We start from the raw sequence: 72,089 nt of genomic DNA on the forward strand, positions 1-72,089 counted from the left end.
GCCTTTTAAGGACCCGATCGCTCCATTCATACCTCGGTACGGCGCTGACCAGTATAACCTCACCCCTCCTCTTCTATCCAACACGCTCATATCCTCTGCGGGCTTTATTTTTTTGTCAGCTTAAAACCTTTCTTTTCTCAGTAGAGGGTTAAAGATGAATTACTTGCTGGGATGAAAACTATCCTTAGTTGAAGATAAAGGGCTTTTGAGGGCTTTTTTCGCTCATTGAGGAGAATGTTATCTGGGTGATGTCACATTTGTACCTGTGAACAGCCAAGAGCTGCTTAGCGCTTCTTATTTGGTCTTCACAACAGCCCTAGAAAAATGGAAATGCCACAATTAAAAGCATATTTCTTGCCTGTAAATGACTATTAATTCAGATGAAAGAACATCAGATCAAGCGAAGCAATTAGGCTTGATTTCTTATCCAATAGAGGCTTTTAGCAAGTGTGATATTTTTGTTTTGTTGTCAGTCTCTTTTTTAATGTTGCTATATTGAAAGTGTCCCTGCAGCAGTCTTCAGTGTGGTAACTATAGAGAGCATCTCCTCTGAGAGCCCCTGAAGAGAGTCACCGAGGGGCCAGGCACAGTCTATTCCCACCCTGCTGCTGTTTGTTTTCCTCTCCTTTGACTGTTTGGGTGAACATAGACTCGCTAATTCGGGCTATTTGTGTTGATAATGTGCTTCAATTCAAACCGATGGATTACACGCACAGTATTGGCTGTTGTGAAAAGCTGAATCAGGCTTGACGCTATCAGACTTTTAAAAAAAGGGGGTGGCGATGGGTCCGTTCAACCACCATCAAGACTTGTTTTTCCCCCCACCGCTGTGAGTGTGGCCGTTTAATTGCATGTTTGATGGTAGGAAGCTTGTAGTGGAGATTAGAGCCCGTATTTCTTCACTTTTGCGTTTGGGGACTCAGTCCTACATTAATGCCCCTCTCAGGAGAGGAGGTTGTAAATATACTTGATAAACTTGTATCGTTACCATAGAAACTATTCTCAGCAGACTTTTAACCTTATTGCGTCCCCCGACGTGCCTTCCCATTTCTAGGCTAGGTTAGTAAAATCATTTCCAAAAAACATTTGCTTTTTTAAATATCCTTACTAATATTGCATGGTATTTTATTTTGGTTCAACAATGAATAAATGTGCCTCTGCCTGCCATTTTTTAAACTGTTTACTAGGTAAATGTCGTAAATATGATTCGAAACGCTCCTTGTTAAATGTGTTCAGCGCATCAATATAATGCACAAAAACGTCTTGTGGGATGCGTTGGTAATTTCAAAAAGGTGCAAAATCATTTCTTTATTTATAAATTGAAATTGGAAGTTAATAGGCTCCACATTTTTGAGGGACATGATTAAAATATCCATTATAAGATCAGCTCTTGAGTTTCTGCATTGTGGATTACTTTAATCTCGACAGCCCGATAAATTATAGAGCTCTGCTCTCAATCTAATGAGGTAATTGCCTAAAAGATTCATTGTTCCTTTCATTTCCAGAGCCATCCTAGCAACAGAACTCTCAAGGCTATCATTTCGTCCTATCAATTTATTTTTTTCCCCCTTTTCCCTCTCCCATGGCATACGTTTGCATAAAAACATAGGATTTGACCTCAAACGTATTTTCCCAATCCTCTCGCATGGCCACTTTCCCTGGTTTGCACAGGTTTGCGTGTGCTAATACGCTTTGGCGTTTGGCTCTGTTGATTAGGGTGATTGCAATAGGTTACTTTTTTTTTTGTACAGCAATGGCATTGTGCATAGTTTGTGCAATAGAAGCAGAAAGAGCATAATCCCTTGCAAACAAGCATCTTTGGCTGGAAGCTGACTGGTGGCATGGTAAAGTGAGGGCCGCAGTTAAACAGAGACTATGAGTGACTGAGAGAGCTCAGCTTAGATAAGGGCGATCATGCTGAAAATGACTCCCAGGTAAGACCTCTATCTCTGGATACCCAGCTAGAACAAGCCTTATCTAGTGTGGTCCTGATCACGATCTTAAAGAGAAAACTGCATGACTTCCCTCTGTAGAGCAATAAGACTGTGGAGGTGGTTGACAGTTATTGTATTTGCTGGATTCTTTCATGGCCTACTAAACTTTTGAGCACATCTTTGTCTAATCGACACACGAACAAGATGGGAAATCATTTTAAAAAATAATATCTAAAAAAAACTTTCTATTAAATCCAAATTGGATCTATAAATCCAATTTTGCTTTGATGGTAATAATAATAATGTCCTAATCTAATCACACGCCTCACAAAAAAAGAAATAATCTGTTTTTTAAATGAAAAATCTTATTTGGGCATGTTGATCTTTTATCGAGTTGATTATGAACCCATGTGAGTCTTCAACCCAATTATGTAAAATAAAGAATATAAGAAAATAATCAAAATAAGTAGTGAATTCCCAGCTCCGTTCCAGGTTTGGCTAGTTTTTCAATTCCTCCGTACCCAAAGGCGCCAGGCTCAAAGATCTAATTGTGGTGCTCTTAAGTGCACAAACCTCAAGTTGTATTTCAGAGGCAAATGAGAGATAAGAATGCGTCTGTGGATCAGGAGTAGTGCCTTTCAAAATCCCATCACCCCGGTCCCTACGCAGAAGACTTGGGATTAAAAGAACCAGATTAAAAAGCTCAATTTAATTAGGATGAATGAATAGATCCTTCACATGAAAGAGTAATAACTACAGTCTCACTAACGAAAGATAGCTCAGGCCCCGCTGAGTTCTCCACACTACAGGTAAAATTGAAGATGAAATCAGAGCCAACGAGACAAAAAAGAGGAGAAGAGACTCCCAGGCCGTAATGCTCGTATCATCTCTTTCCTCTTCGCGTTTTCTCACCATCGTCTAAATGCAGATCAATTACAAGCCACAGAAGCCTGGGTGTCACATGTGATTCACAATGTCAATTTCATGCTTTCGAAAACTGTTTGGCAAGTGCTCCCTCACTTTACATCTGGTAACCAATCAGAAGGGCAGCATGTCAGAGAAAGAGACAATTTAATGGTGTGACAGTTAACCAGAGAGTGCAATGTAGTGAGATTGTGCCAGGAAGCCTCTGTCTGTCATGGACTGATATTTATTTATTTACCGAACAGCACTGCACAAATAAAATGTCACATCTCATTTACACTCTTGCCCTTTGGAGATGCACAGAATCTCTTTAAATCAGAAGTGTGGAGTTGCTCCGTCTGATTAAAGCTCACTGAAAGGGGCCTTGATGACACACGCCGCAGTTTAGTACGAGGACAATTGAAAATAAGAGCGTTAACACACTCGCACTCCCACCAAGAAAATGAGTTTAAGTAAGCAATCCACTCCGCTCTGTTTGATCCCCGGCTATGGGGTGACTTTTTTGTTAAAGCACATTTCTTATGAAGCCATTTTAGAGGATTAAAATTGATAAATTAGTGTTGTCACAATATCAAGGGCTCCTTCCACTCGGAATCAGCAGTCGCGCAGCTATGTAAGCTGATGGGAAGGTCTTAACTGGATCTTAGCGCTCATTTTGTTAGGCCACGGAGTCAGCCTTCCGTTTGTGTCCAAGTCCTGTTTCCGCTTTCTCAGACAAAGGGGAGGCGCTCCACCCTGCCCGAAGAGGTCCGACAGAAGCCCGTCTGAAGAAAGACAAGATGTTTCCACTGTCCCGGGGGGAGGTTTGCTTTTGGAAATAAACATGCTGCAGTGCCAGGGCTATTTCGCATGCTGAAAAGAGGCAGTCCGCTAATCTATGAATGGGAAAGCCAGGGCACCCCTGTGACAAATGTTATCTCGGCGTGGCATAGAGGGTTGAAACCTATTCAGCCCCCCACTCTCGAGCCATTGCTAAGATTATGTCACCCTAATCCCTAATGCAGGCGTTTTTGTGGCCTAGATGGGCAGGTGATTCCAAGCAGTGCTGAGGTAATTGTTCTGTTTTCTTCTTATGCCAATAGAGGTGTTGTCATATCGCGCTCATATACTCTTGGAAGCTCCTGGATTGAATAGCCTTACTGGAAGAGATGATACACAGACTCTACAAAGAAATGCATGCAGAATACGCTCGTGGCCAAGTCAGGAACACCGGATGCCCACACAAGTGGTGGGAGACAAAACGTCTCCCCCAGATTTTCCTCTCTCAGCGCTTGCTACAGTGTTTCTGAACAAATAAAAGCGGTAACTGAATGAGAGCAAGGTGGGAGAAGAGAGGTCAGAGCACTCATTATTTCTCCCAGCCCAGTGGAAGCTGAACTTTCTGTGAGTGGGCTGTTTAATTGATTCTTATGGAACTGTGGTATTGATTACTTAAGAGCCTCTGGTCTTAATGCCTAGCTCGCCATCTCGCTCACACCTTCATAAGGCAGAGTCCTCGCTCTGCGGGGCTTTTATTGTGCAGGCAGAACTGTAGCTGGCGTAATAAGGCAGGATGAGCTGCATCTCTGGTGACCCATTGGTTGTGGGTGATTGTGCCACCTTGATTTTATTTAATTGAGTTTGCATTGGCTTTAATTTAAATGTTGATGTAGCCTCAGATGAGGTCATTTACAGGGCTGCGATTCAATGCGCCGTAATTGAAGTTCTTTCTTTTCTGCGAAGGTTTGGGGAATTCATCGGCGGATGCTCAAGGACACGCAGGCAAGATGTCCAGAAATTAGACGGGATTAATTGAAAATCTTAATTACTTTCTGAGGGCATAAACATCTCAATATCAATTAAAACGTATTTCCACCGCACTTGGAGGATATGAGGAGCAGCAGTAATTAGATATCGAGACTGTCAAGACAACTCGACGGGTTTGTGCGTAAGCCCTCTGATTGAGCGGCGAGAATTAATGGGGAATAAATTATGAATGCGCCAAACCTGTTTCCTACCTGTTATGCACGAGCGCTGAGAGTGGCCTTCTCGAAGTTGAGCAAAGTCGAAACTCGGGAAAAAATATGGCAAAGCACATTCTGGTTATTATTGAAGTGTCTTAAATTATAGAGTGCATATTAAGCAGAGTTATATGACTTGGGCCAACAGGGAAATAATATCCTCCAGCTTCTGCGGAGCGGTGCGCTTGAGTGGGCAGATAAAAGCTGGTGTAAAAATGGGTAGTGGATGAAGAAATGTTTTGGAGGTGTAAAGTGATTGTTATTCAGAGGACATTGCTCTGTCACCGCCAGCAGTGCAGCCTTGAGCCCTGCCCGTCATCCCCTCGAATTTCACACACATCTGTTTCGCCCATATATTTCTTTCATTTTTTTTCCATTTAGTTTGTTTTTCCATTTTAATTTCCTGCCTATCTGCTGGGACTCGAGCCAAGGCCTTGTGTTTCAGAGTCTATCTTTACCTTACATCTCGCTTGGCGACGTCGGCCCGTTCCCTCGGCGGAAGAAAAAGGGTCTCGGCAGTCATGAACCATTTAGCCAAAGGAAACCGAAGGGCTGCTCCTTTAAACTGGGATTTTTGGACCAATCTGTGCAGTGTATTCGAATTGCAGAGTAACAAATGGACAGTGGAAGGGGTTTGTAATGGTGATTAGAGTCTGAAATTGGTTCAGATTTACAGTGTCAGTCAGAGATGGAGGGGAAGGAATAAGCAGTCTAAGCGGTCTAATGGATCCATCAGCTCGCTTCGGCTGCTCAGTGGGCCGAGTGAGGTCACCAGCCATCCGCGGGCGGCACAAAAGCACTTCAATTTTGTTAGGAAATGTATCAATTTAACTGACTCGAGCGGCACACTGGAAACCTAATGAATCTGGACTCAATTTTCCACCACACTGCCTCTGTGAACTGGAGGAAACAATGCCGCTGGTGAAGGGTTGAGGGAAGTCCGCTGTGATTGGCTGGCGGCGACCGCGCTGCCGCCGTGCCGGCCAGTTGGGAAGACGGGGACCGGCCTTCGTTTATCTAGCGATAGCCGCGACCCGGACCGCTGTCACTCATCTAACAATGATGTCATTAAAGGTAAATTGGCCTCTATTTCAGCGGGATGATAATGCTAATTGAGTGGCAAAACATAATACCGAGAGCTGTTGTGTGCCGTTAAGGGGAGGAGGGGGACAGATTAAATGGCCATACAATGGTGGGTGTCAGGCACGGCAGATGTTGCTTTGTGCTGAGGACTGCATTGACATATCTCTTGCTTGTCAGGCCTGGGCTTTAGGAGAGTCTTACAGGACTGGGGACCAGATGGTCTCACACAGAGTCTGACTAAAGCGGTTAAACAGAGGCTGGTTATTAAAAAAAGACAACTCCACCACAAGAAATGTGTTGCTTGGTAAATAAGAGAGCCGGACTGCCTTATCGATCTGACTGCCACGCGCCGGGCTGACTGCAGGCTAATGAAAGGCCTCTGGACGGCGGGCGTCATGTTTATTTAGGGGCAGGCCTCAGATCAGCCGGCCTTCCCCCCTCGGCGGAGCACGAGAAAGAGAGACGGCGAGAGGGAAACTCTTAACGCACGCAGTGTGGCGCTTTTCATTTGCGTGATATTATTGGATTGATTTATTCAGATTCTGTGTGCATGTTTTATTCAAGATACAAAAGGAGTGATTACCTCACAACAATCATTATAGTAATTATTCCTTTCCTGTTTCCACCCTAATTGATACCGTCAACACGATTACCCATTATACTTTTTATTACCGCAGTATTTAGATAACAGTGTAACAGTTTTGCTTTTATACTCTTTGTTAATTTGTCAGTAGACATCACACTGTTGTGATTTCTGCAAACATAATGCTTCATAATTACTGTACAGCTGAACCTGCAATCTGGGTACTAAATGGAAGCAAAACACCGCCGGTGTTAAGACACATCTGCTGTTAGATTTTTTTTTTTTTTTCTTTAGCTAGAAGGATTCTACACCTGGATTTCACCTAGTATATCACTTAGCTGCAGTGTTTATCACACTGTAACTCCAGCAGGCACATTTTAATGTTCACTCTGTGGATTAGAATTGAAAAGTGGCCCTTCCACTTGACCTCCCTATTATTACGAACACTGATCTCATTTGGCAAGGCAGACACCAGCAGCCTCCGATGTGTTTCACATGCCTTCAAAGCAAATTCTGCTAAATGCCAGCTGATGAGGAGAGCCAAACATTATTTATTAAATAAAACTGTCAAAATCGTGATTTAGTTTTTATTATTTGAAGAAATATTAGAACATTATTCTAAGGAAGTCAGGTCGCTTTTGATTTTATTTTACAATTAAAACCTAATTAAACAAATTAATGTTAATTGTCAGTGGATTGTTTAAATATGTGTATTTTGGACACTTCTTTTATTACTACACAAACTAAAATGTCCAATAGAGCTGGAAACAATGGAATAGGGAACCTAAGCTGTAGCTCATCTCAGCAGGGTGTGCAGCTTAATTTGCAAAATAATGCAAATGAATAGTGTTTGGTTTAGATTATACAAATCCTAGTTGTATAAAACATATCCTTAGTTGTTTTAAGAGTGTTAGAGGGGCATTCGATATTTTCTGTTTATGTGACAAGGGCCAATATAACAATCTAGGGGCATGGAAGCAATAGTTGGTTACCTAAGATGTAGAAATGTGTTATTCACACTCTAAAAAATGTTGGGTTAAAAACAACCCAAGTTAGGTTGAAAGTGGACAAACCCAGCGTTTGGGTTAAATGTTTGCCCAATGTGCTGGGCAACCCAGCTATTGTTTAAAATTTACTATATGGCTGGCTTAAAATGAACCCAAAATAGGTTGGAAATGAAAAATCAGACGAATAATTACTAGAGGCAACAATAACAATTAAATGGTGAGCATTTTTTTATGAGCAATTTAATAAATGTTTAATTGTTTAATTATTATTCATTAAACTTCTCATTTATTAAACATATTAATAAATGTTAATTTCCAACATATTTTGGATTCATTTTAAGCAAGCAATACAGTAATTTTTAAAGAATAGTTGAGTGAAATAAAACTACCCTGTAGGTTGGGCAAACATTTAACCCAATCGCTGGGTTTGTCCATTTTTAACCCAACTTGGGTTGGTTTTAACCCAACATTTTTTAGAGTGCACAATAAGACAATTTATTCTGTGAGCTAAAGTATCCGATAATACAGTTTAAATAAGTCGTTTGGCTCATCGTGTGATTTCAGCATGTCTGCCACCATGTTAAATAAAGCAGTGTTTATGACATGACTGAATTTTGCCATATGTGAGTTTATTTTTTTAGCCTGTCTTATATAGTAACACAATGAGAATTTGCAGGTTATACACAATTTGAAATTAAATTGGTCTGGATTTAACTAACTAATCAGCTATCATTGTTTTATTGCAATTTTTGCATCTTCATCCACATTTCAAATTTTGATTTCTAATCCAAATTATCAAAAAAAGAAAAGATTTTCAGTACAATTTTATCATCCATTTCTTTGTGTAAAATTTTATATAAAAGTATATACATTTTATATAAAAAAATGTATAAATATATATATATATATGTGTGTGCATGGCCCTACAATGAGCCACATGTTCCTTCTTTCAGTGTGAGGTTAAAAAAAGCAGTTCAAGCACTGCCTAAATTGTTCTCATCCCACTTCACTTACCACCTGGATCACACTCCTGAATTACTCAATCAGAGTTAGTTTAGGAGCAGGACAAAGCGCTAAGAGAGGCTGATGATGTGACCAGGGCTCAGATTGATGTGTGATTCCCTGACATTTCAACCATGCTTGCTCTGCTCTCCTTCAATCAGCCTGTGCTCTTCGCTTTGTCATTTCAGCTGGAACAAACACAAATAAGCAGGCAGATTTGCGCCCGAGCCCTCAGGACAGGAAAAGTTTTGAAATGCTATTTGACAGGTTCACGTCGACTGTTTTATTTTGTCTCTCCTCTCTGTCCCCTAGGTGTTTGACTGTGAGACATTTAATCGTGGGACTAGCGCTTTCATATCAGTAACAAAAATCAAATAATGCAAGATGATTTACTCCCCCTAGCAACCGAGGAGCACACTCATAGCAACCAGCCGAGCCTCGGGCCTCAGTGTAATCAGCTTGAAAATATTTCAATTATTGTGTTGATTTTAGTGGATTTGAGAGGCGGTCGGTGAGCGCCTCAGTACATTCAGCCCATGACCTGCAGAGGAAGACATTGATTTAAACAGGTGTCAGAGAGGGAAAGTAGAGGCAATTTAAATGGGAATGGGATAGCAAAGTCATTGAGCACTGTTCAGCGCATGTGTGACATCCGCCTGCTGCCGTCGAATCAATGCAGCTCAACTGAACGGAGGAAAGAAAAAAAAAATCTCACCTTGAGGAATCATCCGTCTGCCGTGGCCCAGTGGAGCAGGAGGATGGAGGTTTTGCCATGATTCTCCCCAGCCTGCCTAAAGCCTGATCGGGGTCTTTAGCCGTGCCTGTGGGTCCACAGGTGACTCTGTGGATTGAAAAGCTGAGGTAGTAGTGCCTGAAACCTGGGTGCACACTAAATAATACACAAAAAAGGATGCTGTTTATGTTGCGTTGAGCCCTGAAAAATCAACTATGGTAGCTAGCAGACTGAAATAGGAACAATGGCTGTTTGTGTCTTGAAACTTTTTGTTCAAACTTGACTATAATTGGAACTATGAATTGTGCCGAGTTTTTCTTTGTTTCCCCAAACCACCACGGCAAGACAACAACTGCTTCACTAAGATAAATGAAGACTGCGTAATTCAAAACACAAGATGCAGCGGTAATGCATAATTGTACTTTTCACACTATTTTACAGGCTGAAGTGAAGTGGAAGCAGTGTGGTGTATTGTAATCTTTTAGCTTAAAATGTCATTTCTCTTTAAAGGATTCATTAGGACTAAATTTAGCAGTGGTGCCCACCATTATCTTAACCGCTGGAAATATTAACATTGGCCTTTTATTGAATTTGCAGGGTTATATTTAGCATGCAAATTGATTCCTTTCACTTTTCCACAAATACAGATCATTTCAGCACGGCTAATTTTGAGGCTATGAGAAGAGACGTAAGAGTAATTAAAAGCGCAGACTTCTCCATCTACAACTCAGAGTGTCCCAAACTCAATCTCCCCCCAACCCCTCCATACCAGTCCTGATTTATCTTTTGATTGTATCATCATCCCGGGCTTATCTTCCATTACCAGTAATGTTCACTGGTATTTATAGCATTAGCATGCTGGATTTTACATTTGTCTAGCTGTAGATTTCGGACATGAATATGGCTGCTTTTGTTTCTGATTCTTCTGTATTGCCTTTGCTCATGGCGACGTCCACAAAATGCAGCGTATGTGATCCTCACCAGAAGACAATGCCTTTAAAAAAAGACATGGCTACTCGATCAAGGAAATGTGCAACAAATGTATTTCTAGGGATCGGATCATCTGTGCTCTATTCAAAGATGCCTTATGGACCTGGCAGCCCAGCTATTACATCAAAACATCCCAGATATGTTGACAGAAAATAATGTAAATGTGTCTTTGTGCTTTGTGTTCACGCAAACAGAGGATTTGTGTAATCATTTGCTGATATCCAATGCCCACGGTCAGTCTGTGAGCTGTGGGTATGTGTAGGTGTTGATTGTGTTATGTGTTATGAGTGGGTGAGTTCAGTTGACTGTCAAACACACACTTTCCCCAGAGGTAATGGATTTAAATATTTTATAAATGCAATTTTTGGCCAAATGTAGCTTATATTTTTATTAGTATTATTATATATTAATAAAGTAAACATGAAATCAAAAATGACCCTATATTTATGATCTTGGTGCATGTTATTACTGTTGTTATTGTGAGGAGTTCATCAGTGCATGTTAATCCAAAGACAAAATGTTTGTTTTCATGATATTTAATTGAAACTTGCTATTCCTTATAAAAACAACTTTCCTTTTCTGCTGACATCATTACTTAGGCTGGTTGCTATTGGATAATATTTAGGCACTGTTTTAGCAAACTCTCATTCAGTCTGAGATTTTTTTTTAAGAGTGTATTTTAGTTTAATGGCTCCAAAAGGGGTTTTGTTTTTTGTTTGTTTTTTTGCAGCAATGCCATATTAGAACCATTTCTGGTTCCCCAAAGAACCTTTCAGTGAACAGTTCTTAAAAGAACCATTTTTACCGTTTACACTAGTGTGTTTTCATTTTAATACGCATTAGTTTTGCTACGGTTACGCCTGTCGTTTACACTACGCCGACATTTTCGAACCTCGAAAACTGAGACTTTCGAAAACGCTGCAGACCCCGTTTTAGTTTGAAACGGTGGGGGTTGCGTTTCAACGGACAAAAACTGAGACTTTCGAAAATTATGGCGTGGCTGCTCGCGTTCATTCTGCGTATATTTGACGACCGTGTAAACAATAATATGGAGACTGAACTGCAATCTTTGCTGGCTTTGTTGTCATTTTTAGCAGCCATTTTGCAGTTAAAGGATTAGTTCACTTTTAAATGAAAATCCTAGGTGTATATGACTTTCTTCTTTCTGATGAACACAATCTGAGAAATATTAATAAATATCCTGACGTATCCAAGCTTTATAATGGCAGTGAACAGGGGTCAAGAGTATGAAGAAAGTGCTTCAGTCTACATCCATCCATCATAAACGTGTACTCCACATGGCTCCGGGGGGTTAATGAAGGCCTTCTGAAGCAAATCGATGCGTTTGTGTAAAAAAAATATATCCATATTTAACAAGTTATGAAGTAAAATATTTAGCTTCTGCCAGACCGCCTTTCGTATTCAAGTTATGAAGAAAGTGTAAACTGGCATCAGTCGCATCAGTTACACTTTTTCCGTAAGTTGAAGGCATTACACTTTCTTCGTACGTTGAATACAGAAGTCGGTCTGGCAGAAGCTAGATATTTTACTTCATAACTTGTTAAATATGGATATTTTTTTTACACAAATGCATCGATTCACTTCAGAAGGCCTTTATTAACCCCCTGGAGCCGTGTGGAGTACACGTTTATGATGGATGGATGTGGATGGAAGCACTTTCTTTAGCTCAAAGTCATGACCCCTGTTCAGTGCCATTATAAAGCTCGGATGTGTCAGGATATTTATTAATATAACTCCGATTATGTTAATCAGAAAGAAGAAAGTCATATACACCTAGGATGGCTTGAGGGTGAGTAAAGCTTGGGCTAATTTTCATTTGAAAGTGAACTAATCCTTTAAACTCTGCATTTTTTTAATACTGCGCAAGACGCAGCTGTTTACACTTTTATGCTCATGCCCAGTGTGCATGAACGGTCATGTGACATGCGTTTTCGGTCTTGTAGTATAGACAGAGATCGTTTCTGAAAAGCTGTGGAAACGGCAGTGTAGACAAGGATCGTTTTCATTTTAAAACACTGTTTTAAAACGAAAACACACTAGTGTATATTTATACTCTTAGTATAAAGAACATTTTATATCTAAAGAACCTTTTGTGAAATGGAAAGTTTCCATGGATATTAACGGTTCTTCATGGAACCATAGATGCCAATAAAGAATCTTTATTTTTAGTGTAGTTCTTGAAAGAACCATTTTTTTCTTAGTGTGAAGAACATTGAAAAAGCTAAAGAATTTTATTCTTTTTACTGTAAAGAACCTTTTGTGGAATGGAAAGATTCCATACATGGTAAAGGTTCTTCATGGAACCATATATGCCAATAAAGAACCTTTATTTTTAAGACTGTACATCCAACATTAACAGAAGTAGAATAGCTGTGAACAGCAGTTCAAGTTGACTTTTTAGCCATATAATATATTGCATTGTTAAACCATAGCATGCCACCAGTTCACAGTTTTCTGTGTCTATTTTGTACAACAGAAACCATCTAAAATCTATATGGTTTCGTGGCATACTTTCTAGATCATCTCCAGACATTAGGTGTAGTAAACATCTGTGTATCAGCGCTCACACCATTTGTGGCACTTGCCATCAGTGGCATAGTTATTTAAAACTTGTGAAAGATATTTGAGATATTCTCTGTTAATGTCCTCATTTGAAGCACAAAAAAGCTCCATGGGAGGATTTTTGAATATGAGCGGTGCTAATGCGTGTGATCACACATTAATCGTCTGACAGCATCTCACTCTCCACAGCCAGTCTATTAGGATTTTACACAGAGGTAGGGTCTAAGTGTCAGGTGTCATAATTTAATTGTGTTGTTTTCTAATGTCTCCCCTTCACTTTTGGGATGGGATTGCAGGCTAATCTATGTAGTGTTACAGTATGTCACTAACCTCTTTCCTGTCTTTTATTTTGATTTTAAACGGGGGAAGCAAGTAATTCACCTTCGCATTCAAGTCTTCAAATGAGCCCAGCAGGACATCTGGATCATTATCTCAAAGCAATTGCATTGTAATGGGATAAATTAAATGTTAATCTTGCAATAGGAGGAAGAAGTCATCAGTTTGTTTAGTTGTTTTTCTCTGCACAAGACCGTATAATGTGAATTTAAGTACATGGACAATGGATGGACATTGTTGTCCAGCACCTGTATGCTATTCTCAGTTTAATAGCTAGTTCAAGTTAATAACAGCCCAAGCGTAAATAATGAATTCTCTGAAACAACTGTTTTTTAATGTTCTCTCATACATGATTTCTGGTCCTCATATTTTGTCATTTATAAATAAAGGTGATTACTTTATTCTAAGAAAATTCTCTTTGTTCTTGATCACTGGCAACAGATATTAACACATGCCATACACAAGAGCAGCTCCAATTTGGCAAACGCAGGGAATTAGTCTGGTGAATGACAGAATGAGGGGGGAAAAAATCCTTCCTAATAGCCTAAATATTTGGAAATTCCTTCCATGTGTTTATCCGTGCACACTCCTCACTCATGCTCATGTATTTTATTCCAAATAAATGAACTAGGTTTTGATAAGCTACTTCGGAAGCACAATTGTTTGTTGAAGTTAATTACTGAGTCAGTATATCTACAATGAATCTGTCTTCACACTATTGTCCAATGTTGCATTTCCATTTTTACATTATTATACTGTTACAGTACATTTTCCTGTGTTATCCCAAATTAAAATTCTTCCTGACATTTACTTAACATATATCACGTCTAATTGAATTTGTATTTGGTAGCAAGACTGCTAGAGGGAATCATGATTTGTTGGTGGAAAATGAAAGCCCTGTTGCTTGACTGTGTGTCCGTCTTAAAAGGTAACGGTGGTGCTTTAATTAATTCTTGCCTGCCTTAATCGTTTATTTTGAATGGCTGAGCAGCTTATCAATAGCACCAAAATTAGTGTTATGTCCTAAAACTTCCCTTCCTCAGGTTCTCCCCTGGTCGCCAATACAGTGTTGGATAAAAGCAATCCAAAGCCAACCCGGAGCTACTGATAGATATGGTCACACTTTAGAGAGGTAAACAGTATTGATTCAGTTCCACTATTGTCTCTAATTTTCTTCCAGCCATTGAGCAATACGATTCTTTATAACTAATCACACTCACTTATAGGGTTGGAACAAAAACGTTTGAGTGTGTTTTTCTTTGACTGTTTTGTTTTATGGTAAGGTGATCTCTCGTCTGTATTAAAGTCTTTCTGCGCTGTCACATCTTCCCACTTCCACTGCTCTAATGTGATTGATTGTTCCAGCATCAGGGCTGTAGCACTAGACATGTTTGAAAGTGACATTTCAGACCTAGTTAGAACCTAGAAAAAGTGGACCCTGAGTGGGATCAAGTTTTTGGGGCCTGTCCTTGAGCCTTTCTGAGCCCTAATGGGATAGTGAATGTCTGTACAACCAGGGAGTCCAAAGGATTAAACCTTCGGTAATGTGCATATAAAGTCTGAGCTACTGGCCAAGCTGTGTTAAAAGCTTTTGCAATTTTGGTTTAATGATGTAGCTGGGAGGTGTTGACTTCTATAGGGTATTTAAAAACCTTTTGATATAATTGCAACTGAAGGGGTTTATTTAGCTTCAATGACCAACTGATTAATAATTACGCTCATTGCCTTCCAAATATTGTTTTGAGTTTAAATTATTATTTTTTTTACCAGTATAGCCTACTATTATCCATAATGTCGCTGTCAGGCAGAAACATCTCCAAAAATGTTACTTTTATTTTTAGGAAATTGAAAAAACACTGTATTTTTTAAATAATTAAACACTGTGTTGATATTGTGGCTTTATATATGGTTAGGCATATTAACATTTTACCAAAATCAAGCTCAAATGGAGTTACAAGGTTTTTGACCATCTCAGCGAATTTCTTTTTAAAGTGCAATGTATGGACAGTTAATACTTCAAAATACACTAATGTACCTGTTAGTGTTTACTGATAGTAACACTGAAACATCTTAAAACATATTTACTTAAAATTAAGTAAATTTAGAAAACATTACAAAAACAAATATTCTTGTTGTTGCTGATTTCTGTGCACGATTCCACACCCCTCCCCCTCACCGCCGGAAAAACGTGAAGAATCACGAACGTATATAAGCGGCAGTATTATTATAAAAAAATACAAACGTTAAAAAAACGAAAAATTAGGAGAATGAATGAATTGTGAACAACTTACTGCCATTGTGTAAATAATATGTAATCATGTAATCCATAAAAAAGTAACTGTAGTCTGATTACGAGTATTTTAAAAAGTAGTTTACTCTAATTACAAGTACTTGATTTTTGGAATCTGATTACGTAATCCAGATTACATGTAATCCATTACTACCCAGCTCTGGGTGTGGGGTAGGGGCGTGTTATATGTATGCTATGAGTGCGTATCATATGCAAGCCAACAAATTGCGTATCATATGCACACTGAAAATTGCGTATCATATGCGCGCTAAAAGTGCATATTATATGCACGTCATACACGTGCGTATGCATATCATATGCACGCCAATGGTAATTTCTGCGTATAAATAGCACGCTAAATAGTAACAAAAAATCGTTCTATTGTAAAATCGTTCAGTTGTTCATGATATCGGGCTCGATACGAGAGACATGAAAGTAGCGGTTTCAGTTCCATGATGAGCACGCAGATTTTATTTATTTATTTATTTACGATCAGAATAAACTGTTGCAACACTATCTCACGACCAATTCGTATGTATTTTACAGGGTGGCTAATTCGTACGAATTCGTAAGACCTCACTCGTACGAATTCATACGACTTGTCTAAACCCCAGTGATGGGTAAGTTAGGGGTAGGTCATTCGTACGAATTCATACAAATTTGGCAACTCATAAAATATGTACGATTTAGCAAAAACCGTACTTATTCGTATGAGTGAGGTCGTACGAATTCGTTTGAATTAGCCACCACATAAAATACTTACAAATTGCCGTGAGATTGGGACTATCCCCTATTATTTTTTAGCAAAATTCTGAAAGTCCTCTTTGTTCCATATCATTATTTTATGGGCTACTGTAAATTTGCAAATAAACATCATATTGACAATTCCGTTTGGAAATTATACTCTTCACTTTTCATTTCATTGTGCAAACCTTATAACAGCATTTAATGGGCACATGACATTATGAATTTTTGTTGTACCTTTTGTTTGCGTCATGAAGAAACAGCTCCTCTTAGAGCCTCTCTAGAGTAGTTTGATAATAGATTGAGAAAGAGCTTTGACACAATGCCTTTCAAAGTTCACCTGAAAGGAATCTTAATTTTTTCAAGGCGATTGTCTCCCTGTGAGACGTCTCTTTATGTTGCTGTGTATTCCACATCATGTTGAACGAGTCTTTTATGAATCGGACTAACTGTGTCCTCTCCGTATGAAATGGGGAAGGTTAATGCGGTTTAAGGTATAAAATAATTACCAATTATCCCAGGGTTAACTACACCCTTTGGCAATTCCTTTCATGTCCCGCTATGTTGGACTTGACCCAAATCAATGACAAAAGTTACCTTATAAATCCTTATAACAAAGTTTGACCTTAGCATGGTGGTGGTTGTTTGGAAGAGAGGAACAGAGAAAAGCTGTGAGTGATCTAGGGAGAAAATAATAGCCTACTATAATGAAAAGCATAAGTAATGTTGAATTCAAAATGTCTGCATGTACTAAAGCCTCCAGGAACAGAAGTCTTTATTCTGAAATCCAGCACCAGTTGCAGATTTTTACAACGGCCCTTCAAACTGTCACTTTACCGTTATGTGAAGTCATTTTGATGTTAACAAGTTCTTTACTGAGAACATCAACGCATTTACACCTTCTACTGAGCTGTGATGGGTTACATTAGCTTCACAGAATCCATTTTTAATACTGCTCCCTTACCCTGTATATTTTTAAAGAAACAGCTGGATTGGTAAATGGTCAAAGGGGAGCTTATTTATCTTTCACATAACTAGAGTTATTTGTGACCCGTAAAGGGTCGACACTTACAAATAGATTTGGACAGTGTTGCCTTAACATCTGGAAACACTATTTAACTCATCCCATCTCAGGAAGTTTTCACACTTCACGCTTCATTAACCTCTAGGGTCTGGAGTCCCTGGGAAGACAGGGGAGTGAAACGCCTGTTTACACAGAGCCTTCTAAATCACCAGCGAGAGCTTTAGCCATCACTGTGGCACATCAGCGCAGGTGAGGAACATACAGGTGCCAGGCTCTCGAGGATCTTTCCCACCCATCTTCATTTTCACTTCTAATTGATAATGAATTAGCTTTCAAGTGAGAATGAACTGCTAGTGTCAGTTCACAATGAAGCAAATTATGCCTATTTGGATCTTATACTGCCAAGGCCTGTATTTTGTGGATGCCTCATTGTGTAAATATATATATATATATATATATATATATATACACACACACACATTGTATGTATGTACTATATATATATATATATATATATATATATATATATATAAGTAATAAAGATTCAGTTTTTTTGTTCAGTTGTTCAAAGTGTGTATAAGAAAGACTTTAGGTGCGTCCCAATTCGCGTACTTGTGCACTATTCTATTACATTTTAAAGTACAAATAGTGCGAGTAGTGCGTTCACACAGAAAATTCCAAAAAGAAAAAGTGCACTTTAAAAACCCGGATGATGCATTATATTAACGGAAAAAAAACGGAGGGGGAGGGGGGGATCAGACTCCGATGTTTAGTGACAAAATAAACTTGTAATATTCATACACTACATGGATGAGTACATAGTGCGTAAGTACAGTGTATAAGTGCATAGTGTATAAGTCATTTGGGACGCAATTTTTAGCTTGATGGACATTTTTACTTAATGAAGTACTACTAATTGCCTTTCTTTGTTGTGACATTATCAGTCAGCATTTTGAAATGAGAAAAAAATATTTTGCCAATAGCAGTTTTGTTTTAATACAAACATTTAAGGCATTGAAAAAGGTTAAATTTTTTAAACAAAATTGCAGTGTCACAATGTGGACTATGTGTCAATGCATTTTCTTTTCATTATGATTAGTAGTGAAATATTTTCATTAAATATTTCCTATTTGTTCAAACAAATACAATTTTAGTAACCTATAGCTTAAAGTAGCTACCACATTTTCAATACTAACATTTTAATATAATGGATAATTTGCTGGAGCCTGAGGTCATTGAGATCCAGAAAGATGTGCTGGCTCCACATATTCATGGATCTTTTGTTGAGATTGTTGTCATGGACCAGCAAATTCTCTTTTGGCCAGAATTCAGTGGTTTATCAGATGAAATGTAGGTAATGAAACACATCTCACAAGGTGATAATTAGAAAAGAAGTGCAAAGCAGCAGTCACAGGCTGTTAGATTTTTAATAACCACAATGACCAGGGGAGTTAGTGTTAACATTTGGGTCATGTTTATCATACTGACTTACACCAGGTCGAGAATATGTATGAAAAAACAAAAAACATTTCAAATGCTAACATATGTGATGCTGTTGTGAAGGAGGTCCATTATTTAGTGAGATTGTTTTTAATGAAAATCTTTGCTTTGTTAGTTTTCCCTATGGTACACCTTTTTACTGAGGAGTGTATTGAAAATTATAGAATTATTAAATTATGAAAAAATAGTGTTTAAACATACTAATGTAGACTATATGGAGCTCTGTATTTTTTTTTTGTTGTTGTTGTTGATTGTATTGCTAAACTTAATACTAGAATGGCTCATTCTAAATACAAAGTGCATTATGAGCTGCTCTTAATGCTGTTTTCACTCTTTTAATTGCCCTCAAAGGGAATTATTTAATTAACTCACTGAAACTCCCCCATTCTTTGTAAATTAGAAGATGTCTGTGTGAAAACTCACTTGCATTTTTGTTTCAAGCTCAGGACAAAAATCGATAATCTCTCATATTATAAGGGGGTGATTGAATCAAAGTTCAATCTTATTTCAATAAGGAGTGTTGAAGTGATTTCAGGGACAGAAGCGTCTACCATTGGTAGCCAAAGAAAAGCAGCGCCACTTAGATCTTTCTCACAATCACTTAAAACGGTACTTGACATTTGGCTCCTATCCTGCAGCTACTCCGCCATGCATTTTAGGATTACTTTACAGCGTATGCCCATTAATTCACCGGCGGACTTCAGCGCTCTTATCTCTGCCATGCAAACGCGGGATGGGGGATATAACTGACATGTGCATTGTTTATTCACGATCCCGAAATTGATTAACTCAAGCAAGGTGTAAATAATTGGATATTTTATCACTTTGTGTTTTAGGTTTAATTTTCGTGAATTTAATTAATAAATAAAGACGAGCTTTCTGTTATTTATGTAATTTAATCATTCTCAAATTTGTTCGACTGCCTATTTTTTTAATCAAAAATACTGATCCTCAATCGATTTAACAACACCTTACGATGGAGTTCCTCTAATTCGCCCTCTTTTCGAGATGTCATTCCCCAGTTCATAATCCAAAAAAAAAAATGCAATTCAGGCGATTTCCTGGTCTACTCAATAAAATATATGTTTTCGTCATGATACACGAGCAGGTAACTGTGATTATAACATTGCACTGTCAAAGAACGTTGTCAATTAATTAACTAAGATATAGCCTAACTAAACCCAATTTTCGGGTTTAATCACAATATATATATATATATATATATATAGTTTATGAAAACCACAATTAAATGCAAAAAGACTTAAAGTGAGTTTTAATTCCGTGAAGATTTATACGGAAAGCCATGCTAAAGCACTGCAGCCTAATGGAGAAGCAGAATATAATCACTATTCGGTTGGCCTTGCACCTGTCCTCGAGGTATACGGGGCGCTCTGTGAGTTTAGCGAAATATAAAACGACAAAAGAAAATAATCTACAAAGCACTCAGGGAGGGGTTAAGACTGGGTGTTGCAAATGAGGCTCTTGAAATCACCTTCATAATTAATTGCGCGAATTTGATTCTATTAAATAAAAATAACACGTATTGAGGAACTCAATTAGCATTAATTAAGCTTGATATCCTAATTTGGAAAATGTGTTGAGGAAAACAAGCGTTTTCCGAGTCGTTTTACCCCTGATGTTGTTGAATACCAGCTTTCTGCCTTTGGGCTGCTTTTCTCTCCTCGGAGAGTTGAAAATGAGAAATGGAGATGGAATATCAGGAGGTGCTAAATTAGCTGCCTGATCTGCACTTATTGCTGCACACACACCCCCATTACTTTGCTGTTCTCTCTCTCTCTTAACATTCCAGGCATGGCGCGGCGTCGAGATAGCAGATTTATCAAATGGGAAAATGAATGCATGATGATCAGTTAAATTGAAAATCAGCGCCTGCATGACAGCCCGACCTGACACCTCCGTAATTAGAAAGAAAAATGATGGCGTCCGATGCATAATAGAGCAAAAACAATTTACACTCTCCCATAATGATCCAGCGTTCAAATTGAAAATTTCTCCGGGTAGAAATTGAATTCATAAAGTATGATTCATGGAGGACACATCTCCTGGAGGCTGCCTGGGCCATATCGATTGATAGTTTGTCCTGAATCATACAGCGTGCTGCTTTCAGGCAAAAGCTTAACTACTTAAGCAAATCGCTAATTTCACCTTAAGGCCACCAGTGTGCAGCCAGCGATACTCCTATTCAGATTGCAAATGAATTAAACATGAACGCGCCCCGGTAGGAAAAGACAGCAGCAAATTGAAGGACACCTCCAGACAACTAACATTTTCCAAACACTTGCTTTTTTATATATATGTACAAAAGGCAATTCACTGACTGAAATAGAGATATTTTATTCGCTTGACTTTGAGATAGCGCGGGATGATGTCTTCAAAGACCCAATCTTTCTATATGAAACGCGTAAACAGGCTAATTATTGTTTTTGTATAGCCACTCAATGTGGGCCGTCATCATCATCATTTCGGCGCACTGTGTGCAAAATATGTTCTTATTGATTGTCCTGACATCTTTTCTGCTCTCCCCTTGCCCACTTTTGTGTAGTCTATTTGCCCTGGACGCCATATGCCAAGTCTTAAGTCTGTCTCTGGTGAAAATTATGTAAATATTATGAAAGAGACACTGGCTTAGAAATTCATTTGCGCCAGCCTCGCTGATTACTTTCAATTTATTTGCAAATCAAGACCAGTGGAAGTGATGAGACGACTAGAAGATGTTTAAGAAGACAATAAACGAGCCCGTATGACCAAATTAAACACCTTGGAAAATGAAAATGCTAATTCATTATTGGTATTTGCCGTGCAGTTATATTTCTCACGAAAATGATTCTATGATTTTATTGCCTGCTTTTCTTACCTCGCCTTTAGATCTGGTCAGCAGTGCTAATATTGTCAAGGCGCAGATGTCTGGGAGCCCCCACAGGGTCCCATGGGACCGCCAACCCTATTAGAACAAATGTGTTCTGCTATTGTAAATAGGCACGTTTGCTTCGCCCGTCCTATTACAGCCGACGCATGATCAATAGGCTGATAACACAGGAACATCAATATAAGCGACAGAACAATGAGGGATATCATCGAACATCTATCTTAATATAGCCAGCTACAAGGGCCCTGACAAAGTGAAAAGCTCATGAAAATTCCGCCCCACGAATTCCCATCTCCTATCCAATATGCACAAACACACTCCCAGCTGCCGGGGCTATTATTTTCGTATTTCAATTTGACACCCCAGCCTTTCATGCTAATTCTATTATTCTTGGAAGTTTATGTGATTTCATATCACTAGAAATCGGTAATGTATTATAACCCTTTGGGCTAAAATAAACTGAATCCCTGCAGTAGCCACCGGGAAAATAATTACTTTCATATCAAAACTCTGCAGGAGTCGAACGGGTCTTTTCGCCTCCGGCTCGTAACCTCATTTCAGTGTAGCTTATAGATGAATAAATTTGTTAAAGCAATACACAAAATACAACACAGGGTTTGGGAGAAGGAGCTATAGCCCACAATATAAGCTCTATTTAGGGCCATGCACGCTTAAGTTTGTTGTATACAATCGATTTATTTATAAAAAAAAAAAAAAAAAAAAAACTTACATATATAAATATCTTAATACTTTGTACAACGTTTGAGGTTTTGTCTTGGTATTTTTTTTTTATACAGTTTCTTATACAGGGAGCTGCTGCTATTTGTTCAATAAACATTTGATAGCCCACCACACACATACACAAATTATTCACACAGATATTTCCCCTAATCAGAATATAAATATGTCAATGAAAACGATACGTTTCGATATGTCGACTTTTTTTCCTCTTCGCTTAATCTGCGGAGAAGTGTCGTGCGACATCGACACACTCCTCAGTTTCTACTATGATTTCATTTATTCCATATCGACGTCAACTGAGTCTTTGTCGGTGTCCTTGTTGGTTGTCGCTGATTCTGAATTTTGTGGTGGATAGTCAGGTAACGACTGCTCCTTTTTCTCCGACTGTGGAGACTTTGGATCGACGAGGTCTAACTCTATGTCTTGTGGGCATCTATCGTTACAGCTGCCCGCCGAGTGACCATTAATGGTAGTCTGTGGTGAACTGCTCTGTGGTGAACACGTTATGTTACCCGACTGACTGACCTGGCCTTTGATTGCTCGCGCGCCGCTGTTGTTTACACTGTTGTCCTTGGCGTTCCTGTGTCCTAGGTTTCCAGCAAAGGAACTGTCAGTAGCTGGCCCTTTCTGGCCATTTTCAGCATCAGGACCTGGTGCTGTGCTCTTCAAAGCAGTCTGTGGAACAATGAAACCGAGAGGTTGTGTAATAGGGTACAGTAAAAAATGTCCTTTCCCTATCAAAGGCCGTGGTGTCGGTACTGGGAAGTCCATTGGCGGCTTGCGCCTCGGCCTGGAGTCCGACAGAAGGCTTTCCACGCTAAAGGGATTGAGTTTTTGAAGAGTGGAAGACCTACTGTTGGAGCACATCAGGTTTGACTGCTGACCGCTGTCGGACGAGTCCAGCTCGGATCCACTCGCGTCTTGGTCTGCGTTTCTTTGGTTCTGGAGTTTCTGTGGTGTTTGGTCACAGCTTGGTTGCGTTTGGTTTCTGCCCATGTCGCAATGGATGCTTTGTTCACTGTCCGTTACTTGTGACAAGCCACTGTCACTGTCAGATCCTGGGGTGTGAAATAAGTCTCCGGGAATGAGTTTGTTCTGGGACTTTAAAAGCCTTCTTTCTTGTTTCCTTTTCTTTTTCTCCAGCCTCTCCAGTTCTCTGCGAGCAATTTCCTCTGGGTCCATTGGCTCGCCACTGCAGGTCGTCGGATGAGAGTTGTGTGCAGGTCGCCCCGGCCCTTTCTTCGTGTTCTCCTTTTTTCTCCATTTCGCCCTTCGGTTTTGAAACCATACCTAAACATGAAAAAAGGACATTTATTTTCATGTCATTAAAATAATGAAATAGACATATATGACCCAATTATGAAATAGACCAATATATAAAAATATAGGCCTTCTATTAAACATAATATATACACATTATATTCACTTAAACATATTATACATACTTATTTACTTATACATATTATACTTATACACACACACACACTCACATATATATATATACATGCACAATACTGTATATTTACTTTATTGTATTATAGAAAATCTTTTCTTTTTTTGTTTTTACTAAAAATAAAAAACGTACATTTTGCTAAATAATGTGTTGCCAGAATTTTTATAAAATGTTGTATATTTACTTAATATGTAATATAAGTGTGATATTGTTATAATAAATTGAAAATATGGCTATAAAATGAAAATAAAACGCAATTATCCAAACAACACAATTTTATAATAATGCTATGGTGAAAATATATCATCGTGAATGTTGTACTAAAAGTAGGCCGCATCCTAAAACACACAGATTTATTACATTACGCTCCATACATTTTTAGGCAAGGAGTTTTATAGGCCAAATGTTTGATTCTATTATTTCAGACCAAAATAATGATAACAAACTCTATTTTGCAAACTTAAATCTGTACTTTTGAACGGGGCAGATTTAATAAGATCACATACATCTATCAAATTAAATTTAGTAGCCTAATATTTTTATAAGAATTGTGCACAATCATTCATGTATCTTTCCTCCCCCAATATCACAAAACATATTACCCGACTGTATGTTAAAGTTTAATAAAAACATATTCTTGTATTATATTATTTTATTTTAGTGCAAGCCGGTCTCTTGATATATTTTTTTATGCTAACAGTGGGGCCTACTGTACAGACTACAAAATACATTATAAAACAACAACAAAAAGACTATTTCGTCCACAAACACTTGCCGTTTTTTAAATAGTTGAAACTTTAAATAAAGGTTTCTAAACCATAATGAAGGTAATTTTAAAACAGAAGCATTTTCAAAATCAAGACATTCTGTGTTTTGTACAAAAACATTTCATGCAGAGAAAAATTACCAAAGCAGAACTAAAAAAAAAACAAACAAAAAAAACAGGGTTATTCATAAAACCATATTCTGTTTACACAGAAATACTTTTGTTTTGGATTTATTGGTTTCATAACGTCACACCACAACACATGAAATATAAATTTAGTGTATTTACCTGCACCCTCGATTCTATCAAATCCAATCTCAGAGCAAGTGCTTCCCTCATGAACACATCTGGATAGTGACTTTCATTAAAAGCCTTTTCTAATTCTTCCAGCTGCCAGCCAGTGAAATTGGTACGAGTTCGTCTTCTTTTACAACCCGGGCTATCCTTCTCTGGATCCCCCGAATCTATGTGAGAAACAATAAATTAGCATCGCTTGTAACTTGCACAGTTATGTCCACCAAAACAGTGGGCCCACTAAAATTCTTGGTAGTGTTTATTTTTCTGCATGCGCCTTTACTATTAGTGTATAAGGACGGATAAAATGAAAGCCATCAGTTTTCTATTCTCGGTAAAGTAACAATAGAAAGAAAAATAGCTAATACGAAGGAAGGGAAGTACGTGCTGTCAATAAATTTGTAAAATGTTTTATATTAGCCTCGCTTCCTTATAAAATTCAGCCTGCTTTAATTCCAATAAACTAGCCTGAACACATGATGAGAGAATCCTTTGTTTTGTTTCCCTGGGTTATTCTTCAAAGCTTTATGGGGGGGAAAAAAATCTTTGTTTTACAACATGACAAAAACATGCTTTCTTTCTTCCTTCCACCAAAGACCCTCATGCCAGTTTAGGACAAGTGTCTGTTTGCTTACCTGTCAGTTTGTACTGTTGGTTATCTCCATTCATACCGCAGCCAGACGACAAGAGGGGGTTAGAATTCACCACAGAAGCCGTGCAGGAGCCGTTAAGTAATCCGTCTATTGAGAAAGGAACCGCGGCCGTGGATTGAAGTTGATGACCGGCTAATTCGTACACATGATGGTGGCTTAGATGGTACGGAAAGCTCACCATCCCACCGAGCGAGCCTCCGAACTGGGCATGAGGTGGATCCAGTATCCTGCTGTCCATCATCTCCCAGGCAAAAGGAAACGACGTCTGGTGGTTGGTGATGTGAATTTAAAAAACATGCAGCGAGAGTGGCCAGCGAGGAGGGGACATGATGTGGAGAGTAGGATGAGCTGTTCTTTATCAACACGAAGCTTCCAATAATTAGCTTAGGCTCTGGGAATTTGAGACCAATGAGAAGCGTTAATCGGCGCTGACGTCAGAGACGTAGTCTGAAAACGCTTTCCATATCGATTGCTAATTAAACCTGACATCCACCTCAATAAACAATATCAGAGCTGTCACAACAAGACAGGAGGGCTTTGATAAGAACTACATCACGACTACACAGGGGGCCTTAGAGGGAGAGCGATCAGATTTGATACCCAGTTAAACGCTAAATAGACACTGAAATCTCACCTCGGACTGCAGCCACACAGAGCGGCGGATTCACCACCGTTTGAGACAATGTCCCTCTATTCATTTCGACTCTTTTGCACACACAAACAAACACACAAAAAAGAAAAGAAAACGGGGGGGAAAAAACACACACCGTACCGATTCGTCAAGTCGAAATGTTGCCATGTGAACAGGTAAGATTGTAGTGCACTGCTGTCAAATTGACCGAACCACTATTTTTATTTATGTGGCGATTCTTAGGCAACTTGTCACAAGTCAATCCGAAGATATTCGTCAAACAGAGCTGTCAAATTTAATTCCGAACTACAAACCAGAGAAGCGTCACGAGTCTAACACAATGCTTTAAAAAAAAAAAAAAGAAAAAGAAGGAACGACGTACTCATTTGATATGCTGGAGGAATAAATGAACTTTTAATTACATGAATAGCTAATTAGAAGGCACTCGACATTTAACAGAAAATTAGATATATTTCCCCTGCCATAGCACTCCGGTGTAATTAATGTCATTTAAACAACTGATGTACAAATTGTGCGCGGTTTATTTGTGGTCATTGTGTACAATATCATGCATGCTTTAACTTACAACATTTGCTACACTTATGAAACAATATTGGTTTGTTAATGTAAGCCGCTCTCCCATGAGTATCAATTAATATTTTATTGCAATCCGACAGTGTGTCATTATGGGGGGGGGGAAATACAAAAGAACAGCGAGAAAGTAAATAATATTTATTAGGCTATATCATCATTTGATATTTTGAATTAAGGACGGGACGTGGTTGGGTGCACCTTAATCTATCATTATCATTAATTAATCTTATATTAAAGTCAACAGTGACATATATGTATTGCATTTATGCAAGTGAACTGTGTTTTTGAATACAGAATGGTAATCAATCCCACGTCATGTCTCCCCCTCTCATTACAGAGAATTAATTCCACTTTATTTGGCCAATGTCTGGAGTTGTCATAATGTTAATCTGAGTTGAAATTTCGCTCCCCACTCACTCCCTGACCCTTGGCACTCGGATTGGCGTGTTGTAATAACCCGAATCTTTCAACAGAGGCCCTGATAATTGTTACCTTATTAGCATGCAAATTGTTTAATTAATATTATTATGAGGAACTATATAATCCGTTCGTCTCTTGACCTCGAGCCCAAATAGCACCCCACTGCATTTCAATGTGTAAATTTTAATGAACCCTTTAAAAATGTCTCAAGATCTAGCCTTTTATCCCTCTATCTTACAGAAGCTGCTTTTAGAAGTTTGAGGAATCTTTGAATGTTATTTTCTTTGTGTCTTAAACTTATTTTATCATACTGTACACAAGTATGAATAATTCGGTTTATCCAGATCCCTTTTTGAACATCAGAATTCTATAATTGCAGCTTTGACAGTTCAGGGCGCGGTCCCGTCCTGACGCGATCTTAGCAGCCCTTGACACGCGTTCCCGGGAGACATTGCATTTAAATCCGTTTTTCTACAACCAAGTGCCATTGTCAGATCCTAGCTTTAATTAACCCGATAATAAGACGAACACGACTTGCTTTCAGGGCCGTTGTTAGACTGTCTGATTTGCCATTTATTTGGATTCTGGAGTTTCATTCACAAATTAGGCAGTGTTCAGTGGGCCACATTTATAAATAATGTCTTAGATTGACCACAGACGAATGTAACGTTATTGTGTACCTACTGGACATCTAATTTGGTTTATTAAACATGAGCTCAGTGAATCACAAGGTGCTGTGTTCCTCTTTATTTATCAGATTTCAGTCATCTTAAGGCCAAAACAATCCATTTGTTTGTGTGTAGTGCAAAAAGTATGGTGGGTATACATTAATGATAGATCTTTTATAATAATCACGCATGCTTGGCATGGCTTATCCAAAGTCCACAACTTTATTAGATCAACTCTCTGAGGAAAGGATTGAGTGAGTCAGGACTGGACCCAGCATCCACAAAACAAACATGCACCACCTATTACACTTCATTCCCTGCTCCACATTGAGACTGCTCAAGCTCATTCCCCCGGAACCATTATATAACTGGGGCATATCTTAAAATCCCAACAACCGTACCCAAGATGTCTTATAATTAGCGAGTGGAATTTCAGTTACAGGAAGTTATCTGAACTCAAAGGATGTACTGAAGCGTACCTGAGCAGAACCCACCCAAAGCTACCCTCGAAACCATGCCTCTGGCGAAAAATGAGCATGTGCAATCAAGTAGACGTCACTGACCCCATTAACGGCAGGTGTTCAGATGTAACGCCTAACCAAACAAACTAATCAAAGCGCCCATCCAACACCGACGCCCGCATCACTAACATTACATAAAATCAAATTCATTTTTAATTAGGCTAGCAAATTAATACGCAACAGCTGAGGAGTTTAATTACTCAATTAACTTCACGCGCGTTAATTTTTAACTATCTAAATTAAGTTGCACATTATTCGATTTGATGATAATTATAGAATTAAATCTAAATTAATTGTTGTGGATGATTTGATACGACGAGATGCAGCTCCAATTAAAGAAAAAGACGTGGCGCTAGTGTTTTAAACCAAATCCTTTGATTCGATTTTAGCAGGCAGGAAACGCTGTTTCCAAATTCTCTCTGATCATGAAAATTTGCCCCCTCTCCTTAATCCCTACAATTAAAAGTTTCCTCCATCTAATTATCTGTAATTGTGCTGCTGTCAAAGTAGAATGGAGAAGTGAAAGCGATTGATTTGGACTTTTAATTCACTTCATTTCTGATAGAAGGGAAAGTAATTCCCTTCAAATTACCTCATTCAATCCTGACACCCTAATACCCTTCAAAATCTTTTTACTCACCGCATTTATATATTAAAAAGGAATCTAAAATGAGTGCGGCCTCCTAATAATAATAACCAAACTTCCATTAGAATAATAATTTCATTTCAATTAAAACTGACTTATCACCTTTGCTAAAACGTGCTTAATATGCCGAAAATTATCAATGCTTGAAGGAGCCCAAACTGGGGAGTCTAATTGTAATCAGCAAATCAGAGGTGCTTGTCGCTCCCGTGCCATCGCAGTGAGGCAGTTCGGAAATAGAACTAATTTACTCAACTCCCCCGGGAAATCCGCTCAACAGATTAACATTTTCAAAATATAGTAATGATATAATTTGAGAAATGGTGACGCCAATTTGTGAGAAGCCTTTGTGCAGAATCATTTGCATTTTTTCCACCGCCTGCATTTTTCCCGTTAATTACAGCTCCACAGATGAAGGGTGTGCAGTTTGACTCATTGCTTATTATTCAACTTCAATCTAGTAATATAACACAACGGGGAAAGAAAATAACCAAATCTTCCTCCTAACCCCATTTAATTCCTGAAGTGTCTCAGAACTTGAATGCAAAGAGACAACTGTCTCCCTTAAGAACCAAAAGTGGCAAACTACTGGCGCGCGCGCATTATAGGTGTTCAGAGATGTGGCGTGGGCTGTCACGTGAATAATTCCCTCCAAAATTGAAGGAGGACATGCTTGTCATGAACTTGGCCTATGGGCAAGTGGGCCTAAAGAAAGACCCAATCTAGACATCATCACCCTCGTTAACTCGACCTGTCTTTGACAACAAATACACCACCATGCTAAGTCCTGGTCGTATAGCCTCTCCGTGCAGTGCGAGCCAGAAATGGTTAAACGTTTCTTTTGTTAAGATTTGGCTGTCCGTTAATCTCCTGCCAGGTCGGTAGCTCACGTTGTAGGGATCTGAGGCAAGGAGAGCGTTAACTATTATCCACAGCCTGGCCATCTGCTGCTGTAGAAAATTCAAAGCCCAGGAGATCTGCATATATCCACATCGTAAACGAGGAAAGATGTTTTAATTAAGAGAAATCAGGTTAACTTAGCGCTAATTAACAAGCTATCTTCTTAATGAATTGTGTGTGCTGTTCTCTTTCTATGAAGCGAATAGGACATATTTCATTTCCAAAAACCAGTCCCCACTGCACCATCCATGAAAGGTGCATTATGCTCACCCGTTTATTAGGCCTCCTAAATTTTACAGTACTAAGTTTAATCAACGTCAGCGACTCGTCGCATCAGTTCGCGAGTCACTTTTGAGCATGCGTCGACGTGCTTAATTGATTAAAGTTCTATTGCTCATTAATGAGCTTGTGTCTTTTTAATTACCACTCTTCAAAGCCAATTTAGTCAGAAATCGAATACATGAGCGCCATCACGCGGTGGTCCGTTTGTAATATGGCATTTCATACTGGTATATTTACCCTTTTTACCAAGCAAAATAACAGTTTCCGTGCTATTGACGCTAAGTTCTCGCTATACGCATTTAAGTCATTACACACGTATTAAGGTCAAGTTTATTTCGTTTTTTCATGCCATAATGATCTTCCATGAACATCCTAAATGGTCCTGACATTTCGTTTCCTCCATACCTCACCCCATCTGTTCACTTCTATCGTCTCTTGTATTAGTTCATTGTCTCTGACACGTTTATTGACGCCTCTTTTACATTCACCCTCCCTCCAACTTTACTCTATAGCCCCGAGCCGCCTCCTCTTCTGGCCCATTAACTCATTGAGAAAATCTGCTTAAACAAAAGGATGAAAGGCGATCCTCGGCGTTAACAAGTCGCGCTGTCACTTTCGTCAAAGCAGCCGACTTGGAGCATGTTTGCAGCCTCCCCTTCAGCCGTGAACTTACGAAAAATTAAAAAAACGGGCTATGTTAAAATGCTTTTTATTCTCCTGAAACCCAGCAAAATATTTTTTATATTTGATTAGAAGTCTATTTGTATAATAGCCTACATTAAAAAAAAACATTTTCTTTTTATTCATTTGGTTACACTTTATTTTACAGTGCCGTAGTTACATTGTAATTACTCAAATAAGTACTGAGTACTATTAATTAACTACATGTACTTACTATAGAGTTACAGTTAGGGTTAGGGTTTGGTTTAGGGTTAGTTATGCATAATTTACTGATATTACTATAGTATGTACATGTAGTAATGTGTAACTACGGCACTGTAAAATAAAGTGTTACCATTCAACTTATTATTTTAGTTTATTAATGTATTGTAAATACGTTATAAAATAGTAATAATAATTAATATTATTAATTACACATTCCTTTCATATACACATTCATATACACATTCTTAAAATAAAGGTTCACAAAAAACTTCTTACCAAGAGCTATTTTTGTCTGTATTGGGTTCATGAGTTGCTATAGTGTTTCTCTCTTAAACACATACATTTGCTTTTCATAACATTCCAGTTCTGAAGAATTAGAGAACAAGCTTTCAAGAACCTATTCTCTTATAGAATCTATATAGAAGTTCTGTCAGGTGTTTCACCTTTTAGAGGTTTCCTTCATGGCATTTTATGGATTTAGTTTTAATTAATTTTCATTAATTTTTCATTTTAATGAAATGTTATGAATCACACAGCTCGTAAATATAATTCATTACTAGAAAAAATTGAAATAACCTGTTAAACATGAAAGTATCATGCAATCATTTAAGACATTTCTGGCATAAAGGGTTCCTTAAAATCTAGAGTTCTATATAGAATATTTTTTTCTGTGTGAAGAGTGTGAAAACCCTTCTAACTGCAACCTTTATTTTTAAGAGTGTAACTTTTGGTAAACCAGACCTTTCTTTCCTTCCCTTTTTATTTTTTTTAAAGAAAGTGCTGAAAATTTGTGTTGTGCTTTTCTGACATTTAGACAAACGCCTAATATTTACACATCCAAACCTGCTTTGCAATTCTTAATAAGAATTACTGATATGTCCAATCACAAAAGCTTAACAAGCCTTCAGATGCAATGGTTTATTACGCGCAATTATCATTCAGACAGCCTATCAAAATTCAATCATGCATAAAGGGATTATTAACCAAGAATAATACTATCTCATAATAGAAAATACGTTGGATTGCTTCCCTTCAATTTGTCGTGGCAGTAATTACTATCCAATTTAGAGTCACTGCCTAGCTTATATTTCTGGATGCGCTCAACTGAATGTAAGGACAAAACAAAGAAAGACTTATTTGTTTATAGTTGGACTCAAGGAGTTGGTCACTGCCGGGTCACTGAACACACTTCAGGGCAAAGAAAGTTTGATCATATACTTTTAAAATAGCCATTTAAAAATTATTATTTATCTTTAATTATGGCTGTGTGAATAAGACTCAATTGCTTCCTGTCAGTAAAACTTTACAGTAATATCATCAGGGACCACCTATAAGAATTGTCTTATATAATATTTGCATTGTGTCCCTCTGAATCTCACACCCGTGAGCCTATGAGGATTTTAGTGCCGGGTGCTCAGCATAAAAAAGTGTAGTCACATTTCAGCAGGAAACCCCCGCAGTTTAGAAGGTGTGAATGTGTGTATGAGGCACGGTATGTCAAACACACCTATGAAAAAAGTGAAATGCTTTGCAAGTACTGGACACCTGGGAAATTTGTGACACCGCTGACAGGGTGAGTGAGAAATGGTGATGAGCGGCCCCTAAACAAAAGCGTTTATGATGCTATTTGACAGACACTGTCACCACACAGAGAAATGGAGGCTGACCTGGGGAGACATTTTGGCAGGGAGCCACCGCACTTTGTAGGCATAAATGTTTGCTCTTGCAAAGAAGGGATAATAAGCGGGTATGAAATTATTACAATCATTTTACTATTCAAGCAGACAGAGTTTCAGCGACGTAAAGGAATCCCGATGATGAAGCAGGTGTTCTCCGAGAGGTGCCATCTGGCAGCAAAATTAGCAGCTTATGAGCCAGGTGCTCTTGTACCAGGGAAGAATCTGAGATGAGCTCAAAAGTGATCTTTTACATGGGCCTCCAGGAGCATGACTGAGCACTGTTGCATAATAAGAGGCGACGACCGGGTGCTCTTTGTTTTGAATTATTTAAATGCGAGGGTGTTTATGCGTGTTGTGTAAACCTATTCTGCAAATATAGGAATTTCAGATCTTTAAATTGGATCAGTGCTTGAGTGATCAATACACTAATTAACCTGTTAGAGATTATTGAGGGTTTCAGAATCCATGTGTTTTCACAGCCTGAACATTAGCTGTTAATCTTCTTGACTGCATTCATTTTTCAGGCATGGTTTATGTATAGATGCTTTTAAAGGGATAGTTCACCTTCAAATGAAAATTCTGTCATCATTTACTCACCCTCATGTTTTGAAGAACATTAGACCCCACTGACTTTCATTGCCTGAAAAAAACAGACATTCCTCCAATTATATTCTTTTATATAAAATAAATGAAAGTCCAACAGGTTTGGATCATGAGGAATGACAGAATTTTCATTTTGGGTAAACCTAAATGAAAATAATTAGGTTATTTACCCTCTTCCATTTGAGGCTAAGGGTACTTTTATGCGACAATGATGTACTAAAAACGGTAAAGTTTTTCCTTCGCGTTTTTCGCGTACATATGACAAAGTTGTGAAAATGATCCCCCTTCACACGGATCTATGAAAAAACGATTAAAAAGCTGTATTATTCATGCCAGGCCAGTAGATGGCGATGTCTCTTTGTAAAGAAACACTATCGCATATAGACTAAACACGTAATGTGCATGCGCATGACATCACCGTTTTCACAAATTCACGTTTTTTTGTTCGTTTACACGTAGACAATAACGGTATAGTTAAAAACTTGCACTCTGAAATCTGTTTTCAAAAGTTTGCGTTTTCGGGCCCCTAAAACACTGTTGTTGCAAATGAACAGAAAACAGAAAAACAAAAAAAATTTTTTTTTGGCCGTTTATTTACACGAGAACGGCGTCTTTGGGGCCTGAAAACCCAAAACCCCCTAACTTTTGAAAATGTATCAAAGTGCAAGTTTTTAAAAATGATACCATTATCGTCTCTGTGTAAATGAAAAAAAAAAAAACGTGAATTTGTGAAAACAGTGATGTCACGCGAACGTATATTACGTGTTCAGTCTATAGGCGCGTAGTGTTTCTTTACAAAGTGACATTGCCATCTACTGGCCTGGCATAAATAATACAGCGTTTTTGATCGTTTTCACAGATCTGTGTGAACGGGATCATTTTGACAACGTCGTCAACCGTACATGAAAAAAGAAAAACTTTTCAGTTTTTAGTACATCGTTGTCGTGTAAACGTACCCTCTAAGTGAAATCATCTTTTAAAAAATATCCTGACCTTATCTTGACTCTCTCTCTATTGGTGCTGTTTTGTAACTGACACACAAGTCAGATCCCCAGTTCATGGGATTCATCAAAAGTTATTAAAAGGCATATAAGTCTAATTAACAGTAAAGAATACTAAAGCAAATGTGGGCAAAACTTTGATGAAGGTTATAGATGCAAACATTGAACAGAACATCAATCTTGCATGACAGATTCTGAAACATAATATTACCCAATGCCCTTATTTGATTTAATGATCTCTGAGTATGGGTACAGAAGTGATTCATTTTAAAGAAATAAAACAAACTGTAATATTGACAGTTTTATTCTTGCATATCTTTAGCAAAATTTGATAGTAATATTGAAACCATATTATGTATCCATTGATAGGCATATTTTTATATAATTAAGACATTACAAAAACATTACTGCCACCTTGTGGTGAAAAGAAAAAAAAACACAGGATATTGTCCTTTTCCAGCTTGTGGCGTTCCATTAAAGAAATTGTTTTCTTTAATGATTGCTATTGTCTATGTTCTTCTTAAGACCAAATATTGTCATAGCAAGTAATGCTTAACTCCCTTACTGGCTTTTCTGATGGTAATTTGCCTGTACATTCTCTTTTGTTACAGGAAGTACTAGAACAAACAGATCTTTTTTCTAATACATTTTCTCCATGCCGTCGAAATGCTGACAGGTGAACCTAGTCCTGAGTCCTCCTCTGATATCTGATGTGATGAATTATCTGGCAAGAGTCAAAAAGAGAAAACACAACCCTTATTGGTCAGCAAGATGACACATACAAGCACAATGTTCCAGAGTCATTTTCAGCACTGTCATCGTGACGTTTACCTTTCCAGCACTGGTGGTGACTTGACATTTGATTAGCCACCTTCTGATTATTTTTTATTTCTTGTGATTACAATATTTTTTGTTAAAAAAAAAAAAAAAAAAAAAAAAAAAAAAAAAAATATATATATATATATATATATATATATATATATATATTTTTAATCTATTTCTTGAGGTTGACAGTATGTTTATGATTAAAATATTAATTAAAATATTAAATTTATCTCATATCTAACATAGTTTGATCATCTTTGAACACATTTTTTATCATGTATATTTTTCTTTGGTATATTATTAATATATGCATGCATATGTTTAGTTATATTATTGTTATATTACATTTTTTTTTCTCTTAGAAATACTACTGTTACAGCGCACACTATCAAATGTGTCGTCTCGCGATCAAATCTAATATTCGTGATCACAATCGAGTGATTTATTTTTTTAGTAAGAAAATTGCTGAATCACGTCCTCTGGTGGTATCTTCTGGAAAACTCCAGCAATAACGTGATTACGTCAGCCAGAGCGTGACTAGTCAGGGCGTGCGTGATAAAGGCCGCCTGAAGCCAGAAACGATAAGGAACTCTTAAACCCCAGTACCGGAAGCACAATTTTACCAAACTGCTTTTCACTTGTAAAAGTCCTTTAAAATGCCCGTGGAAGCTAATCTGTGTTATTTTTTTTTCTCGTGGTATAAAATAGCAGCGCAGATTAGTTAAAAAAAAAGAAAAAAAAAAAAAGAAAAGAAACAATCCTTATGTGTACTATTATTTATTTATTTATTTATTTTAAAGAGAGCAAGATTTATGTTTCCTTGTTTGGAATCATAAACAGGGCTATAATGATGGTACTGCAGTAAACTACTCAATATGCTACTACTTACTAATCTATACTGCATACTCCTTATAAAAAGACATTTGGTGCAAGTGTTTGGTTAGTTAGCATCGCCCTGGTGGCACATGCTTCTGTAATATTGAGTGGCACACTGTCTGTATAGTTTTGAGTAGCCTGCAGAATATAGGCTAAATGGGATTGCACAATGAAAAGCAATGTGGTGAGTGTATTGCATCTATCAAACATTGTTACTATGTAATGACTGCATTGCAATATGCATCGCTATTCTGTTCCGTACTTTCTTTTTTATAGCAATAAAAGGCTGTCCAAGACTATTTGCATACATGAACTTCTGGTCCAATACTCTCCTCTCGTTAAATTACGCACATTTCAGCGTATTACTTAAATAACAATGTTTTAGGGAAAGTGCCGTATAAATAAAGTACAACTTACATGCTACTAATGTTCTACTTGCTGCTTAAAGGTCCACTGAAGTGCCTTGGAACGCGCAGCTTTATTCACTGTGTTGACGTAATTTCCAATGAAACGGGTAGACAGGGCGGGATATATCTAGAAGCTCCTCCCCTTTTTTCAAAATAGCCAATAGCGTTTTGCCTAGATCACAGCTCGGCCAAAGCTGTTGAGCTCGTAAAGCCCAATTTTCCTCATGATCTCTAACCGTTTCTCCTCCATATTGCTTTAAATTACAGCATTGTGTGTAGAATTCAAATGTGTCCGAACGTTTTGTGGTCTGTGCCGACTCGCGTGTATGATCCACTCTGTGCTCTCATGTCTCTGGACCGGAGCAGACTGTGCTTGCGCTGCGGCGGTTCACGTAACACTAACGCGAAAACGGACTCCATTCGCGTCAATGGAATCTGAATCGTTCCCTGTTCTCTATATAGTGCCGTATGTGCCATTCACTATGTAGAAAATAGTAAATGTGTGAACAAATGGCCGATTTCACCCGCAGCTTCAGCGTCTGTTTATTCGGTTGTTAAGTCTGACGTCATGCGGCAGCACTTCAGGGTCCAAATGCTCTATCTCATACCACAAGAAAACAACAAACGGTGCTAATATACACACATGATGTGGTGTAATACTACCAAAAAATTATAATCATAACCTTTATCTCCATACCAAAATCCCAGATGGCCAGACAGTGATTCATCTTATAAATCATTAAAATATTAATGTCTGTGACGCTGTGAGCACGGAGACTGTTGTGTAGACTGTAAGTATTTTAAATGTTTAACTTTTTTAAATGTTAAATGTTTAATATGAATAAATAGCGCTCATAAACGGCCGTCGAGATGTCATTCTCAAGTGTAACGAGTCGAACGCCCAGAAACGGCGTTCCTTACGTCACGACTTAACAAGCGGATAGTGTATGAGGGGACGGGACTTCAGATTCTAGAGAGCATTTGATTGGACAGAAGATTTGATGAGAGGCTGAAGTCTGCGGTGATGTCATGAAAATCCGTGATCCATTTTAGCGGAAGTGAGAGACTGTAAGTTTTGAATGCTTGTATCTCCTAAATGCGAATTTTGTCATTGTTTTTGGAAGTCACCAGCTTATTCATAACCTTAAGGCTAACATATTCATACTAAAAGCTAAAAAAACTTAAATTTTAATTTCAGGGGGGACTTTAAGGACAGCCATAAACAGCTGAACAGCAGATATAAACATTGACGACTTTTATTTTGAAAATAAAATCTCCTGTTGCTGTCAGATTCATACTTCCAGAGATGACATCTCAAAAAACCGCAGACGAGTAGAAAAACCCCAAACACAGTGGATGTGCTTGTTCGAAGCGAAAGCCTCTAGAAAGGAGTGGATTTGCGCACAATTTCGGTAAGCTACACATTTACCGTCATGTCAGTTGAAATACATTGGTTAAAATGTTACGTTTTTTACCGTAAAACAAACGACAACCAGTTATTATTTGTTTCTGTATAGTTGTTATTTAAATCACGCGATTTGGACTTAAATTTATTAACAGGCGTTTTAAAAAAAATTTGGTCTTTAACTAAATTATGTTAACTTATTGACTTAGTTTATCGTGTCACATTTTAATAACAACAAATAGCTCATTTAGTGTTTGTTCCCCTTCATATAATTGCTTATAATAAATAAATAGCAGAGTTGTAGTATTTTTAGTTGTAGTAACTTAGTTGTGATATTGAGATGTTTCTAAGTTATCCTGTATGATTCAGCATTAGTAGATCAACGCTCAAAGTGAAGCCTCTTCCAGATACACAACAGTTACGTAATGGCGTTAGCTTATTATGCTAAACTGGATGGATCGCCAACTCAACTCTTGACAGGCCTTCCGCAGCCTGTTTTAATCATTAGGTGAATTCACAATGTTTGTATTGGCAGCTTGTTTGATTGATATGACAACAACAGGTCACTGTAGGTCAGAGGTGATGGTTTTATTTCCTGTTTACAGTCCATTAGCTGAAGGCTTTTCACCGCTGTGCCATGGAGTTTCCTGATCTCGGGGAGCACTGCTCAGAGAAGAGCTGCAAACGTCTCGGTAAGTATTTTCTCTCAAATCACACAACCTCAACAGGAAAGGCCTGGTCAGACTTGTTACTTTGCCTGTCAACATTTTCACTGGCCTCAAACAATGATACTTTTTTTTTTTTTTTTTTTTTTTTTTAGCAATATGCACCACCTTTCAAATGTTTGGGGTCAGCAAGGACAAATTAAATTGATTAAAAATGAAAGTAAAGACATTTATAATGTTACAAAAGATATTTATTTCAAATATTTATGTGTTTTGAACTGTATATTCATCAAAGATTTCAGAAAAAAAATGTATGAAGGTTTACACGTAAATATGAAACAGCACAACTGTTTTCAATATTGATAATAACAAGAAATGAACAGCAAATCGGCATATTAGAATGATTTCTGAAGGGTCATGTGACACTGAAGTCTTTGCCATCACAGGAATGAATTAAGTTTTTAAATTGTTCAAACAGTTTTAAATTGTAATAATGTTTCTCAATATATTACTGTGTTTTCAAGCATGAGACTCTTTTTTTTTTAACAGACTTTAAACTTTTTTCATTTAATAACAAAAAGCTTTGTAAAGAATAATGTATGGTCAACTGCTAAAAATGAACAGAAAAGTTGAGTTTTTCTGGATGAGCAGTCAGTTGTACAGTGTTGCTTTGGGCATTGGCCATTTTCAGACGTACTGTGATTGACTGACCAATCAGAATTGGAGAGCATGTAATAAAAACTAATACACATGATGGCATTCCAGATTTGTTGATCATTTCAAACCTGTTTTAACTAATGCTTCTAAGCCTATGAAAGTCACTCTCGCTGTTTCCACCATTAGGTGAATTATTAATGTTTGTATATGGGTTTTACCTCTGCCTGATCACATGGTGAATGGCAAATACATTAAATTACATTAGGTGTGGCATTTCCTCTTTTCTGACCTTCTTTATAATCACAAAATCTAGTCATGTGGTAGACCAGTGTGTCAGCTAGGGCAATTAATTGTGCAGTGTTCAGTCAATTTTTTTTTTTTCTTCCTTCTTAATGTCCTATGTGTACACTACAGATTTTCTTCCTATGAAATGTGATGCCTGTGAAGAAATTTTCTGCAAGGACCACATAACGTATGCAAATCACAAGTGCACTTCATCATATAAGAAGGTGTGTATAATTGTGTCTAATGAATAATAATCATGCCCCCATTGTATATTTAACCAATGCTTAAAACATACAGGTTGTGGCTGATACATGTTTGTTTCCTTGAGCAGGATGTCCAGGTTCCTGTATGCCCATTGTGCAACACCCCCATTCCCATTAGAAGAGGGGAAATGCCAGACATCAAAGTTGGGGAACACATAGACAGAGACTGCAAATCTGACCCTGCTCAGAGGAAACGAAAGGTAGTCGAAACGCAAGAAGAGAGAAAAATATGTCTCTGCAAAATGTGTACTGACCCGATTGTTTCTCACCCCACAGATCTTTACAAATAAATGCTCCAAGGGTGGCTGTAAGCAGAAGGAAATGATCCGGGTGACATGTGACCAGTGCCACTTGAACTACTGTCTCAAACATAGACACCCACTCGACCATGACTGTAAGACTGACAGCAAGCCAGTCTCCAAATCAGGGTAAGCACAGTAGTTTAGTTTTTATACTGATAAGTTATGCTTTCTGGAGGCCACTAGTAATGGTGGGTAATTTTTTTAATTTTGTATTTTAGGCATGCTGCTTTATTGAGGGCTCAAGCCGCCTCTTCTAGTAACGCTGGGGCGTCATCCACTAGAGGGAGCTCTAGGACCATGTCAAATGGAGTAACTGGAAACACCAGACCTCAGAGCAGCAGGTAAGCATTTTTTAAAAAAGCGATGCCCTCAAGTGTCAAGTGAATAATATACACTACCATTCAGAAGTTTGTGGTCAGTAATATTTTCAAAATGTTTTTGAAAAAGTCTGCTATGCTCACCAAGGCTGCATGCATGAGGTCCAAAATACAGCATAAAGTGTAACATTGTGAAATATTACAATTTAAAATAAGTTTTCTATTTAAATATATTTTAAAATGTAATTTATTCCTGAGATGTCAAAGTTGAATTTTCAGCATCATTACTCCAGTCTTCAGTGTCACATGATCCTTCAGAAATCATTCTGAAATGCTGATTTTCTTCTCAAGAAACATTTCTTATTATTATGTTGAAAACAGTTGTGCTGCCGGGGTGTGATCTTTCCGTATTTTTCGTACATTCCGTATTGCCGTATTTTTCTATCTTGGACTCATGTGAACTGCCTTAGTCTGACTGAATAGATATCAAAACTGCTGCAAACATTTACTAAACAAACAGCAAATTCTGCATTTTCTAATACATTTTTTTTTTTCTTTGATGAATAGAGAGTTCAAACGAATAGCATTTATTTGAAATATATTGACATTTATTTGAAATCTTTTTAACATTATAAATGTATTTACTGTCACTTTTGATCAATTTAATGTGTCCTTGCTCAATAAAACTTAGTTTCATTTAAAAAAATCTTACTGATCCCTTTGAACGGTAATCCATATGACACATTTTGAGCATTTTCTCAGGTACTAATTACTGTCTTTTGTCCCTCAGTGCACTAAGGACATCGCCTGCATCTCCTCCCATGGTGTCTCCCATAGCACAGAATGTAATTCCCTCATCAGTGTCATATCAAGGCGGGCTGGTGCGTTGCTCATTTTAAGATAGTTTACAGTGTTTTTAAAAGCCTATGTTTGACTGTCTTTGAACCATGAGTTGTTGTGTTTTATTTCACAGACGGAGGAGCAAGCCCTCCAGAGAGCATTAGAAATGTCACTGGCTGAATCTGCTCGAACAAGCCAGCCAACTCTAAGGTATTTCTGACCTCTTCTGGCTTAAGAATAAATCCTCAAGACTTTTAAAATTATTATTGTTAAGATTAAATAAATCCATTTCCAAAAAAAAAAAAAAAAATACTGGAAAATTACATTTGGTTCTTTTAACGGTTATGGAACGTTTACAAGATTGTGGCAATGTGGCTAGATCGATATATTTGAAAAAATTTTAAAACTAGAAAGTCATTTGACTGCGTCAGGGCTTTCATGAAAACTACAGATTAGCCCACGGACAGTTGGATCGACGGAGGCTTATTTACAGAACAGTTATTTATAAGGGTAGGTTTGTTTTGTATTGTACTTTTTCTGTTCTTTAAGCAGCATTATGGTAAAAATGGCAACAACTTTCTTAAGGCCAATTCACACTGCACTGACAGACGCAGACCAACGGTGACAGTCTCCAGATTACAGCACGTCACTTTTTAGACATTCTAATTCCGATTCAGCGTGTTCAATCGGTGAAAACAAGCTCTGACAGATGCTAAGAGACTCCGATAGGGGTAACACACTGATCCAACAGAACCCGACAAAGAGTCTGTTGCTGTCTGTCAGCATCTGTAAGTGCGGTGTGAATTGGCATTTTCCTGTACACGACAGCGTTTTGCTTCAGGGGAGTTAGGCGGAACTGACAGAAAAACGGCAGTTTCTTTCAGTTTTTTCCCTTTCCGTTTGGCATAAAACGCTGTATTCGTAGTCATCTAGTTTGAAATGTTGACTACAAACACAGAGGTTTTTCAGATTTTCATCACAGCATTCTCTCCATATTTGCCATTCTTTGCAGCCTTTAGCCACTGCCTACAACAGGCTGGATCCTTTACTGGAAACCGAAAGTAACTCACTCCCGCTAAACGTTTACTCTTTGAATTCTTGCACACGGGAACAATACAAGTCGACACGAATTATGACTAAATGTTTACTAAGAAGTATTTCCTACTAAAGCAAGGTGGTATTTGACTCTGGTAAGCGTATCCGCAGCAGACTAGTGGGAGTGGCCTTGGACAGCAACATGCCCAGTGTATTATGGGTGTTGAAGTTCTCCTACCTATTTGGCAAAAGGGAAAACAACAGCCTTTTTCTTGTGTTTTCTGTAGTTGGGTAGCACCAATTTCAGTTTTCAGGCATCCAAGTTTTATTGAAAGCCCATTTTGCCAGCAGTAAAGTTCCCCTTCGAGCAAAAAATATTCAATATTAAACACTGATATATATATATATATTTTTTTTACTTATTATTTACAGTAACATTGTAATCTGAAATCTATGATGATAACTGACTGTGTGCATTTCAGTCCTCAGGAGCAGGAGGATCTGGCCATGGCTCAGGCTCTCGCTGCTAGTGAAGAAGAATACAGGCGACAGCAGCAGAGACAGGTAGCCAGAAACCTTAACAGTCAGTAGCATGCTATGCTAGCAGGACCTCATCTAGGTACATAGCCCAAGTGGCATCTTTGTTTATGTCTGATCTTTTGGGTGCTGGGCATACTGAAAAATACTGAAATGGTTAGTATTTTTTAATGTATGTAGCTAAATGTTCCGAAGTATCAACATCTGACACATTGAAAGTGGTTGAGCGGTAACATCTGGGCTGCATCTGGGAATGCAATAACATTGCACTATTTAAAGAGAGGCTGTTAAATAAACAAAGTATGTTTGGTCCATCAATTATAATTATTTTTCCCAGCTGTTAAATGTTACTTTTAATTAAATGTGTTTTGGGGGATGCAGCTGAACAGGCCTGGGTTTTTTATGTCTTATAATTTCAAATAAGAGATAAGATGATTCTATGTATACTTTTATTATTTTGCTGAAGTGCGCTTTAAAACTTGAAATTGAATAAACTCTTTGCGTGATAGTTGTATAACTGTTATCTTGTTAATAGTGATGCACCTAAATTAATTCTTCACCAAAAAACCCCCACCCAAACCGAAATTAAAGTTAATTTAGCTGAAAACCAATTATTTATTCAACAGTTAATTAATCACACTTACTTATTTAATAATCAACACTAAAATAAATGTTGAGTTGCATGTAAACATTTAAATTGCACATAAGGCAGTTTTTATATAAACTTTTTAATAATATAATTGTTTCTACTATATTCATTGTTGAAATATTAATCATTTAAACAGTGACTGTAATAAACTTGTTTTCATGACAGATTATTTTCAAACAGGATTATTCAAAAAAGATTTATTTATACATTAAAAATTGAAGACATAACAGATTAAGTAAAGATATAATGAATATGTAATAGTGTGTGTGTTTAATAAAATGCTCCTGTCTAGAGTTTTTTTTTTTTTTTTTCTAGCCAACTAGAACAACTAGCTATGGTCAAAGAATGTCTTTCCTGAGGTGTATCATTACGTAACATTGTTTACAAACTGTTTTATTGAAACACTGATTGAGTGATTACATGAGACATGATACATTTCAATAAGTTCTACTGTTTCTTTCAACATACTTTCTGATGTTCATTCATGTTTATTTGGTGCTGTAATAATTAGTAAATAGGAAGACATGATCAGTTCATGTGCCGCTTAAACTTAGGTGGCTACAGCGATCTGTCATCTCATGACACATTAAAGAGCCACAAAATGACGTTTGTTTAAACTTCATTATAGAATTGACAAAATTTGAAAGCTCATACCCTATCAAAAGTTTTTTAAAAAGCACAAAGCTTATTGTAATTATGGCCCCTTTTCACAGACTGTGATGATGTGTTTTAACGGTCATCAGCATCATAAATCTTGCATAGTTTTTTATATTTTCATTATTTTAAAAAGGTATGTACATTTATAACACTATACTTAATTTGATGAAAAGGTAATACAATACTGTTTCTAATACACCGGCTATGGGAGTGATGGTAAAAATGACATCTTTCTCTCTTCTGACTGCCGTTATCAATCTCTCTCTATTTTTTTTCCTCTTTTTGAAAGTTGTGAAAACACTATTGATGAGTTTTTCTTTTGCTATTTGAGAAAATGGGGACACAAAAAATATATTTAATGTATCCTCTCATTCACCGCCATAGAATTTTACCCAACTATGACAACTTCTGTTTCGAGAAACCCGGACATGTGAAAAGGGTCTATTGGATGACAGATGCACTACAAATAATGTTTAGTGAAGTTTTATTCAGGCATCGACTGAAAACAGCATAGCATTTCTGTTAATGATTTCGGCCCTCCAAAAATTTGACTGAAAATGAAAATTCATTTTTGCCTGCTGACATTTCAATGCATCTCTACTTGATAAAATTAACTGATTTGTGGCTGTATGAAATATTTACAGATTTTATGTTGCCTGCATAAAAAAAGAAATTTAAGCAAAATACACCATTTTATAATGGTTGTCACCCCCAGTATGGTGTAGTTATTATGGAAGCTTGTTTCCGCCACTAAATCTCACAATTGTAACTTTTTTTTTTTTTTTTTCAGAATTGCCAGATTTAAACTCACATTTGCGAGTTATAAAGTCAGAATTGCGTGTTATGAAGTCAGAACGGTGAGATATAAACTCACAACTTTTTTTCTCGCAATTGCGAGTTTATATCTCAAAATTCTGAAGAAAGAAGTCAGAATTGTGAGAAAAAAAGTCAGAATTGCGAGTTTGTCACGCAATTCTTACTTTATAACTCGCAATTCTGACTTTATATCTTACAATTCTGGAAGGAAAAAGTCTCAATTACCCTTTTTTTATTTATTTTTTTCATGGTGGAAACAAGCTTCCATAAGTTATGGTATCACCAGCAGGTGCTAACCAGCCAAATCTCATTTAAAAGACACTGCATTAATCATAAGCTGCTTGCTGGTCACCATTAACCAGGTTTTGTCATTTTGTCTATGAAAGATCCTACTACAGTGATTTAAATACTTGATCTCTAATTGTTTCTTCATTGTCTTTGCAATCCACAGGGGGGAGTTTCCAAACAGTCCAGCTGCTGCCTGTCGTAATGTGAGGTGGCACTGACCAACTTTAATCTGCCTCAATCTGCACATAAGCACCAATAATGTACCAGTGAGCTGCACATGTGGATTCCTCAGTCCAGCATATAAAGCTTCTACTTCCCAAATCAACACATCTGAAGGCTGTTATGTTGTCGTTGTTTTTCTGTTTCGCGTCTCTTTAGTGTGCTTCTTAGACAGGCAGTTGTGCCGTTTTGGCAAGTGGTGCTTCATGTAAATATTTTATATAGTTATCATGTTAATCTGTCAATCAATGTAGATGTCTTTTGAAATAAATTATTTTAAAGTGTTTATTTCGCTCTCAACTTTGATTACACCTTGAACCAGAACAAATCACTCGCTTTAGTCTTTATTCAGTATTAAGAGAGGATGTTATACTTAAGCAGTGTAACAGTGCAAGGCTAAGTTGTATAATTCTGAGGAATTATTATTTAAAAAAAGGAATAAAAAATACAAGAACCCCAGATTGTGAAATGAATGATTTGCACAGACGAATGATGTGCAGCAAGAATGCGTTTCAAACTCAATCTCATGGGAAAGCGTAACTATCTTACAAGATGGTGATTTCATATGAATCTGAACAAGGTGAATGGTACAATAATGTATGATTTTTAGAGAAAAAAATAAGCATGAAGGTCCTCTCCTGTCATGAGACTATGTTGGCATTTCCTGTGAAATCTGTCCCAAACTGCTCTACAACAAAAAACATTGTTAATTATTTATAAAAGGGTATTGTTAGAATTTTTTTTTTTTTAACATTAATAACATTTTATTTTTATTAAAAGTGTAGCTTTAAAACAAACTCAATGACCATCAATCTTCTGAACGCATTAGCCAAGCAGATCCGTCTGTAGAACCAGAACTGGTGGTTTGTCTCTAATAAAGATTAATGTTTCCAATAAAGACAGTCAATCTGTCATCTGCGAGGTGAGTCACAATATGAAATGCTGATAGATTAATGGAAATTAATATGCATTTTTGTTTTTTAGATACTGGCAGCACTGCAGCCCTCTTTTTGGTTGTTGTTATTGTGCTTTCCGAAACATGAAAAATAAAATAGACTTAGGTTCTTTCTTAAAATTTAGGATATAGGTAATCACATCCATTATGAAGCCAAAGCGTTCACATAATAATGATGTAACCGATGCATTAACACTGAAAAGCTAAGTGCTATAGCACGCCAGAGATCCATGCCTCTTCATTCAGGGTCATTTAAAAATTACACCAGACCTCACTTACACAGAGGCAATTACAGATAATTACGCTAATTCATATTCCGATTCCGATTGATTTAATTTTTGAGTGTCATTAAATGTACTCTCTGTATTTTTTTGTTGTTGTTTAAAATTAACAAAATTTAAATAATGAGCCAATACATCATCAACCCTTCTTCCAAAACGTGTTTTTGTCTTACCCGTCTATGGTATGCCCATAAGTGTTAATATTTTTGACCAAGCGGGATGGCTTTCGCCGGAAATTTTGTAAATTATTGTAGAAATTTTGTCTTCACCTATGGTCTTCACAGACTGTGATGACGCGTTTTAACGGTCATCAATATCGTAAATCCTGCAAAGTTTTTAATATTTTTATTTTTTAAAAAACGTATGTACATTTATAACACTATACTTAGTATTATATTACCGTTGCATCAAATTACAAAAAAGTAGTTAACGCTCCTGCAAGGGTGTTTCTAAATAATACAGCAGCTATGGGAGTGACAGTAAAAATGACATCTTTCTGTCTTCTGACTGCCGTTATCAATCGCTCTCTTTTTGAAAGTTGTGAAAATACTATTGTGGAGTTTTTGCTAATTGAGCAAATGGAAACAACAAATATATATATATTTAACGACTTCCGCTTCTGAGAAACCCGGAAATGTGAAAATGGTCTATAAATAAAGAAAAGTTGCTCCGGCTACTTTGACGTGTGTAAAGTGTGGGAGTGGTATGGAGCACAACGAGTGAGAAAGGTTGACATGGAGCTGCTAAATCTCGAACCTCCAAAGAATTACCTGTTTAAAAATAAAAATAATAATAATACTACAGAGGAGTGTGCTGGCAAAAAGGGAACGCAACAGAGCTCGTAATAAAAATGGCTTGGCTTTTTGGAGATCGAGGGATTTTAAATGTTGTAAAAGCGACGCAGAGATGGCGTTTTATTACTCAATAGGTAAGTAAGGTATTTTATTGAACAGATAAAAAAAGGCATTATCTATTGTAAAGGGTCATTTCATTATGGTTGTTGTAGCACTGTGCTGGAATTTATTTTCAAGGAATTCACTGTGTCTATTAATGGGTAAAGCTACAGTAATGTCTTCAGCTAGTCTTGAGATCCTTTCCATCTAAACTGGTACATCATGGTACACTGACTGATACCTAGTAGTGAAAGTGTTATGAGCAGTAGGATAACCATATTCATCCGCACAGTAACGCAGAGCCGAAGCACGACCAAAACAATATGTTCTTCCGCAAAATTAATGAAGTTTTTTTTTTTTTTTTTTTTTTACAGCTAGAGTGCCAAAAGTTATATAGTGAGTCTTTAAAGACATCTCAATATTTCTGGTAAGCATACTGGGGAACGGTGTTGAGACAGATTGATGACGGTATTGGGGAGAACAGGCGCAGGTGGGTTTAAGTTAAAGGTGTTGTTTTTTCTCTGGGCACAACATGGATTCAGGCTTGTTCAGATGTGTGCAGTCGTTCCTCATCGTGACAGAAGTGCACTGGGTGCTTTTGCCGTCTGTCTGGTTAGATTCCCATCACAGAGTCCGTGAGGCAAACACAAGTGCACACTAACAGCACCAGCCATAGTCTGCAGCTGTGACACTGTAAGCATCTGTCAATATTTACAAGCTTTTCTAAACTAAATTGTGCCAATTCAGCCATAGAAGAAGGTATTTGTCACTGCTGTACTCTTATTGCAGTTCAGTACAAGTCTTTAAGGAATGCTTATAACCGCAAATAACCGCAAAGGGATGAAATAAAATCCACTATGAATCAATATAAGAATCAAATAAGAGCCTGCTCCCATTTTTCAAAATTAAGTTTATCTTTGGCTTAAGATCGTACAGGCCTTCATCCACAACTTGAAACAAACACATGAAAACAACACAAAACTATAAGTTCAATGTCCTTGTCTCTCTTTCAAATAAACTATCCTTCAAGCAAGGGATTTCACAAAATAGCACCGTTTAGTCTGTTTATATATTCTGAAGAGCCCCATTTTGCCAAATACACTTCAGCTTGGGATAAATTAATTATATCATAATCAATCCCTGGCAAAGACCCCCTAGCATTGTGGGGGCGAGTTTTGCATGGAAAACATTACCCACATTTCCTTAAAAAATTGTAAAGATAGTTAATTTTTTTTTTTTTTAAATGTCTCATTTTGATTTAATTTTTACTATTCAAAAGCTATATGTTAAAAGTTAGAAATTATAATACATTTATTCAGCAAGGATGCATTAAATTGATCGATTTATAATGTTACAAAAGATGTCACATTCAAATAAATGCTGTTCTTTTGAACTTTTTATTAATCAAAAATCACGGTTTCCACAAAAAAAAAAAAATTTAGCAGCACAACTGTTTTCAACATTGATAATAATCAAAAATGTTTCTTAAAAAGCAAATAAACAAATGATTTCTGTAGGATCATGTGACACTGAAGACTGGAGTAATTTTGCTGAAAATTCAGCTTTGACATCACAGGAATAAATTACATATTGAAATAGTTACTTTAAATTAGAATAATATTTCAAAATATGACTATTTTTACTGCATTTCTGATTAAAAAAAATAGCCTTGTGAGCATAAGTGTGCTTTTTTATGCAAAAAAAATATAGAGATTAAAAAACCGACCTCAAACTTTTGAATGGTAGTGTTTATATAAAGCACAGTTTAGGAGTTTGTAGAATTTAAAGTGGTCATCATGGACATTTGCTACAAATACAAAACAACTGATGAAATGAGTGTAAAACAGTAAAATAAGGCAAGTTGTGATATATGGCTAAGTTTTGTAATTTCGCTTTTTATTTATTCTGGTTATGTCTGGTCCTGCAGCCAGCACTGCAGTAGCAATGCTTACCACCATGCTGTAAAAAATTATTTTCATGATTTATTATCATAACATTTTTCTTTTGTCAAATCAACTTAGATAATTAATGTAGTTCAGATAACATTATATTTTGAGTTTCTGTTGATTAAACCAATCACCTTCATTGTATTAACTAAATTTTTTTATTAATAAAGGGTTAATAAAGGCCTTCTGAAGCGAAGCAATGCGTTTGTGTAAAAAAAATACCCATCTTTAACAAGTTATGAAGTAAAATATCTAGCCTTCTGTATTCAAGTTACAAAGAAAGTGTCAGTTAAGTTTTTTTCTGTAAGTTGAATATATAAGGAAGGCATAGGACGTAGCGTAAGCTTTTTGAACTGCGAGAGTTTTACACTTTATTCGTAAATAGAATACGTAAGGCGGTCTGGCGGAAGCTAGATATTTTACTTCGTAACTTGTTAAATTTAGATAATTAAACTTAGATAATTAATGTAGTTCAGATGACATAATATTTTGATTTTCTGTTAATTAAACCAATCACCTTCATTGTATTAACTAAATTTTTTTATTGAAATGAACTCAAAATTTTAAGGCAACCAGGTAAGTAACTTTTTTAATAGTGCACCATATTCCTCTTTTATAAATCAATACATCTTATTTTGATTGGCAATTGCAGTTTTTGTGTCCTTTATGTTGCTTCCAAGAGCCAGGGTTATAACAGGAAAATGAGCAGTCATCAGACCCTTTTAAGAAGAGATGGAGGAGACACTGTTCATAAATGTAACTGCAGAAAAAAATGGCAAGAACCGAATGAACTCCGTGCTTCTGCACATGAAATACATGACAGACATACAGGCAATCAATAGATAGATATAAATAGAAAGAAACTGGCACAAAACAAGATGAAAGAGCTAGCAAGAGTGTTAGACAGGGAGCAAAAAACTTGCTTGCAATTACAACATTTTTGGGATCCTGACATGACATCCTATTATGAAACATAAAGAGTGTTTTTAATTTAAAAAACTACTCAGTCACCTCAAGAACCCTGTGAAAAAAAAAAAGTATGTGATAAGAAAAGGGTTTGCTGAACATAGAGCTGTTTTACTGTGGGTATAGTTTATAAATATAAGCTTACTGTGTAGCAGTTATAATCGGGGGTGCCATCGCAAGTTCCGTCGTTACTAACATAGTTCAACGATTTGGTGTTTCCTGAAACCATCATTCAAGCAAACATTCACAAACTGCATCGCAAACTTGAAACGGCAGCTCTCGAGCTATAGTTAGAAGAATAGTTTCTTGTTTTTATGACATGTGGACTTAATAAATCCTTATCTTGAGCAAAATAAGCAAGTTGACATTAAGTACAATGTATATCTTTTATTTCGAATATATACAAATGTCATTTACATATTTTAGTTTGTCAAGACATTTTAAGCACCGCTTTTGATTAGTGTGCATGTGCGTACGTGCTCTAGTGAATGATTGAATCTGGAAATAAAGCAAAATAATGGAGAAAAACAAGAAGTAGTCCTCAGATGTCATGTCCGTAATTTATAGCAGAAAATCTAGCATTAATTAGATCTCAAACAGATGCATTTAAAGAAGTTATTACTCCACCACCTGCGTGACATCGTTCACCAACATGGTTGAATGACAGGTTTGCGATGATATGGTTTCGGGAAACAGTTGTGACTAGCTAGTTGATTTGTTGACGATGTATCGTACTATGGTACGCTGTAAACCCGAATAAGTTGGGCTAACTCAAAAAATTTGAGGTAATCAGTTACATCAATTTTTTTGAGTTATGATGTTCCCAATTTTAAGTAAGCAGAATTATCAAGTTTTAAGTTTGTAGTACTCATGCATGTTAATTCCTCCTAACTTGAAGTACTGTGTTAGCTAACTCATACACTTTGATAGCAATTAACATAAAATATTTAGTTAATTAACTTTTTTACTTTGAGATCTTCCAAATCAAATGGGTTATTTATTTATTTGTAAACCCTAATAAGAAAATTAAAAAAAATGCCAACTTGCTAATTTGCATGTTAACAATAGCATGGTATAGCACTTACTGAATGAGTACAGCAACTTAAAACATGTAACTTACTTGCTCTCAAACCTAGCCGCATGAGCCACTTGTCACCATGATGGTAACTCTCCAAAAACCCACATTAACAAAAACTCTTCTAAATTAGCATAACAAAACATTAATCACTACTAAATCTCCCTTATCCATTAACTTTGCACAAAAAACATTATATAACACTGAATTTTATCATTTACTCTCCCTTTCGAGTGCCATGGGCAAAGTATGCTGGGAAATAGAAATCCCAGCCCAGTTTCAGTTAAACTTAAGTTAATCTAAATTAAAAGAAATGAGTTCATACAACTCAAAACAATGAAACAGTTCAGTTTACTTAAAATATATCAGTTCTGTGAACTCAAAAGAAAAAGAAAGTTCTAAATACTCATAACAGTTAATTTAACTGAACTAATTTGTTAAATTTAAGTTTGTCCTACTCAAAACAATTAAGTATTTTGAGCATTAGGGTTTACAGTGCAGTGAAGCAGCGAGTTACGTCATTGTACGATCTGTTAATTCAGAAGTTGCAGGTTCAAACCCCAAATGGTGGGATTCATGGGTCATCACCACTGTACCAGATCATCTAACCTCTGATATCAGCAGTTTACTGTATCAGTAGTAAGTGCACTGAAACTTGCATGGGGGAAAAATATGATGTAAAATATGTGTGGGGAAACAAAGCAGTCTTCAATTTTCTTGTCACATTTCATAAGTGGTTATGCTTTAGTGGAGTTTCTCTGAAACGGCCAGAAACTCTTGCTTTGTATTCAGCCTTTCTCCACTGATTACAGTAGTCAGTGAGACAGGTCACTCTTTACACTGAGTGCTGTGGAGTTTAAAGAGAGCCTCCATTTCCCCTGGCTTAATGAGTGGGAGGGCAAAGGGCCAGTGTACAGAGCTTCACCCTGCCTCCCTGCTCCATTATTATTCTGGTGATGAGCCTATCGCTCTCCTAAAGAAAACGCTGTGTGGGCAGTCTGTATTGTCAGGTTTGATGTCACTGATATTAATATTTCACCATTGTCTGCCTTCACAACAGAACCGTATGGTGGAAATATCAGTTAAAACTGGGACAAAATGAGGTGGTTTTGTGATAGCAGATGCATTGTGGATAGCAAACTGAGTACACTATGAGACTTATGCCGTTGTTCTTGATGTATTTCTCACAGGAAGTCAGCTGTCTCTTTAGAGAAGTACTGTTGTTCTTTGAAGTGATCTCTCAGAGGGAGATGAAGCCTACTGGAGAACATACTCACTGAGTCATGTAGTCCTCAGGGATGTCATGGATGAAGGGTGTTCTGTTTGGAGAGTGATCTTAGTTGGGGGGTTTTTAGGACCCAGATTTTACATCAATAGCCACATTTAAATTGAAACTGATTTAATTTAAATAGCTGGTAAATCACTAAACAATACATATTGATCGGCACAAACCAATCCTTCCTGCTGCAAGTGAATCCTTATTTGATCTTGTTAGCTGTATTTAAAAGTCTTGAAAGTACAATACTGTCTCACAATGCTAAAATATGAGTGAATCGGCTATAATGTGCTGTTACTCCTACTGTGGTTAAAAACCTTTTAGCCATAGCACACAAAGCACAACAGTAATTAGCCTAATTGCTAATTGTTTGCCATGATGAAACATGTTTAACAAGACTAGCTTCAGAATTCTCAGTAAGCAGATCTAAAGATGTCAGCATCCTACCTCCTGTAGTTTGTCTCCGTGCCTCTAGAGGTCCCCTGTGTTCCCCTCTGCCTTAGTTCTTCCACATGGGTCCTTGTTAGCATTATCCAGGTCACCTGTGCCTTGTTTCTCCTAGGGTATTTTAGTTGTGTTTTTTCCCCTTGTTCCTCACTTGGTTTTTGAGTCTTGGCTGCGTGCTTCCTGCTTTGTCTCTCCAAGTCTTTCCAAGCTATCTCAAGTAAGGTGTTCTGAGTTATTTGGTTATTAATGTTCTCTAGTTTTGTTTTCTCCCCTCGTGGAGTTTTTATTTTCCCATGTGGTTTTTTTTCCATGATCTCTTATGTTATTAATTCCTCTGTCTGAGAAGAACTTTTGTTGGATTTTTGCTTGAAAATACTTTTTTTATTAAATCTACATTGCCTGGAGTTCTGCCTTGAGTGTTTCATTTGGGTCCAACATTACAGTCTCTGTGGCCTTGTGGCAGATATCTCAACCACCACACTGGAGACCCGAGTTCTAGCCCGGCTTGTGACAGAAAGAAAAACCAAGTCACTCATGGACCCAGAGACACTTGGTTCCAAGGATCTGTTGGCGGTGATTGCTCAACACGAGGCATCTTTTCAGCGCCATGAAGCCGTTCTCAGCCAACAAGAAGAGCTAATGGCCAAACACTCCCAACTCCTGGCCGATGTGATGAGTTCCATCCGTCAGCTCTTTGAACGCCTCCCTGGTTCTTCACCTTCCTCTGTATCACCTCAGAGTGGCGACAGGCCTTCTCCCATGGTGGAGCCCCGACTACCACCTCCAAAACCCTTCGCTGGAGATCCCAGTTCCTGCCAGGGTTTCCTCACCCAGTGCTCCCTCACCTTCGAGCTCCAACCTTAAAGTTTTCCCACAGACCGCTCCAAGATTGCTTACATTATTACCCTTCTCTCTGACAAGGCGCTCTCTTGGGCCTCCGCAGTGTGGCAATCTCAGGGTGCCTGTTGTGAGTCCTACGCGGCATTTGTGGAAGAATTCAAGCGAGTGTTTGATCATCCTGTCAGTGGTCGGGAGTCTTCCAAGCGCCTACTCACTCTCCGTCAGGGTTCCCGTAGCACGGCAGATTTTGCCATTGAGTTTCGGACCATAGCGGCAAAGAGCGGATGGAACGATGAGGCACTGAGGGTCTGCTTTCAGGGAGGGTTGTCTGAGCCCCTTCAAGATGAGTTAGCCACTCGAGAACCAGCTGAGGATCTCGAGTCCCTCATAGCAATGGCCATCCGCCTTGACAATCGCCTGAGAGAGCGGAGGGCGGCTCGCCGCAAGGAGTCTCAGTCCCAAGTTCCTCTGAGCAGGTCTGTTTCTCCAGTTTGTATTCCTTCGTCCAGAGCTTCCCCAGCTCCTGAACAGCTCCATGATTCCCCAGAGGACATGCAGTTGGGCCGTTCCAGGCTTTCTCCCAACGAGAGGGAACGTCGCATGAGGGAGCGTCGTTGCCTTTACTGCGGTGCTTCCGGCCACTTCCGCTCCACTTGCCCTGAGCTTTCGGGAAACTCCTGTCCCCGCCCAGCAACAGGAGGGCTGTGATGGGGAAGATTAGAGCTCCTCCTGCTAACGCCGTCCTAGCTGTTCCAGCTACCTTGTCCTGGGAGGGCCACCAGCATCTGGTCCAGGCTATGATCGATTCTGGTGCCGCAGGCAACTTCCTGGATCTAACCTTGGCTAAGGAACTTAAGATCCCTACCCAACTTCTTCCTCACCCCCAGGCAGTTACCGCGTTGGATGGCAGACCTCTGGAACCGGGCAAAGTAACAGAGGCCACTCAGTCCCTGCAACTTACTATCTGTCAACACCAGCAGGAGGAGACCTTCTATCTTATTGACTCCCCAGAGTACCCTATTATCCTGGGTCATCCTTGGCTGCGAAGACATAATCCCCATATCGACTGGCTCACTAGCACCATTTTAAGCTGGTGTTCCACTTGCCAACTCACCTGCCTACGTCAGAGTCCCCCAGCCCCTAGTTCTGAGTTTCAAGAGTCTGTCGACCTGTCCCGAGTCCCTAGTGTTTATCATCAGTTCAAGGCAGTGTTCAGCAAGTCCCGGGCTACCTCCTTACCTCCTCACCACACTTACGACTGTGCTATTGATCTGCTCCCTGGCTCCTGCCCTCCCAGGGGTCGGATCTTCTCCTTATCTCCCCCCGAGCGCTCGGCTATGGATACCTACATTAAGGAGTCCGTGGCAGCTGGCATCATCCGTGCCTCTACTTCCCCGGCTGGGGCGGGTTTCTTCTTTGTTGAGAAGAAAGACGGGGGTCTTAGGCCTTGTATTGATTACCGGGGCCTCAACAAGATCATGGTTAGGAATCGATACCCCCTACCTCTCATGGCCACGACTTTTGAGCTGCTTCAAGGGGCTTCCATTTTTACTAAACTGGATCTCCGCAATGCTTACCATCTTGTGCGTATCCGGCAGGGGGACGAATGGAAGACTGCCTTCAACACCCCCACGGGCCACTATGAGTACCTTGTGATGCCGTTCGGGCTCACCAATGCCCCCGCAGTGTTCCAAGCACTGATTAATGACGTTCTCCGGGACCTGCTTAATCAATTCGTCTTTGTATACCTGGACGATATCCTCATTTTCTCAAGGTCACTGGAGGAGCACGAGGGGCATGTTAGCAGGGTTCTCCAGAGACTCCTTGACAATCATCTCTACGTAAAGCCCGAGAAGTGTGATTTTCATGTTACCCAGGCTCAGTTTCTCGGGTTCATCGTCACTCCTGGCCACCTGGAGATGGACCCTAAGAAGGTTGAGGCGGTTCACAACTGGCCCATACCTGCCACAGTCAAGGAGGTTCAACGTTTCATTGGCTTTGCGAACTTCTATAGGAGGTTCATTAAGAATTTCAGCTCTGTGGTGGCCCCCTTGACGGCGCTTACCAAGGGAGGAGGAGCCAAGATTCACTGGGGTCCAGAGGCAGCAGGGGCTTTCGAGGATCTCAAGCGCCGCTTCACTTCCGCTCCCATTCTTGTGATCCCTGACCCAGAAAAACCTTTCATGGTGGAGGTGGACGCCTCAGAGGTGGGGGTAGGGGCCATCCTATCTCAGAGGGGTGAGGATGGAAAGTTACACCCTTGCGCCTTCATGTCCCGCCGCCTGTCGGATGCTGAGCGCAACTACCACGTGGGGGATCGTGAATTGCTCGCGGTAAAACTTGCCTTGGAGGAGTGGCGCCACTGGCTCGAGGGGGCTCAGCACCCTTTCCAGGTTCTTACAGACCACAAGAACCTAGAATATCTCCAGCAGGCTAAGCGGTTAAACACTCGGCAAGCTCGATGGTCTCTGTTTTTTAATCGATTCCAGTTTCTCCTATCTTACAGACCCGGCACCAAGAATGTCAAGCCGGATGCCTTGTCTCGAGCCTACTCTCCCAAGACACAAGAGAAGCCTTTGACATCGATTATTCCAAGGTCTAGGATTGTCGCGCCCCTTCAGTGGGAACTGGAAAGGGTGGTGCGAGGGGCCCTTGCCCGTGAGCCCGATCCAGGAGGTGGCCCCGCTGGACGCCTGTTCATTCCTCTATCTGCCCGGGCCCAGGTCTTGCAGTGGGGTCATGAGTCTCCCTTGACTTGCCATCCAAGAACTGCTCGCACACTTGACTTCCTCCAGCGGCGGTTTTGGTGGCCGTCCATCAAAAATGACGTTAAGGTCTATGTGGAGGCCTGCCCCGTGTGCAATCAAGGAAAGTCTACACGTCAGCGTCCTCAGGGACTGCTTCGTCCCTTACCTGTCCCCCGCAGGCCATGGTCGCACCTTTCTCTGGACTTTGTTACGGGACTCCCACCATCCCAGGGCAACACAGTCATCCTGGTGGTTGTAGACCGGTTCTCTAAGGCTGCCCGGTTCATTCCCCTGCCCAAGCTGCCTTCGGCCAAGGAGACTGCAGAGCTCCTCATGAACCATATCTTCCGGATATTCGGTATTCCCCTGGACATTGTCTCCGACCGAGGTCCCCAGTTCTCGTCCCGGTTCTGGGGAGCCTTCTGCAGGCTTATTGGGGCCACAGCCAGCCTATCATCTGGGTTCCATCCAGAGTCTAATGGCCAGACGGAACGGATTAATCAGGATCTGGAGACCACTCTGCGGTGTATGGCGGCCAGTAATCCCACGTCTTGGGCCACCGTCATATCATTTGGGCTGAATATGCCCACAACACCCTCCAGTCCTCGGCCACTGGACTATCCCCCTTTGAATGCCAGTTTGGATATACCCCCCCATTATTCCCCGAGGAAGAGGCGCAAGTTGGTGTTCCCTCAGCCCAGCGCTTTGTCCAACGCTGTCGGCTAACGTGGAGGAAGGCTAGGCATACCCTCCTTCGGACCTCCCAGAGATACCAAAGTCAGGCTAATCGCCGCCGCCGGACAGCCCCTAATTTCCGAGCCGGTCAAAGAGTTTGGCTAGCTACGAAGAACCTGCCCCTCCGGGTCGAGTCCAAGAAACTTTCCCAGAAATACATTGGCCCTTTTCGCATAGCAAGGAAAGTTAACCCTGTTTCTTATCGTTTATTTCTCCCTCGTTCTTTTAGAATTAACCCCACGTTTCATGTCTCATTACTAAAACCTGTCTTGTCTTTCCCATGTGGTTTTTTTTCCATGATCTCTTATGTTATTAATTCCTCTGTCTGAGAAGAACTTTTGTTGGATTTTTGCTTGAAAATACTTTTTTTATTAAATCTACATTGCCTGGAGTTCTGCCTTGAGTGTTTCGTTTGGGTTCAACATTACAGTCTCTGTGGCCTTGTGGCAGATATCTCAACCACCACACCGGAGACCCGAGTTCTAGCCCGGCTTGTGACAAAAGGTACATATAAGTAGATCCGAATTAGGGCTAATATACAGTGCCACATAATAACCAAATTAACCAAACTGAAACTAAAATACTTGTCTGTCCCCAGTAACAGGTGATTATTTTATAATATTATAGGCTGTTCATATAATTTGTACATTTATATTTAATAATTTTATATTTTAATTGTTCCATATTTATTTATATCATATTTGTTATGAATGCAGTGTTTCGATTCATAATTTCATAACATTATTTCTGCAACAGTCAGATTGAACTTCACACAATATCACAATAACATTAAGTAATAACATTAAGCCATGTTGACCATAGCTATCAGTATTATTAGTATCAGTGATATACTATATTGTTTTCTTAATTTGGTAATTTTGTTGTGTTTGTTTTGTAATTTTTATTAGTTTTGATTTTTTTAAATGTCTATAGTTTTTATTAAAGGAATAGTTTAATTTAAATTGAAAATTACCTCATAATTTACTCACCCTCAAGCCATCCTATAGGTGTATATGACTTTCTTCTTTCAGACGAACACAATCAGAGATATATTTAATAATCACCCTGATGCTCCAAAGCTTTATAATGGCAGTAAAAGAAAACCACCTGTTTGAAACTCAAAGTTCATCCAACCATCATAAACGTACTCCACGTGGCTCCGGGGGGTTAATAAAGGCCTTCTGAAGGGAAGCGATGCATTTGTGTAAGAAAAATATCCATATTTAACTCGCTATAAAGTAAAATATCTAGCTTCTGCCAGACTGCCATCCATGTTCAACTTGCGGAAAAAGCGTAACTGATGTCGCGTCAGTTATGCTTTTTCCGTAAGTTGAATACGGTAGGCGTAAGACGTACCATAAGCTTTTTGAACTGCGAGAGGCGTTACACTTTCTTCGTAAGTTGAATACAGAAGGCGGTCTGGAGGAAGTTATTTATTTTACTTTATAACGTGTTAAATATGGATATTTTTCTTACACACATGCATCACTTTGCTTCAGAAGGCCTTTATTAGCCCCCCTGGAGCCGTGTGGAGTACGTTTATGATGGTTGGATGCACTTTTTTGTGCTTCAAACAGGACGAGAATGAAGGTCTTACGGGTGTGGAACGACATGAGGGTGAGTAATTAATGACATAATTTTCATTTTTGGGTGAACTAACCCTTTAATATAACTCTGATTGTATTCATCTGAAAGAAGTCACAATCATGGGGTAATTTTCATTTGAAAGTGAACTAATCCTTTAAGTTTTAGTTTGAGTTTGTTTCATTTTAGTTATTTAAGGTCTTCAAATTAAACTAAACAAAAATAAGAAATGTCGCCTTGGCACCTAGCTGAAATCAAATATATTTTATAAAAAAATGTTCAGTTCATGTTTATTTCATTTATCATGTCATGATTTTTAATGGTTTTAGTTTTAGTTAATGATAATGGTAACACTTTATTTTAGGGTCTTTTAACTAGTTACTTATTAGCATGCATATTACTAGAATATTGGCTGTTTATTAGTACTTATTAAGCACTTATTAATGCCTTATTCTACATGACCTTATTCTACTTTCTTAATCCTACCCAATACCTAAACTTAACAACTACCTTATTAACTATTAATAAGCAGTAAATTAGGAGTTTATTAAGGGAAAAGTTGAAGCTAATAGTTTATATGTGTTCCCTATACTAAAGTGTTACCACTATAATAACTCTGATACTTATTCACAAAAGCCAAATTATGGGTTGTGAATCTCATTTAGGTGTGAAAGGAGATGTTCCTACAATAGAAGATTTTCTTTAATGCTTTTTTCACCACATCTTGATCTTTTTTGTTGAATAGTATGCATTGATATCTTTTTTCACTTATTATTTATTTCACACATAAGCTGTAGTTTTCATTATGATTCCTAGTAGGCTTTGCCTGGCCTCTAGCACAGCTTGCATCAGTTTTACGCATTATGTCAATGCTTTGTTTGCATAATTACACTCACTACATTACTGCCTGTAGTTTTCCCTACACATATAGGCTAGTTATTTGTACAAACAGATTATTATTATTGTTGTTTTTTGCATTTGAGCAAGTCTATAACACAAAAGCATCCCAATTCACATACAGCGACACATGGCAAATAAATAACTCTCAATTTCAATCTCACACTCTCAGTCAATGAACATCCTGTGAAAACAATCTGACCTGATGGCACATCTGTTAGGTGTGTCTGAAATGACACACACAGCCTAGTGTTTTTGTGCAAGCCTCAAGCCCTCTCAAGCTGTGTGATTATTTTCACAATGACGCACATACGTTGAATCACTATGCGGAGGCTCATCACGTTTTTCTGTATTTACTCAGCCCCGACACACATTTTTTATCAGAAGTTGCTTGTATTTTGAAGCCCTACATGACATATTGTTATTGTCTATGTCAGAATGATTCCACGATAACAAAAATAGAGGTTAGTGACAACAGAAATGCTCAAGACTGAATTATAATGAGGTTGTTTCACGATTATCTCTCTCAATCTCTCAAATAAGAAGATTATATATATATATATATATATATATATACACAGTGCTCAGCGTAAATGAGTACACCCCTTTGAAAAGTAACATTTTAAACAATATCTCAATAAACACAAAAACAATTTCAAAAATGTTGACAAGCCTAAGTTTTATATAACATCTGTTTAACTTATAACATGAAAGTAAGGTTAATAATATAACTTAGAGAACTAAATTTTACTCAAATTAGGGTGATGCAAAAATGAGTACATCCCACTGAAAGTCTCTGGAGCAAAGCTAAATTTTAGACTACAAATGTCTAATTTAACAAGAATTCAACCACAGGTTAGTCTAAATATTCATTACAGAGGTGTCCAACAGACAGTTGACTATAAAAGGGGTTTTAAACCCCTTCCCATTTCATGCTGTCAGCAATGGCACCACATGGAAGAGAAATGTCACAAGACCTGAGAAAGTAAATCATTTCTTTACACCAGAAACGTGAAGGCTACAAGAAGATCAGCAAAGCTTTACTTATCAGTCAGAATACTGTAGCAAAAGTGGTACAACATTTTTAAAAAGATGGAACTGCAACCATCTCACAGAGCCGTCCAGGTCGTCCACGGAAGTTAACACCTTGACAGGAGCGTCTTCTTATGAGAAGGGTTGAAGAAAATCGGCATGCAAGTTCACTGCAGTTATCTAAAGAAGTAGAAAGCCAAACTGGGGTGACTATTTCCTGTGGCACAATACAGCGTACACTGCAAAGGAATGGCATGCATGGATGCCGTCCACGAAAGAAGCCTCTCCTAAAGCCCAGACACAAAAAAGCCCACCTGAGTTTGCCAGGGCCCATGCTGACAAAGATGAAGACTACTGGGACTCTATACTCTGGAGTGATGAGACCAAGATAAATGTTTTCAGAACTGATGGCTTCAAAACTGTATGGCGTCGCAAAGGTGAGGAATACAAAGAAAAATGCATGGTGCCTAGAGTGAAACATGGTGGTGGCAGTGTCCTTATGTGGGGCTGCGTGAGTGCTGCTGGTGTTGGGGAGCTGCAATTCATTGATGGCATCATGAATTCACAGATGTACTGCTCTATACTGAAAGAGAAGATGCTACCATCACTCCGTGCTCCAACATGACAATGATCCTAAACACACATGTTAGGCCACTGTTGGATTTCTGAAGAAGAACAGGGTGAAAGTGATTCAGAGGCTCCTGATCTGAACCCAGTCGAACACCTTTGGGGAATTCTGAAGAGACAAGTTGAGCATCACTCTCTATCCAGCATCCAGTCTCTAAAAGAGGTCATTCTTGAAGAATGGAAAAAGATAGATGTTGCAAAATGTCGCCAACTTGTTCATTCCATGCCTAGAAGACTTGGTGCTGTCATTAAAAATCATGGAGGCCATACAAAGTACTAGATGTAGTAGTTTTTGTTGTGGGGTGTACTCATTTTTGCATCACCCTAATTTGAGTAAAACTGAAAAATGTGTAATCTAAGTTATATTATTAACCTTACTTTCATGTTATAAGTTAAACAGATGTTATATTAAACTTAGTCTTGTCAACATTTTGGAAATTGTATTTGTGTTCATTGAGATATTGTTTAAAATGTTACTTTTCAAAGGGGGTGTACTCATTTACACGGAGCACTGTGTGTATATATATATATATATATATATATATATACCTACATACACTTCTTTTATTAACAGTGATAGAGACTAAATTGGTGTTGTTAGACAGATTTGTGCTTGTATATCATTAGTGTGCATGAGGCATGATTGTTTGCTCTTTTGCACTGCATAAATGATGGTATTGATTATATTTAACAAGGGACAGGCTATATAAATGATTGTTTAGTAAGAATGATTAAGCTAGTTGGCCATTATGCCACAGACACTCTCTTATTCGGCAGTTATTATGCAATCAATGTGTTTGCGACACGCTGACAGGTCTTGCAGTGCGGATAAATAGCTGTTTAGAAAAGCTTTATGCCATAAGAAAATTGACTGGCTGTAAAGGAGCTTATTGCACAACATTTGCAGAATATCAGCTTGCTAGATGTAGAGCAGGAGAAAGGGAGCTGTCTGTTCATTTCTCACCTCTAACCCCAGACAACAGTCCAGTGATGACCAGGCACAAGGACATGCTGCCTAATTAAGCCAGTCATTTACTGACTCAAGGTAGAGGAGTGCAATTAGCCATTGAATGGGGTTTTATTCTCTGCAAGTTCGAAATGTCAGTTTCATTATCTCTCTCGTTATAAGCCAGAAAAGCAGTACAAATAGCAGCTGACTGAAGTTTAGCATGCATTTGTTAAAAACCTTTGGTCCTAAGATAAGTGTAGAGAGGAGCTTTGATTCCATGTCATTGAACATCACAGGGATGCAACAGTAATGGCCATGTGTTGGAACAGTTTGTCTGTACAGACTGTACACAGTAGCCAACATGAACAGATACTTAACCCTTATGTTGTGTTCGGGTCATTTTGACCCAGAGAGGATTTTCTTTTTCCCTGAAAATGTTAGTTAATGTTATTGTATTGGACTAAAACGTGCTGACTTTGCTCACACAGGGTATAACTACTTTCCAAAATTTTTGGGCTAATATTTGTTTTTTTGTTTTTTGTTTTTGAGATTTTTTTTGTTTCTACCTTTGTTACACTTGAGGTGTTTCTGGTCAAAAATGACCAGCCTACAAAAAAATATCTTATAAATCTCTCACTATACAATATTATCACCAAATCACCATTAATCAGTGTTGGGGTAATGCATTACAAGTGACTTGAATTACATAATCAAGTAACTAGTAAAGTAATGCATTACTTCATCATAATTATGTTCAAATATGTACCATACATGTATGCTTGCAAAGATAAAGGCCTCTGCTGCACACACACACACACACACACTTTCATGTACACAAACAAACTATTTTGAGTATTACAGGCTTTCTTTTTCCTCAGAGATGAACTTTATCCTCAGATCCACGAGGCCTATGATCAATCAGATTAAAAAAATAAATACAAAACCTGTCCTAACCGAAAGAAAACAAGTTGACAAAAAGATTGAATCCAATATTTGGTGATAATATAGCATAGCAAGAGTTTATTTTTCTATTTTTTTCTTTTTTTCTTTATTTTTGAATGTGAACACCACAAGGGTGACTCTGTTCCATTCTGTACAAAATAAAAGTATTTCAAAACAAACTTCTGGTTAAATATTAAAGCACACTAGTGTGATAAACAGTGCAATTTCTTTTCCATATTTTCTTATTTCCATATTTCAACACAGCATTAGATATAATAGAGGATGCAAAGGGTAATATCCAGTGTAACTGACTGAAACTGTTAAAAACAGATTTTCGAACATACTACATGTTGTTTGACTTTGCCTGAGCAGAAAGTCTTTGTTTGCAAACATTACTAAAACTGTGGGTCAAAAATGGGAATACAATCAGACAGAACGCGATCTTGGGTTTAAAAATGCGAGGGGAGAACAAATTGAAAAGGGACAAAGGGTCTTGCTTGTGCGCAAGATGCTGAAAGAGTGGTGAATTCGCGTGACCGTTTTTAACACAAGTGAAATCTGAAGTCATTTTATGACTGTTGCAACGTCCGTAGAAAAATAGTATATTTCATACTTTTTATTTCATATTTTCATATATATGCACCAGCGAAATTCCGCCAAGCATCAGTTAATCTGATCACACTTTAAAAGAGAATGATGATACGCAGTTAGAAAGTTCTCAGACTTAAGATAATAGACCTTTATTACAGCGGAATTGATTACCGGAAGTGCTCGTCGAAGCAGTGCATCGATTCTTCCGGTTATGTATATTTTCAATGTGACGTTAACACCTAGTTGAACAAAACACCTCTTAAAATAAGCATCCACTAGATAATTTCAAAATCCGGACATTTTCAGAGACAGGAGAAGAGATATTTTGATGATTGCTGTGTACTGAATTTATCTGAGAAAGCCATGGCTCGTAAACATATGTGATTATTTCACCACACGGTGTCAGTGCTTGTCTTAACTAGTAGCGGCAACGCTGCAGTGTGTGAGAGACTTGATGACTGCCCAGACAGCAACATAGTGTGGCCTAGATCCGGCCCATATCTGGTACATGTAGATTACACGCAGACCAGATGTGGGCCGGATCTGGGCCGACACTATGTTGCTGTCAGGGTGAGATCAGAGTGAACATATTTATTCATTTGAGTTAAATATTTTAGTCATTATTCTGTATAATTTTAATTGAGAATCATTTCACTGTTGTTACGGGGCAACTGAGACGAGAGGCGTGCGGATCCACATGCAGGCTTTTATTAATTAAAGACATGGTTGATAACAGGCATGGGTTGGCAACAAGTAAACAGGTATAGAGTAGGCAAGACAAGGAGTATTCCAGGGACAAGCGTGGTCGATCAATGGCAAACAAGATCCAGGAGGGCTAGGCTAAAGAATAATCCAGGGAAAACAGGCAATAGTCCAAGAGAGGCGCAAACAGAGTCCAAACGGCAGGGCGAGAGAGAAATCCAAGACAGGCAGATAATCAGGAAACAGGCAAAAAACAAGACGTGACTAGACTTGGACTACAACTGGACTCCAAGTAGGACCGGGAACTGGCTCTGTATCGTAGCTACGCTAAACAGCATAAATGCTAACAATACTTGGCAGTGACCGAGAGGAAGTGCATGGCTTATGTAGGGTGTGTGATTGTAATGTAATCAGTGCAATGGATGATGGGAAATGTAGTCCGGGGTGAAGTGCAAAAGTAGTGTGGTGCAAGAGTCCATACAAAACAGAACTGGGATCGTGACAACTGTATGCAATTCACAACATTTGTCAAAATTCATAATTAATATTCAAAGTAGTCGCGCTGTCAATGCATTTCTGATTAAGATTACTCAACACATCATTAAAGTTCTTCAAGGCAGTTAAGGCGCATTCATTCATCTTTTTTAATACTGTTCTCACGAAAATTAACCATGGTTTTACTACAAGTAAATCCAAAAAACAATGGTTATAACCATAGTAACCACAAATCAACCATGGTATTTGTAGTAAAACTGTGGTAATACACGTGGTAATCAACCCGCGAAAAGAACATGGTTACTACATTTTGTTTCAAAAAACATGGTTAATTTTCGTAAGGGAGCTCATCAGTCAAATTCATTTAAAAATGTAAATTCAACAGGTATCCTATGAAATACGAGAAAAACACCACTGTTAATATAAAGACTAGCACTGGACTGCGGCAGGTTTGTTGGGAAAAACATTTATTTATTATTCAGAAAGGGACCGGAAGTAGCAATACACTGCTTCGCTTACCGGAAATAGGAAGTGTGATAAAGGTCTATTGACAAGTTTATTGTAGGGTACTTACAAAATTCGCACACGAAGATGAGTGTTTTGGCGAGCTGCACGTCACGCTCAAAAGCAATAACAGAGCGCCCCCTGCAGTCCAATTCACAAATAAATTACTTTTATGATTTATGAATATGTTTTTATAATGAATCATTCACTATTGTTCTCTCACAAACTCAGTCAAATCCTTGAATGAACTCACTGAATCCGACAATAGGGTTAGCCAACTGAATCAACATTTCATTCACTGACTGACCTGCAAAGTTCCAGTGAAACTGAAAAAGAACTCAGTTTCTAATATGACAAGGAAAATACAAATGCATTTCCCCTTATATTTCACACTAAAAAAGTTGTTGGTGAGTCTCGAGATTGATTATACCTAGCATAAAAAAGTATGGGAATTCCTGCTGTAAAAAAAACAAAGAGTTCAATATATCCTGCAGAGAAACACATCAAAAAAAAAAAAAAAAAACCCTCAGAAATTCCATATCAGCCAGGAGATTTACAGCTATGCTAGACTTTATTTTTGTTTTCTTCAAAGCATTTTACTATTCTATGTGCAACATGGCCTTAACTCACAGACCTCTGTGTTATTACAATGCTACTGAGTTTTCTGTTATTGAAATTAAATTCAGACTCTTAAATTGAGCTGAATACTGTGACTGGTGAGGATCAAGGTCCAACATCAACCCATGATCCTCTTAATTCAAATGCTTTAGGCTTGTCTTTGATTGATGCTAGTCAAGGGCACAGGCATAATAGATATTAAGTTTTACTGCCTGTCATTCTGTGGTCACCTTTAATTGGCTTTGCGTTTTCAAAAACTATTAAAAATTAGTAAGATCACTTCATACACGACTTTCTTTCGTTCATGCTCTCTTGTAGTGTTTAGCAATGAATACTCCAACCATCTGGCTGTTGGACATTTTGTCACATCTCCTCCCACGCTGCATGTCCACCCTTTTGAGAATATTCAAATAACATGATTAAGCAAACGAACATGCTAAAATTTCATGCAGTCTATAAAAGAGAATTTTGTCAGGGTCGCACAGTGTGAGATGGGATCTGAAATTTGATAAATTGTAAAAATTTTTCGTATTTGTTCTGGTTGTCATCATTACAGACAAAATATAATTCAAAATATTACTATCAATACTAAAAAGAGCCATGAAAGTAAACTGTTTTGAATGAAGGTCTTTATGGGGGTAGAATTGTAGCAAAATTCCAAATAAATAGATTATGATCCACAAATAAATGTAAAGATATTCACAAAAAATAATCGTATGCACAAATGAATAGAATGAGAGCCACAAATATATGTTAGGAGTTTCACAAAAATTAATTGAATTCACAAATAAATAAAATGAGATTTGCTAATAAAAAACATTCACCTGTACATTTGTGAATTTGCTTTCTGCGCATTTGTGGATTCTGAAACAACTCTAGCGTCATGACTGCAGACAAATCCACAAATAGGTTGACTCCACCCACCGACTACTCAAGCCAATCAGATAACGGCCACATTGCGCTGACCAATCGCAGCACACTCTCGCTACAACCAATCACGTTTTGCTTTACAATTGGGCGGGAACAGACTCTGAAAGGAGCTCCATACTATTCCACCATGGGCGCATCGTTCAAATTGATCTGAAACTGCTTGTGTGATTAAAAACACCCCGTTTACAAAAAAAAAAAATATTTTATTGTGATTAATCTTTTAATTTGTTTTGTACATATTTTTGTGGGTGTAATTATAAGGTCTGCATTATCCGTCTTACAAAAAGGGGGCTCTTATTTTGACGGGTAATATGGTCTGAGTGTTACTGATCACGGCAGTAATGAACAAGAGAACGTGACGTGCACATTATTGCGGTTCATCAGAGTTTTCTTACAAATAGAAAGTTTACCAGTTTGTTAAGCAACCGTGAAAAGGCATAAGCTCTTACAGTTATCTGGAGTTAAAAACGGACATTTCATGGTAGCTAATGTACAATAAAACTTCATGAAACTCATCAGTAAAGTTTCAGCCATCATTCGGACAGGGTCCGGTACACAAAAGATTTTTGGAGTATATTCTTTATATTACCATCAGGATCAGTGAATCGGGATAAAGGCTATGCACCAATTATGATCATTCACAGATCCTGAGCTATAACACGTCTACCTGACACGAGCAGTGTGGCGCGATGCAGCAAATACACAGCAAAATCTCCAGAGTTAAATCAGCTCTGCTCAGAGTACATATGGTCCCTCTCTAAATAGTGTTAAAATAACACTGAAGCAGAGTTAAAGTTAATGAAATAATGAAGCAATTAATTAAGTGATGATTGTGCATTAGTGATGAACACCCGCTGTTAACAAGCAGAATCACTGAAGAAAAGAGAAACACAAGAACTACAACTGACTTCAGTCACAGCCTTATTAATTGCTTAATTATCTCATTAACTTTAACTCTGCTTCAGTGTTACTTTAATACTATTTAGAGAGGGACCATATGTACTCTGAGCAGAGTTGATTTAACTCTGGGGATTTTACTGTGTAGAAGGCATTATAATCATTATAAACAAACGGATTACATTATTAGTGTCCATGTAAATGCAGCTATACTGTCTACAAGCGGCACGGTGAGAAACGACGAGTCAGTGGCAGTAAACGGATGTCCCATTCTACAGTAGCTGTAATACCACACTTGCACAATACCATGTATAATACCAAATATGAGCCTGAATGACCATCAGTGATGTACCAGTACGAGCCTCTGCATCACTGCAGCTATGGTTTTGGATAATGCAAATAAAGAGGTTGCAATGCTGAAAAATACTTTTTTTTGTATTTATTTTGGATGCTGTAAAAAACTTTTACAATAAAAAACTATTAAGTCTGATTCATCTGAAATATTTCCATGATCAAGTGTTTGACTGCTGGACATTTTACTTTTAAATGAAATGCATAATCTATAGGCTGTGTAATTCAATAACCTGTCACATTTAAAAAGTCTCTATCTTCTCTAAAAACAATGGTAACGTTAAAACGTTTAATTAATGTTTAAAATATTATTTAAGGGCCTGTTCATGTTTAATAGCTGGTTTGCTGCTCATATCTGTCGATGTTTGATTGATAAACTGGGAAATGCTGTTATGTGACGACAGATTAATCTATTTTGCAAACTCACATGTTTATCACAAGGTTAAATCCAGTTAGATAAGATAATAGCTAATTACTGAGGCTTTCTGTTCAATCTTGAATAACGTGACGCTTCCATGACGCATCTGTATCCAATATACCTTTGTTGTTCCCATAGCACTGTTTCTCTGACATTTTTAAATGGCACATAAAATGTAATAGTTTGGCTTGGCTTGATACACAGTCTAATGGTCTAACGAAATATAAATTGTAAACCTCATTTTACTGTACCATTGTTTAAGAACACTCTACTTCCTTTCTAAGCCAATGCAGGACGAGACTGCCCCCGATTGTAAAACAAAACGTGATTGGTTGTTACGAAAGTGTGCTGTGATTGGTCAGCACAACGTGGCCGTTATCTGATTGGAGTAGTCGGTGGGTAGAGTCGACCTATTTGTGGATTTGTCTGCAGTAGTGACGCTAGAATTGTTTAAGAATCCACAAATAGAGTAGCCTACCTCAGGGATGACGTGTTTTTGTGGGCAAAACCCGGTAGCGAGTTAGCATTTTAGGACTGGTTCCATTTTAGGACCGGTTCCATCGTCCCGAAGTCAATGGGTTTTTTGAATGGGTTTTTGCTAAATCGCCTGAAATAAGGTCTGTGGTAAACAAAGCCTCTAAATATTTTCACGTTTTGATCTATGACATAAAACACACCAGTTATAACCCGCTTGTGATTTTTTTTTTTTTTTTTTTTTAACCTTTATTGTGTCTTTAAAAGTGGCGGTTGCTAAAAAAGTGCTAAAAGGGACTACTTCCTTTGGCGGGGACTTTAGACGTCATCATGCCAAACAGGACATTTGGACAGCATTTCTCATGAAAAATGGATAAGTATTCATACACAGCACAGATCATAATCAGCGATTATGTTTTTAAATAAAGTAGTTTTCTAAATAAAGTTTGAGGAAGCTTAGTAGTGGTGACGTTGAGCCGCGACTATGGTGTGCTGTATTCCGTTTATAGCCTACTGTTAGCTTTTTATATCTGACGACTTTATTTAGGCTTCAAAATGTAAATGTTGTGTTAACTTGTAAAGATTATCTTGATAGACAAAATGTGTAAGTGTCATAACCCTTTGTTAAACACAGAGCTTATTTTTTGCGATTTTCCAAAAGTCTATAGGAAAAATGCATTGGCTTTCGATCGAGGGAACCCGTGCACCGCTAACTTCCGGGTTGGCCTACAAAAACACGTCATCCCTGAGGTACTCTATGCGTGAGGTGATCCACAAATGCTCAGGAAGAGATCCACAAATGCGTGCAGCGATCCACAGATGCACAGAAAGCAATTCACAAATGTAGAGGTGGTGATTCACAAATAAATGCAGGCAGAGTTGTGCTTGTGACAAAAACATATTTGTGTATTATGTTTTTTTATTAGCAAATCTGATTTTATTTATTTGTGAATTCAATTAATTTTTCCTCCTAACTCCTAACATATATTTGTGGATCTCATTCTATTCATTTGTGCATACGATTATTTTTTGTGAATATCTTTACATTTATTTGTGGATCATAATCTATTTATTTGGAGATTAGCTACAAATCTACCCCCATAGGTCTTGATCTATCTGTGTTGCATTGATGTAGATTCTTTTGTAAAAAGAAAGTTTGTAGTTCACATACTTGAAAACCAATTTAAAATGTAACATTACTCAGAACCAAGAAATTCTCTCTTGAAACGAAAAACACTATTGCAAAAATTAAGATGGTCACGTTTCTTTTTACTATATAAGGAAACATGATTATGAATATGAAATGGGTGACAATCACACTCAGTGACACTGCTTTTTTGAAAACCATTAGAGATAATTTTAGGATAATTTCTGAACTAGAGACACACTAGTTGGCCCAGATTTTGCTGCTTGTGTTGCTATGACGACAAGGGAGAATTCTCAGAATGTGCTATGAATTTCATTTGATTGTGCTGTGTTTAAATATTTTAACTTTAGAAATGTGTGAGGACAAGATGTATGGATGACAGAACAGAAAACAGACTGAAGCGTGTCTCGTGTTGGTCTCAGTTCTTCAGCAACTGAAGAAACTATGCTGAAATGACTAGAGTTGATCACCACTTGACTTACACCGCAGAGCTTTTGAAAACTAGGCTGCAGTCTGATATGTAGAGATTCACACTGAGAACAAAAAAATAACCGTAGTGATGTGTGTTAATAATCCAGAGACGCTGTGTTTTTTCAAGCTGAATTATATTTTACATTAATTTGCCCCTTAAATTGATATCCAAGGGCATTTTTCTAAGCTTATTAAATATTTGCATAAACTTTTATGTTAAATTCTTCAATTTAATCAATAAATTCATTTGGAATAATACGATTTCTGTCATAACTCTTGGAATGTTTGGCATGGTAATGGATATGATAGTGTTGATATGTATGGTCTTGGCAGAATAGATCTGCTACGTTGTTGTTGCTGTTATTGCTGCTGCTGTTGGTTATTGTTGCTGCTGCTGTTATTGCCGCCGCTGCTGCTATTGTTGCTGCTGCTGTTATTGCTGCTGCTGCTGTTGGTTATTGTTGCTGCTGCTGTTATTGCTGCTGCTGTTGGTTATTGTTGCTGCTGCTGTTATTGCCGCCGCTGCTGCTGTTATTGTTGCTGCTGCTGTTATTGCTGCTGCTGCTGTTGGTTATTGTTGCTGCTGCGGTTATTGCTGCTGCTGTTGGTTATTGTTGCTGCTGCTGTTATTGCCGCCACTGCTGCTGTTATTGTTGCTGCTGTTGGTTATTGTTGCTGCTGCTGTTATTGCCGCCGCTGCTGCTGTTATTGTTGCTGCTGCTGTTATTGCTGCTGCTGCTGTTGGTTATTGTTGCTGCTGCTGTTATTGCCGCTGTTGTTGGTTATTGTTGCTGATGCTGTTGTTGTTGCTGCTGCTGTTATTGCTGCTGCTGTTGGTTATTGTTGCTGCTGCTGTTATTGCTGCTGCTGTTGGTTATTGTTGCTGCTGCTGTTATTGCCGC

General features: G+C 38.1%; 3 protein-coding genes across 8 annotated transcripts in view; 2 read left to right on the forward strand and 1 right to left on the reverse strand.

The window, feature by feature from the left end:
• Positions 1-23,412: 23,412 nt before the first annotated feature.
• On the reverse strand, positions 23,413-27,180 carry uncx (UNC homeobox). The gene is made up of 2 exons (XM_051884986.1): positions 25,510-27,180; positions 23,413-23,651 (listed from the first exon to the last, which is right to left on the reverse strand). Exons 1-2 carry the CDS (start codon positions 25,766-25,768, stop codon positions 23,413-23,415), a joined length of 498 nt encoding a protein of 165 aa, XP_051740946.1. The 5' UTR covers positions 25,769-27,180.
• A 10,549-nt stretch (positions 27,181-37,729) lies between these two features.
• On the forward strand, positions 37,730-45,683 carry zfand2a (zinc finger, AN1-type domain 2A). Of its 4 annotated transcripts, none has more exons than XM_051888668.1 (10): positions 37,730-37,874; positions 38,473-38,559; positions 39,604-39,698; positions 39,806-39,937; positions 40,014-40,165; positions 40,258-40,380; positions 41,147-41,237; positions 41,330-41,406; positions 42,714-42,850; positions 45,342-45,683. In XM_051888668.1, the coding sequence occupies exons 2-9, from the start codon at positions 38,505-38,507 to the stop codon at positions 42,820-42,822; spliced, it is 834 nt and encodes a 277-aa protein (XP_051744628.1). In that variant the 5' UTR covers positions 37,730-37,874; positions 38,473-38,504; the 3' UTR covers positions 42,823-42,850; positions 45,342-45,683. The 4 variants fall into 4 exon arrangements, with proteins under 4 accessions (XP_051744628.1, XP_051744626.1, XP_051744629.1 ...); XM_051888666.1 differs by having other exon boundaries at positions 42,714-42,795; XM_051888667.1 differs by lacking the exon at positions 37,730-37,874 and adding an exon at positions 38,242-38,375 and having other exon boundaries at positions 42,714-42,795.
• A 23,864-nt stretch (positions 45,684-69,547) lies between these two features.
• galr2b (galanin receptor 2b) overlaps positions 69,548-72,089 on the forward strand; it is a 21,532-nt gene continuing 18,990 nt past the window's right edge. The window contains exons 1-2 of one of the 3 annotated variants that reach the window (XM_051888663.1): positions 69,548-69,712; positions 69,837-70,319. The gene's annotated coding sequence lies outside the window, so the exon portion shown is untranslated. Of the gene's footprint in view, positions 70,320-72,089 lie in introns of all 3 variants that reach the window. The other 2 variants (XM_051888665.1, XM_051888662.1) reach the window with 2 other exon arrangements.

The sequence above is a fragment of the Ctenopharyngodon idella genome, chromosome 3 (assembly GCF_019924925.1).
Source record: "Ctenopharyngodon idella isolate HZGC_01 chromosome 3, HZGC01, whole genome shotgun sequence".
Taxonomy (NCBI): Eukaryota; Metazoa; Chordata; class Actinopteri; order Cypriniformes; family Xenocyprididae; genus Ctenopharyngodon; species Ctenopharyngodon idella.

Excerpts from the sequence above, each read along its gene's own strand:
- uncx (XM_051884986.1), bottom strand. The coding sequence starts at position 25,768 with ATGATGGACAGCAGGATACTGGATCCACCTCATGCCCAGTTCGGAGGC. Across the intron at positions 23,652-25,509 it reads CCAACAGTACAAACTGACAG|GTATGGTTTCAAAACCGAAG; the intron begins GTAAGCAAACAG and ends TTTCATGTTTAG.
- zfand2a (XM_051888666.1), top strand. The coding sequence starts at position 38,505 with ATGGAGTTTCCTGATCTCGGGGAGCACTGCTCAGAGAAGAGCTGCAAA. Across the intron at positions 39,699-39,805 it reads GCACTTCATCATATAAGAAG|GATGTCCAGGTTCCTGTATG; the intron begins GTGTGTATAATT and ends TTCCTTGAGCAG. Across the intron at positions 41,407-42,713 it reads ACAAGCCAGCCAACTCTAAG|TCCTCAGGAGCAGGAGGATC; the intron begins GTATTTCTGACC and ends TGTGCATTTCAG.